This window comes from Bos indicus, chromosome 23 (genome assembly GCF_029378745.1).
Source record: "Bos indicus isolate NIAB-ARS_2022 breed Sahiwal x Tharparkar chromosome 23, NIAB-ARS_B.indTharparkar_mat_pri_1.0, whole genome shotgun sequence".
NCBI lineage: Eukaryota > Metazoa > Chordata > Mammalia > Artiodactyla > Bovidae > Bos > Bos indicus.
In genome coordinates this window covers 24,130,001-24,202,089 of record NC_091782.1, presented here as the reverse complement: position 1 = coordinate 24,202,089, position 72,089 = coordinate 24,130,001, and the positions used below count along the sequence as shown (strand labels likewise).

The window sequence follows — 72,089 nt, the reverse complement described above, 5'->3', positions numbered from 1 at the left end:
ACGGTTGGGTTGATACAGGTGGAGAACCATGTTATAATAGCCATCCATAGCATCACCTTCTCCACTCTGCCCAGTGCTGCATGTTTCCGGCAGGCCACTTGGAGCATCTCCACTCAGAGGCCTGCTTCTGCCTAAACCAGCGTGCATGCCTTTTGATATTCCCACAGTGTGCACAGTATACCCTGGAACACACACCGCTCAGGGTAATGTGTCTCTAATGCGATGAAATCAATGGGAACGCAGCCTTTTTTTGCCTGACAGTATTGTCAGGGTGTATTATCTGGTTTAGGCTGTGGCTTCAGTTCATAGCAGTCGTCAGTTAAATTTCCCTTTCTGAAGCTGAGCAAAGTGTGGTAATGTCACAGCCACAGGCGACTGCCGCTCATAGGATGGTTACCGGAGAAGCATAGCCTCCTGGCTTGTCACACTGTATATATCTCAGGGTCTTCTCTTCCTTCCTAGTCAGAGGTTTCCAAGAATGTTGCCTGGAGCAGTCATGGGATGCAAAAGAGAAAGATTTTTGTTCTGCACTTAGCAACATTACCACACTTCACACTCCGTTTCTGATAAGGGAAAATTTAACTGACTTGCTCTGAACTCTATCTATCAGATAATGCACTCTGACAGGGCTGTGGATAAAGGCTAGAAAATCTACTAATTTATATTTCATTATCTTTGCACTTGGCTTAATCTGTTATCTTTTGCTAAGTGTCACAAAGATAACAAGGAAAGCTGAACTGAAAGGGGAAAGGGTAACCCTGACCCCACCAGGGATGCAGGAAAGCAAACGAGATACTCAGCCTTCTGACTGAAGAAGCCATGTGCCAGGGGATACACTTCACAGTTGGTGCCCAAGATTACAAGAAGGAGGGCAGTCTTGCACAGGTGAGGGGTGGTTGCAGAATTTCTAGCATCTACTACTTCTTATCATGTATCAGAAAACAACCCAACGATACTGGAATTGTGAAATAGCTCATGCTGATACTTGGGTACTTCCTAACCCATATCTCAGGTGGTATACTCAAGAGCTGAAATAAAATTATTATCTCAGGACTTAGCCATTGTTATTGAAAAAGACACTCGTACTTAGGAGGGTACTTTCATTGGAACTGATAAACTAATAGGGGTATAAAAGGCTTAGTTCAAGAACAGTTCTGTCCTCCTCCAGGGTAGAGGATGGCCAGTTGTAGTAAACACTCCTGAAGGTGAAGGGGTAAGGGTTCATGTCCCATTCCTAAGTCGGTATGTAGCAGTGGAACCTGGCAGTTCTTTACAATATAGATAAATCCACACTGGAGCTGTCCAAGGTTTGAAAAGAGATTATTAACTAGAGATAATAAATTCAAGGACTCTCTGGAAGTATGTTGAAAGCTATTTGATTCATTGACTAGTATTTTCTTGTAAGGCACTAGGTCAGATGTTGGGAATCCAAGTATTTATAAAACTTTCTCCTTGGAGTCTTTGCTTTTTAAAAGAAAGCCATGCTGGTACCTCTCAGGGGTCATCTGATTCCCTTTTTGGTCTGTGTTGACAAGAAGTGTACAAGTAGGAGGGTAGGTACATGAATATAGACTTCAGTTCAAGGCTAGCTTTGTCTGTAATTCATTCTAAGAGGAATTATTACCTCTCTTGGGGGAATATGCAAAGCAGAGAGTTGTGAACTATATACCTTTGTTCTCAGAATGACCAAGCTGTACTTCTCAATCCAGAGCAAATGATTCTTACACTCAGAGCTTTTGCTTCCACATGGATGAAGTGGAGTTAGTGGGAAAGAGAAAGAGTATAGGCTTTAATATATCTTAAGAATGAAAAATGCCAAAAAAGAAAGTGACTATAATCATAGGATTTCAGAGCTAAAAGGAACCAAAGAGATTATATAGAGGAAAAGAACCAAACTAGGAGTGAGAGTCTGGATTCTAATCCTAGATGTACCATCCACTCACTACCTGTGTTTAGGAAAACACTTTCCCCTAAAGTCTCAGGACATCTTCTGTAAAATGAGAATATGTGAATAGTTTACCTCTAAGAGTCCTTCTTACTCTAATTCCTTACAGTGATATCTAGAGAAGTGGAAATCTTCCAGCGTTACATAGGATGCTGATGAAGTAACTAGGACCAGAATTTCTGATTCTCATTCCAATGTTTTCCATTTAAAAAAAAGTCATGCTGATTCTTTTTTTGTTTGTTTCACTTTGTTTTTTAAGTTTGTTCAGATCCTTTGAAAAGTACCTTAAAGATTCAACATTGAGTTACAATACATAAATATTAGTTGTTATTGTAGAGAAGCTTCTGCTAAAGTTGTTAATAATCTTTCATGCTATGAAGCAGATACTAAAATAAATAACTTATACAGATTTCAAAGTATGGCACTGAGGTGCTCATTGAAAACGCAAGAATAACTGTATGTTATCTTTAAAATATGTCTTTCTTTAATGATACACCCCAAGTATCTGTACAAAGGTAATGTCAGCTCCCAAGTTTTCTATTCACTCAGAATGTGGTGTCCTGATTCCAGGCCTTGCGGGGATCAACTTTCAAAATTCTGCCAAACTACTTCTGACATAAGCTGGCTGAGGCACACTCAGTTGTTCTGTCAATTTCTCTAGGGAACTCCTACAGTCACCCCCAGGGAGGCGGTGATAAGGACTTCATTATTTTGAATTGTTTTCACCTCCCACACACAACCAGTTCTGATTCCAGTTTCTTTGTGTGTGTGCGTGTCCTTAAATGCCGGAGAAGGCAATGGTAGCCCACTCCAGTACTCTTGCCTGGAAAATCCCATGGATGGAGGAGCCTGGTAGGCTGTAGTCCATGGGGTCGCTAAGAGTCAGACACAACTGAGCGACTTCCCTTTCACTCTTCACTTTCATGCACTGGAGAAGGAAATGGCAACCCACTCCAGTGTTCTTGCCTGGAGAATCCCGGAGACGGGGGAGCCTGGTGGGCTTCTGTCTATGGGGTTGCACAGAGTCGGACACGACTGAAGCGACTTAGCAGCAGCAGCAGCAGTCCTTAAATGCAAACTGGGAAGTGGCGTCCTGCTCTTTTACATGGCCCTTCCTATTAAATTTGCTGTGCTCAACTCTCTTCTTCTGGGGAGCTCTCCCATTGACACTAGTAAATAAAGTAGACCCTGCAATTCCTCATTTAACTTACAGCCTAACATTCAATTTTGAGGTACTGATGAAAGCTATAAGTTATTATTTGTGAATACTTCTCCATTCCTGGTGGTTTTTTTAAAAAAAATTGGCCACACCCCTCTGCACTTGGGACCTTAGTTTCCTGATCAGGGGTTTAACCCACGCCCCCTACCTCAGAAGTCCATGTTTTAACCATGAGACCGCCAGGGAAGTCCCCTCAGTGTAATTCTTTTCTGTTGATAGTGGAACTCCAAGCCTCTCTCCAGTTCATTATTTATTCACTATTTCATCCTTGGAGGAATGAAGATAATTATTTGACTAGCCATATTGGGAGTAATATCTGGACAAGTGTGACTTAGTCCCACTTTTCTTTTCTCTCCTGTCCATTGTTCCTCTAGTATTTCTGTCCCCTGTAAAGGGAGGGGAAATGTGAGATCTGCCTGGGCTCAGTCTTGCCTCTGCCTTGGGGTTAATTCTACCTGATTCTGAAATTCAGTCATGAGGCTCATTGGGCTCTCACACTAAAGTTCACCCTCCATTCTGGTTTTTATCTGTATTGATGGTAATATTATCTTTCATACTGTTCAGAACTTGGTAGGAAAGAGGGGAGCTAGTTGTGGAAACTCCCTTAGAGATACCACCTCTGACACACAGAAGGATTAAAATACTGAAGTATCTCGGTTGAGTGAACAGACCTTTAGTGATCATCTACTAAGTGGCTGGCATTATCTTAGACATTGGGGAAATAAACAGGAATTAGATGAAGTTCTTTTCTTAAAAGAGCTCAAGGTTCAGTGGAGTAGATTTGTAAGGAAGATGCTGGAAGGAAGGGGACATAATAAGACACAAATGTTTATTCTTTATCCCTACCAAACAAGTTTAAACTACCTAGGAGTGTGGATGGAAGCAGAGAAAGGAAATAAAGGCAAAAGATAAGAAACATGTTTATAAGTGGATTCCACTGATACTTCATTTAGCCAACCATTTTACCTTTTTTTGTAGTCATCTTTAAAAATTTTTTTCAAAAAATACAATGGTTGGGACTTTCCTGGCAGTCCAGTGGTTAAGAGTCCCAGCTTCCACTGCAGGGGGAATGGATTTGATTGCTGATTGGGGAACTAGAACCCCATATGCCTAACAGTGCAGCCAAAAAAATAAAATACAACTCTTCATGAAAATATGACCTATTCTGTAGATCAAAATCTTCAGTCTAAATATATATTAATTGCAAATAGACATATGAAAATTGAAAAATTAAAACTAAATTTTTAATTATATGTGACACATTGAATGTCTTGGTGGCTAATACAGGTTCTTCCTGAACAAATTAGCCTCATTTTCTCAATTTACAAAGTAGATGTCACAGCAGCCACCTTGTGGGGTTTTTGTAATAGAGTGAATGAATTAAAGGTCTTGGTGGGAAGTAAATGGATAATTAATAAATGTTAAATATTATTATTTATACTGTGGCAGACATCCAGTTTGAATTTGATTTGAGTAATTCCTTGAATCTGAAGGTTATAAATATCTCTTTCTGTTGCCCAGGGACATAATGCACCTCTTCACCTCTTAGATGTTGTTGATATTATGTAATCACAGTGGAACATGATTGAAATTTAGACAGACAGATTATGTTGGGGTTGAGGTCAGGGGACTAAGTAAAATAAATTAGGGGAAAGGCAGAAGAAAAGAGAATGTTAATTTATAGATAATCAACAATCAACCATTCCTTGACTTTCTAAGAGCAGGCTATTCAGAGCAGTGCTTATTGTTGAACTGATGGTTTGTCTATTGACTTGAAACAAATTATCTTTGCTTTTGAAATTTTTAGCAAAAATTATTGACCTTCTTTATTTCTATTTGATAAATCCCACAAAATACTAGGAGTTACAGAAACAAATGTTAGCATCTTGGTGTCATTCCTATTAAACAAAATTTTCTCTGTTTGGTGGAATCTGAATGAAGTTACATTCCCTAACACAGTTTACTATCTGAAAAAAAATAAGTGGAAATTACTAAACCCTATTTAGAAGATTTTAATCATTAGTCATGATTCACTGTAAAAGCATATGCTATGTAGAAATAATATTGGGTTCCACTGTTCCTAGTTCCTCATGTTGGGCTAAAGGAGGTGGTGAAGATTGGAGAGGTAGGTGAATGAAAGGGAGAGAGAATGAATGAATAATATTTTTGAACTGAAGAAGCTGCCACAATGCTAGTTTACTCTGTGCCTTCTCCTTTCTCTGTTCCCACAAATTAAGTTTTACGTAAAACTTAATTTTACTTTGAATCTCTTCACATTCACTCTTTTTTTCTAGGTTAGCCCACACAAAGCAGACATTGCATTTTCTTTCTGGTTAGTCTGACTTCTTACAGACGAAAGTTCTTGTCCAAATCATACCCCATACACCATGCTCCATTTTGGAGATCAGTGAGTGTTGCGATCTTCAGCCATATGGGTGATTCTGAGAATCAGCTAGCAAGTGTGCTTTATTCAGGGTCAGTGAATTGCATAAGATATGTTGCACTTTGAGTTGCCATCTGTCTCCTTGCATCCCATTTCGGAATTTTTAGAGAAGATTTGGTTCAACACATATTGTGCCATAATCGTGGTCAGCCCTATTATGTGAATCCCAAAGTATATTCCTCAAGGAGCTACACTAACTCCCCTACAAGCTCATAATTCAAGGAATGTAACACCACTCTATAGAAAGAAAAATGATCGAAACACTAGAAATGCCACATACATTTAATTCTAGATTTCTATTTTCTAGTGTACAAACAAACACACACAGAGTGGTGAGATGTGCCCTGCCACACTTCAGATCTGCTGTTACTCATTTGTGTGCAAGCCATCTAATCACATTGTAAACATGCATATGCACAGGTATGTACCCCCTTCCTCCCCTAGAGTTGCTTCTCCATCCTTCTCTTCCCAGGAGGGAAGAGTCACATTTGCTTCACCATACACTGGTTCTAAGTGTTTCTACTACAGTTCGGCAGACGTGTTTTACAGACAGCCTATTTCTATATTGTAAAAACAAATAGTCCCCACATATCATTGGTTCAATGGACAGAAATGTACTTCTTTTACGCATGCTCATTATAAGTCACTGAGGTGCTCTACTCCACAGTTGCATTCAGGAGACACACTGATGATCAACATTCAATAATTTATTCAAAAACTATTTGTTGGAGAGCGTATATACCTGACATTGTTTTAAGAGCTGCTCATATACTGAGGACAGAGTGACAGAGTTCATGCTGGGATAGATCTAAAATTCTAGTGAAGATAGAGAAGAAACAAAACAGAAAATAAATTATACAGTATGGCAGATATTGATAAACCAGGCAGGCAGGCATGGTGGGGGTGGGTGGGTGGTATGAGAGAAGGCCTCCCTGAGAAGGTGATATTTCAGCCCAATATGATTGATGTGAAGAAGTGGGTCATGGGGACAAATAAGGGAGACTTCTTGTACAGAAGGAAATGGGAGAGATGTCCAGGAGAACTGGAAGTTTCACAGGGCAAGTAGTGTCCTTGGTGGGATTTATTTCAAGTAGAGAAGGGTTGTTCAATCTCAGGCTTATTTACATTTCGAGTCAACTAATTGTATGTTGTGGGAGACTGTACTTTTCACTCTGAGAGGTTTAGCAGCATCCTTGGCTTCTACCCACCAGATACTAGCAGCATCTTTTCAGCTGTGAGAATAAAAATGTCCCCAAGTATTGCCAAACACTCCCTGGGGCAGGATGGTAAGGGAACAAAGTTGTTTCTTAATGAAAATTCTTGAGTTAGAATGAAAAAGTAAAAGGTATGCAGATCTGTATCAGTCTATTATCTGTCTATATGTTTATCTATTTATCTATCATCCATCCATCCATCAGTTATCTGTATATCTATCTACCTACCTATCTTTCCATTTATCTCTATACCTACCGACCTACCTCACTTTTAAAAGGAAAAGTGCTCCCTGCCGAAGCTTCCATGTTCCGTTTTTTCATCCGCAGCCATGAAGTGGCTTTCCCTCATCCCTAATTACTGGAAATTAGGGGCTTGAGACCTCTGTCATCTCAATCATCTCTAGATTAACTTTCCAGTTAGGCTGGTAAGATCTTTCCAAGGAAAGATTTTAAGAAATGTTTCCTACACAAGTAATTTACACAGGAGTGATTTACTCCTTTTTGGGCCTCTCTCCCAGTAACCTTTCTGGGTATGTCTCTCAGTCACTAAAGTAGCCTGTAGGTCATAACACAGTCCTTTAGGCCAGACATCTGTTCTATATTAGACATGTTAACTGGCAGAGATGAGCCATATTTCCTGCATTTCCAACCTCATGACTGCCTCTCTGGACTCCTTATATTTTTATTGCCCAAAGCAATATTGTATAAAGTTTTCAACTGGCTGGCCTTCACTCGTCATTCATCGTTTTAGGAAGATCATGATATGATTGGCTCCTATCGATTTGCCTTTAGATCATGATGTTCCAAGGAGACAGGCCGATTAGGTGTCCAGTGATTCATTGATTGTCAAATCTCAGAGTTGGTTCTCAGCTTTGGATGTTGTCTGATTTATCTTCCCAGAGTATCAATCCACTGTCCTTCCTGGGAGATTAGCCTCTTTGATTGGGTTTGAATATGGCTTTATGTTTGATTGGTTTTCATCTTCTTTTCTAAAACCATTTCCCTTCATTTGTAAAAGGAAGATCTTATCAGAAAGACCAAATGCATTGGTCATGCCCTGAAGCTTCATCCTCGTGTGTGTTCATAGCCTCTTCATTTGTTTCATGGAGATTTACAGATTTATATGTCCATCAAATGCACTTTCAAGTAACAAAGACAGAGAGGTTAAGTTCTTGCTATTACTCAAAAAAAATGTTTTAAAAAATTTCCCTGCCTCCTTAAACAAATAAGCATTTGATTTGTATTTCACTCAGATTATGTCTATAGTGGTCAAACTTTGAATCTGTTTCTATGGACCATATTTAACACTCTTCCATTACTCTTTTCTTTATCTATCCATCCATCTGTAAAAAATAATTATAGATCCATGACCATTATCATGTGACATATATGGAAATTATAGAGGTCCCTGGCTCCCTAACTTTGTTTGGTCATGTGATATTCAGGTGATATGTTTCACTCAGTGGTCATGCATGAGAAGCATGAAGATCTTGTAAAACAAGATCTTGAGAAGGTCTTATACAAGTGTGCTTAGGCAATATATCACATCATAAGTTATTGTGAAAATAAAGCTACAATTCGGTGGATTGACTTTTTATTCTTTCATTGTTGGTAACATTGATTATCTCCCCTCAAACATGAATAAATAAGGCATTTGGTTTAGTAAAAGACATCCAACTATCATTATATGTCAATTGTGTACCAGTTACTAATTGCCACATGTATATGAACATTAATCTTTTATGTGTTACTTAAGACTTTTAATCTCTTTGCATGTGAAAATTTCAGGCTCGCATGAACAACCCAGAAAGCACAGGTTAGACAACATTTTCTTGTTGAATAATACTTGTTTGTTCTTTTGTTTGGACGGATGCCCATTCACTGAGCACTTGTTTGAGTGGGATATATTGATAAGGGAATGTCTTTCCCCTTGTTGGATCTTCACCATCATTATGTAAGATAGCTTATATTTTTTATATATTTTCTAAGGAGAAAACTGGCTTTGTAAGATCTTACACAGTTGTATAAAACTAGTCAATAATTAAGTCAGAAATGACTCATAACATTTTCTCAGATTTTAGAGCTTGTTTGATTGTTAACCACTGTTGTTAACTGTTACCCACTCCTGAACTATTTTAATTGTGAGAGGTGGCTGTTGTTGTTGTTCAGTTGTTCAGTCATGTCTGACTCTTTGCGACCCCATGGACTGCAGCACACCAAGCTTCCCTGTCCTTCTCCATCTCCCAGAGCTTGCTCAAACTCATGTCCGTTGAGTCAGTGATACCATCTAACCATCTCATCCTCTGTCATCCTCTCCTGCCTTCAGTCTTTCCCAGCATCAGGGTTTTTTCCAGGGAGTTGACTCTGCATCAGGTGGTCAAAATATTGGAACTTCAGCTTCAACATCAGTCCTTCCAATGAATATTCAAGGTATTTCCTTCAGGATTGACTGGTTTGATCTCCTTGAAGTCCAAGGGATTCTCAAAAGTCTCCTCCAACACCACAGTGAGAGGTGGTGGCCAAGTCAAAATCCAGGCAAGAGCTTTTGATTTAGGATTCACATTGCTTATTGAGACTATGAACCATACATTTCTATTATCTTCTCTACATAAATAACCAAATAAACCAAGCACCTAATTGAAGCAGCAATTTTTGCAAGCCATGAAGATATATCACGGGCTGAGATATCCAGAGAAATTGCTTTCAGGGAAAGGATTCTGGTGGATATTAAATAAACAAAATTCACATTACTTTGCAATGCACTAAAATTATTAAAATAGAAACATTATTTTTCTTACTTGAAATTCTTCTCTTGTTAAGTCGATATCTTCTATAATATATAGCAGGACATTTCTCTCTGTGATTTCAAGTTGCTTTATTCTGTCTGAAACAGGAGGAAAAGAGAAAGTCAGGCTTCTTCTCAGTGGCTGAAAGTATGTACCTGGTCTTGACCTGTAACAGGGGTCTAGATGGCTGGTTTTTACTCTGGGTTTGTCACCTTTCTCATCTTGATCGATTCCCAAATTCACTTTAAAACAATGGAGCAATATTATGGCAAGTCTTAATATCTTAATCAATATAAGATCTCTTGCTGCCCCCCATTCTCCCTGTCTTATATTATGTGGTGTTGCATTCTTCATGAAAAAAACAAAACTAAGGGTTGTATTTATTTGCTTTTATTTGCTTTGCAAGTCTCTTCTTTCACTTCACATTTTAAAGAGCATTCTTTTTAAAAAAGAAAATATGGACGTGAGTTAGTCTGTGCATCCAGAGAGGGTCTATACCCTTTAGTAATGTTGATCCTTTGCCAACAGCCTCTCTAAAAACAAGCCATTTCTTTCATTAAACAGAACTATTATAGACTGAGCAACTAAATAGTATGAAAAATTTTGTTTTCCTTGGACAATTATACTGCCTTCTGTTAAATTTAAACCAAAATCTGAATAAAAGCTGAATATTTAAAGTGAAAGAAAGACATATTATTCCTTTTTAAAATGCCAAGTAACTCAGTAAAGCATTGTCTGCAGGCATATACTTTACATTTTCACATTGAGACTGTTTGAGGACTGTTTTACAAAATAATTAGAGTGACCCAGAACAGCAGAGTCTCACTTGGGATCATAATAGCAAATATAATATTAGATAATTCCTACATGACCTAAAGTTAACTTTCTAAGTTGACCTGGATTTTTTTAAAATTTTCTTTTATTTTTAAACTTTACAATATTGTATTAGTTTTGCCAAATATCAAAATGAATCCACCACAGGTATACATGTGTTCCCCATCCTGAACCCTCCTCCCTCCTCCCTCCCCGCACCATCCCTCTGAGTCGTCCCAGTGCACCAGCCCCAAGCATCCAGTATCGTGCATTGAACCTGGACTGGCGACTCGTTTCATACATGATATTATACATGTTTCAATGCCATTCTCCCAAATCTTCCCACCCTCTCCCTCTCCCACAGAGTCCATAAGACTGACCTATACATCAGTGTCTCTTTTGCTGTCTTGTACACAGGGTTATTGTTACCATCTTTCTAAATTCCATATATATGCGTTAGTATACTGTATTGGTGTTTTTCTTTCTGGCTTACTTCACTCTGTATAATAGGCTCCAGTTTCGTCCACCTCATTAGAACTGATCCGAATGTATTCTTTTTAATGGCTGAGTAATACTCCATTGTGTATATGTACCGCAGCTTCTTATCCATTCATCTGCTGATGGGCATCTAGGTTGCTTCCATGTCCTGGCTATTATAAACAGTGCTGCGATGAACACTGGGGTACATGTGTCTCTTTCCCTTCTGGTTTCCTCAGTGTGTATGCCCAGCAGTGGGATTGCTGGATCATAAGGCAGTTCTATTTCCAGTTTTTTAAGGAATCTCCACACTGTTCTCCATAGTGGCTGTACTAGTTTGCATTCCCACCAACACAAGAAGTTGGCCTGGATTTAATAGACTTTCTATTTGAAAAATATAGTTTTGTTTGGAATTTCAAGAGACTTTTATCCTTTGATGTTTGTCTTTAATATGATTGCCTTGTGTAAATAAACCAATGGGATTTTTTTTTTTTCCCTGGGTCCAACTACTGATACTTTGGTCTATAAACAATAGTATCCAACAAATCTTCAGTCAGTTTTATCTATGTTAGTGCATCTAAGCCCTGGAAAAAAAGAAAAAAGCAAAACAGAATAATTCGGAATTTAAATAGAGCTAGAAAAAAATTTGGTAACAATGTTTCATTGAGTACTGATGAGGGGATATAAATAAAACTCTACATGTTGTTCTAATCATAAATAGATCAGTTGCATCTCAAAGATATTTTGATCCAATACAATTAAAAATAAAACAAAATCCTTCTGAGAAATTAGTTTAAGATGAGAAGATCCTGTAGTAAGTAAAAATCTGTAACCAATTTTGGTCTGAGATAATCCAGAAATCATTTATATTTCATAATTGGTTTAGGGATACTTAGTGTCTTAACAGGAGATATGCCTTCTGAATTGTTTGCCTAAGGCAGATATTAAAATTAATCATCATTCCCTGACCATCAGTGAAAGAACTGCAAGGAGAATGAGCAAGAAGAGCATAAGGCTGCTGAAGGACTGGTGGCAGATCATCTAGAAGGTGACTGATCCACAAATACAAATGTAATGAGTCAACCATATAAGTGCTATCTGAGAGCCTGTAAAACTCGGGTTCTTCTCACAGAATAATAGAAAGATTCCCAGATATACCTCAAGTGTGCTTATTGCTTATTTTCCAATAAAGAACCCAAGCTAAACCATATCCCTGTTCTTACTAGTTGAGAATCTTCCCTCCTTTTCACTTTAATTCAGGCCCTGAATGTTGGCACCACAATTTTAGTATTAAATCATCTCTTAATTATGTCACAAGCTTTTCTGTGACAACCATTACCTGTGAGGCACATTTTAATGCTAACTCCTGTATGTCACTCCAGTCTTCTTTTTGTTATAATAGTCTATCAGAAAAATGTTCAAGTTTGATAGCTGATTTTCAGAGGGAATACCATCTTCTACCTATAGATTCCATATTAAGGATGATTCCCTGAAGAGTGAAAAACATCCAGAAGCTAAATATAGTATAATGTTATACACCATTACTCATGTTGGAAACACAGTTACTTTACTTCTTATCTAAGTTTCTATCATGTTCCATAAAAAATAATAAATTTTATAGGAAACCATTAATTATACTCATTTATAATTGAGTTGTTAAATCTTTAACATGAACCTGTATTTTTTTCTCAATAAAAGGCCTCATAGGATTCACTAACCTTTCTCACATCTGTGTTATAATGAGGGCAGATCTCAGGAGAGTAATTATCAGTGGCCTGGCTTCTATTTGCATGTGTAATGCACATCTTAATTTTTGCTAAGTCTAATTTGCATTGTTTGGCTTTCTTCATTTTATCCTCCACAACTTTAGTTATGGTTCCCCATCTGAATAGTCATAAATGAGAACCTGGCATATTAACTTAAAGGATCATATGGTTTCTGTCATCACAGCCTACAAGGCTTTGCCTGATCTGGTCTTTGCTTAATATTTCAACATCTTCTTATACTGCCTTCTTTTAGCTCTCTACTCCCTGCTACCCTAGCCTACTCTCGATTCCTAGGACCAGTGAACTCTTTACTGCTTTAGGTACTTTTCACTAGCTCTTTCCTCTAAATGGAATAATCTTCTCACCAACTGTACTCATGTCAAGTTCACTATCATCCTTGATAGTTTTACTGTCACTTTTTGTGAGAGACCATTCTGTTTACTCCACCTAAACTAATTCCCTGTCTTTGCTCTCCCTATCATTAACCTATTTGTGTTCTTTTGACACTGTTAAGGGTCTGTGGTTATCTTTCCATTTTATTTGTCTTTTGTTCTCTACTCATATTCTCAATTAGATGCTATCAGCATCCAAGCACTCCAGTACAAGTGACTCAGCAGGAATGTGAGGTTTGGAAGAATAGTCTTAGCAACGCTGTGTGTTTCGGAATCATGGGTAGTGGATTTGATCTAAAATTAAAGGGCAAAGGATAAAATCAGTTGATAATGTAGACATGGCTACTCAGTGCCTGTTTTACCCTCCCTACAGCCTGTAGGTAAGTTTCACAGGTCAGAGGATGACTGTCTTTTAATTCTGACAACCCAGAGGACCTCATCATCAATAATTCTCTCCCATCAAATGGATCCAAATGATGGGATTCCAAACATTGAGTGTCCTAAGGATATTCTATAAAGACCTAAGATATTCTATATAATATCTTATATAGATATAGATATAATATCTAGATACATATCCAATATCTTATATAGATATCTTATATCCTATCTTATATCTTATATCCTTCTATAAGGACCTAAGATCTTCTATATAATATCTTATATAGATATAGATATAATATCTATCTATATATATATAATCTTTATAGATATCTTATCTTATATCTTATATCCTTCTATAAGGACCTAAAATATTCTATATAATATCTTATATAGATAAAGATATAATATCTAGATATATATAGTATCTTATATAGAAGATATAAGATATTTTAATATAGGACCTAAAATATTCTAAGAAAGGCAATGCCAAAGAATGCTCAAACTATTGCACAATTGCACTCATCTCACATGCTAGTAAAGTAATGCTTAAAATTCTCCAAGCCAGGCTTCAGCAATCCGTGAACCGTGAACTTTCAGATGTTCAAGCTGGTTTTAGAAAAGGCAGAGGAACCAGAGATCAGATTGCCAACATCCTCTGGATCATGGAAAAAGCAAGAGAGTTCCAGAAAAACATCTATTTCTGCTTTATTGACTATGCCAAAGCCTTTGACTGTGTGGATCACAATAAACTGTGGAAAATTCTGAAAGAGATGGGAATACCAGACCACCTGACCTGCCTCTTGAGAAACCTCTATGCAGGTCAGGAAGCAACAGTTAGAACTGGACATGGAACAACAGACTGGTTCCAAATAGGAAAAGAAGTACGTCAAGGCTGTATATTGTCACCCTGCTTATTTAAACTTATATGCAGAGTACATCATGAGAAATGCTGGACTGGAAGAAAAACAAGCTGGAATCAAGATTGCCGGGAGAAATATCAATAACCTCAGATATGCAGATGACACCACCCTTATGGCAGAAAGTGAAGAACTAAAGAGCCTCTTGATGAAAGTGAAAGAGGAGAGTGAAAAAGTTGGCTTAAAGCTCAACATTTAGAAAACGAAGATCATGGCATCTGGTCCCATCACTTCATGACAAATAGATGAGGAAACAGTGGCTGACTTTATTTTTCTAGGCTCCAAAATCACTGCAGATGGTGACTGCAGCCATGAAATTAAAAGATGCTTACTTCTTGGAAGGAAAATTATGACCAACCTAGACAGCATATTAAAAAGCAGAGACATTACTTTGCCAAAAAAGGTCCATCTATGGACCAAAGTCAAGGCTATGGTTTTTTCAGTGGTCATGTATGGATGTGAGAGTTGGACTGTAAAGAAAGCTGAGTGCCAAAGAATTGATGCTTTTGAACTGTGGTGTTGGAGAAGACTCTAGAGAGTCCCTTGGACTGCAAGGAGTTACAACCAGTCCATCCTAAAGGAGGTCAGCCCTGGGTGTTCATTGGAAGGACTGATGTTGAAGCTGAAACTCCAATACTTTGGCCACCTGATGCGAAGAGCTGACTCATTTGAAAAAGACCCTGATGCTGGGAAAGATTGAGGGCAGGAGGAGAAGGGGACGACAGAGGATGAGATGGTTGGATGGCATCACTGACTCGATGGACATGGATTTGGGTGGACTCCGGGAGTTGGTGATAGACAGGGAGGCCTGGTGTGCTGTGGTTCATGGGGTCGCAAAGAGTCAGACACGACTGAGCAACTTAACTGAACTAAACTGAACTGAACTGAAGGCTTAAATGAAACACAATTTTTCAGTGGCAGGCCTTCTACAAATATAAGATCCATGAGATCAAGAGCTTTGTCTCTCTTCACTGCTTAATTGCCAAAGATCATTGTCTGCTTAGGATTTAGTTGGTAGGCAGTAAAATTAATTGAATGCATGTATAAATAACTGAATGGGCAGAATCAGTGGACATGTGAAATAACCATATGTAGCATCCATCTTTGGGTGTAATGTAGGTATAAGTTTTGACTTTTAGTTTTCAGAAGCCTACATTTTGTCTTTCAACATTAAAGATCTTTTATTTTCCCAAGCACAGATTCTTTTTAACCTCTTCTGACATTCTCTCCAAGAATCAGGCATATGCTTAGTCAAGAAAAGAACACTTTGCCTCAGTGGGTGGGCTGTGTGTTTCCAAAGGAAAAACTGATGCTTTGCAAGTATTTCAAAAAAACAAATTATCAGGGTAACAGAAACAGACGCAAGCAATGCCTTCTGCCAGATTCTCTCCAGATCTGGCCCCCAGTGGGAGTATGTGCCTGGTGGTGTGGAAGTGAAGATGCCCTGCACACAACTAATCTGCAGCAGCCTTTTACACAAGCACAGTAAGGAAAAGGCATTCGTATACTTGTATTTCTCATCTCAATATCTCTCACATAAACCCAAAGAGGACTTCCCTCCATTGGTTTAATTAAGTAAAAACACTCTCTGACCTGTCAATCAGGGACTGAGTTCATCCTAGGGCACTGAAGTATCCCAGATGAAGCTGCCAAGTTTCATCCTGATGTAATTAAAAGTTGTGCAAAGTTGTCTTTTGTTTATTATTTTTCTCTTGAATATATATTTTAATTTTATTTATTTAAGCAGATTGTTGAATTGCCTTTGAAGATACTACTTGTTTCTTGAGCCAGTCACCATTCATCATGTGGTAAGCTTATTTCTTAGTATGAATATTATGTAAAAACCATATTTCCACCAACAACTTAAAATTATAATTCCATGTATATTCTTTATCTTTTAGCACTGAGTTAAGAAAACAGTTTACCCTTCCATTGTTTTGGGGGTAACCCTTCGCTTCAGTGTGTCCTTCTATTTAGGTCACTATTAGCACCACTGAAGTCATCTTAGTTTGAGATATAATCTGTCAATACTAAACCATGCTCAGTTAGTATATGGTTTAAGCACCTACCCCAGCCCATCATGAAATACAACTAGAGAGGAAAAAATACTTTCCCATGTAACATGTTCCTAAACTGAGACGCATAATCCCTAAATATATGCTACAATATAAAAAGGAAAGGAAATTTTCTGTGTTGGTTAGAGTTCATTTTTCATTAACTTTGTTTACATTTCAAGAGTTAGGAAAATAAATCACTGACATTCAAGATTACATTTTACAACCGAAGAGTCACAGTTGGGTAGAAGTTTACTGAACTGCTTCTTTACATATGAGGCCTTTCTGGTAGGATTCTGTAGACCCCAATATCATGAAGTCACAGGGACTCCTAAGATAAAATTTGTCAACAGTGTGCAAAGTTACCTGAACTGCTTCCAACTTCCTGCCAGTGTCTGTTTGCAGTGTCCTGGCATACCTGTCACATACCTGTACCTACTCTGGGAATCAGTTCCCAGGATGTTTCCAGAATTTTCACTAGGCCAACATTTTTCATGTTATTCATATTGGGCCCCATAGTCTCAGAGCCAGTAGCTTGTATATATGTATATTGGATTTCATGTTTTCTTAATTTTTGATAGTTTCATTGTTTGGTAGTACTTAAAACTTCACATATCAGTGAGTGAATTTTGTCCATTTATTTCATATGAGAAACTTTAGACAATTCTCTCCAGTTACCAGACAAGGAACTCAGGTCTATAAGACTTTTATCCTACTACGCAGTTAGTGTACATTTTCAGGCTCTTGTTTCTCTTGTATATCTAGATTCTTTCATTGACCAGGTACTAGTATAGTTAACTTTTTGTCATCCAGACTTTGTGCTTTATCAGCAGAAATAATAAATATGATGTATTCAGTTCCAAAATGCAGACTCTTATTACTATAAAACATTAGCAACTCTCTCATTTTTTTTTATTTTCTCAATAGTCATGCTTTGTGTATAAGATCATATTGAGTCAAAATAAATATAATTATAGAATTTTAGAACTGTATACTAAGTAAATATTCTCACAGATAAGCATTTTGAGGCCTAGAATTGTTTTAAAAAGTTGTCCAGCCTTACAAAGATATGAAAAAAGGAGAAATAAATCTTAGAATGTTATTGAGACAATTAATTATTTGGTAATTCTTAAAAAGCGATTTGGAGTATCTCTTCATACGGGCATCAGAAACCAATTCCAAAAAACATTAAATATAGTATTATCCACATTATAGAGAATATCCTGAAAATAGGTAAGGAAAAAAATCTGATATTAAAGACTATGGTAAAATTTATTAGATAAAGACAATAAATAAATGCAGTCCTAAGAAATTTAAATGGTTAGCAATTAATAAAGAAAAGCATTAAATTAATCTAGGAGTCTGGTAGCTAAAACTTATCCCAATAATGAGCTGTATTTTTTTTTTGCCTATCCCATTGATAAAACTTTAAAAGCTATTACATCTATTGCTGAGAATGTGAAGAGAAACACTTATCAATTCAACATCCTTAGTTGTAAGCACCTAAGACTTGTTTATTGGAAAGGACCCTGATACTGGGAAAGATTGAAGGCAAGAGGAGAAGGGGATGACAGAGGATGAAATAGTTGGATGGTATCACTGACTTGATGGACCTGAGTTCGTGATGGACAGGGAAGCCTGGCATGCTGCAGTCCATGGGGTTGCAAAAAGTTGGACATGACTGAGCAACTGAATTGGACTGAAGACTTGTTCTGGCTGATTTCAACAGAATCCAGATTCAAAGTGCAAGGTGGGTGCATCTGGTTGATTAAGTCTGGTTTACAAATGTGAGCTGCAATTTTAATATTCTGGCTTCCTCTCAAGGGTCAGAAAGGAAAGTCCTTTTGCATTGCTAAGAGGAAGAAACTAGGACAGCAAAACTAGTGAGAGATAAAAGATTATGTATTGACTGGATAACTTCAAATAAGGATAAAGCATTATCATCTTAGCTTGTGTTCATTCTGATTTGCACAATTACCTGATTCGGTTCTGTAAACATGGTTAGAAGAGGGAGTATTTGGAATATTTACCTGTTTAATGTGAGATTCTGACCCACATCAAAGGAAAGTAGGAACCTATCCACACACAGGCGGTTTCCATAAATGACTTTAAGATGAGAAAGCTAAAATGTAAAGATTGGGTCTAAGCAGTGGGATGGAACATTCCGATGAGAAGTTCTTTTCTGCTTCATTGTTTAATTTCTTCAATGCAGCAATCTAGTTCTGTGTGGAAAAGAGAGGAGTAGAGAGGTGAGCTGTGGAGGGTGGAGGTTGCAGTTCAGCAAGAGGTATACCTGGTACAGAATGTCTGGATCACAGGGAGAAAAACTACTTGGGTGTAGCACTGAAGAGGCAAGAAGTGGCAGAACAAGAAAAGGAATCCACGTCAGGAAGAAACAGTAGAATGCGAATTCCCAAGGGAAAGGTCAGAAAATGTGAACATAGCTGGAAACTATGAAAGTTGGAGAGTTGTTCTTTTCCACCTGTGGATATTGAAAGCCCTGCAGAAGTCTCCTAGACCCTTATGGCTTGAACAAAAATTCTAGCACCAATCCTTGTCCATGAGACAGATGATCCGCGTTACCGTGAAGGCAGTCACTGGCTCTTTCCCTCAGCCTCTCTCCTCACCCTCACTCTAAAGGGCATCTGGGTGCTACTTAAACATTAACCTTCCCTTTGTGCCTCTACTTTTATTGCTCCCTGACAAACTCTGTTTTATTTAGCATAATGGGTTTTGGAACTTTGACTGTAAAATAAGAAAGCTCCTCATTCTCCTAAATCCACCCATGGTTGTATGTTTTGATGTGATTGCAAAATATTCTTAATTGTTAGTTTTCTCCCTTTCCACATCCCAACTTCTGAAAACAGTTTGGGGAAGGGTTTTCTTTCCCCCTAAACTGATGCTGTAGCTTTCATTTGTTCCCAGCAGGACTTGTGTATGGTGTCCGTGAGAAAAGGTTTGATTGCTTTAATCTATTCAGTTAGAAATCTCTTTCTGACATATGGGGCAAGAAATTCTAATCTGAGAAAATAATGCTGAATTATGAATGTGCTGCAATTTATTTTTCCTAAAATACTCCATGAGAGAGCATATCAGTGAACTACATCTGTATCATCAGCACTCTTAACTGCCCTACATTGATTTGAGGTTATGGCTTCTTGCCCCATATTTCAGGTAGTATGGTGTGTGTACATGTCTGTGTGTGTGTGCATGTGTGTGTGTGTGTGCATGTGGTGTTTTAAAGAGTTAAAGGGAAAAAGTCACTTTTTAGGGTTGCAGAAGAGCTGTTCATTCAAATTTAGACACACTGATTGGTTTAAAAATTATGTAATCATTTATAAAAGAAGGAGTTTCTAATTATACTGTCCCGATATACTTGGAATCTGTCACCAAAACAGGAAAGACCATAATAGATCCAAATATGTTTGGGGGAGGAACTCAAGCTTAGTGGTAAAAATATGAAAACTTATTATGGAATCTTGAAATCAAATCATGTTATCAGTGCCAGAATATAAAATGAACAGCAATTCAATCATCATGTAATTCAAATTAGTATTTTCACATTTTTATGTCAGATTCCATATAGCTGCTAAGATGCTTCAGTAGTGTCCGACTCTGTGTGACCCCACAGACTGCAGCCCACCAGGCTCCACTGTCCCTGGGATTCTCCAGGCAAGAACACTGGAGTGGGTTGCCATTTCCTTCTCCAAGGCGTGAAAGTAAAAAGTGAAAGTAAAGTCCCCCAGTCATGTCCGACCCTTAGCGACCCTATGGACTGCAGCCCACCAGGCTCCTCCATCCATGGACCTTCCAGGCAAGAGTACTGGAGTGAGGTGCCATTGCCTTATAGAGGATGATATAAAAAAGAATGAGATGGCTTCAACCATCTACAAACTCCCCTGTTCATTTATTCATTTCATTAATTCATTCAGTCAAAATTGACTGAGCACTTTATCTATGTGAACCTCTCGGCTAGAGGAAGAAAGTCCAATAACTAATCCCTGACTGATTATCATACCTTTTAAAACACACATGGGTAAAGAAAATGAGAAAGCTGGACCATCAGATCTGTAATGTCCATCAAGAAAAAGCAGAATTTCTGCCCAAAGAAGTAGAGTTGAGGTGAATCAAATAGAGGACAGAGGGTTTTAATCTCTCTCTCAATCATTTTTCCTTTATGCGTTAGGTTTAGGTATAAGTGTTCAACATCAGTCATTTAAATACAATGGAGCTGCATTGAAATGACCCCTAAATATTATGGTCTTGGAGATTCTGAATAGTTTGGTAGTTTATTATCATGACCTTGGGGAGGTCTCCCCCTCTCCCTGATACAGCACCCACTGTGCTGTCTGGTGGCTCCTACTGTGCTTTTCCACACACGTGTCTCCATACTGCACTGGCTCCGTCATTACATATTTTCACAACCCAGGAGAGAAAAGAAGATGCAAAAGAATGAAATCCTTAGCTATGCTTAGCTCTCAATTGACTGTGGGCTTTAAAATAGTTATTTTTTTCTCACTTTGCCACAGCTGTCTGTAGGAAATCTTCTGTAATACTACTAGTATCAAATTAATAATACGAGGTAACCATTTACTGCATACTTACATATCCTAATCCCTGTGTTTTGCACGTTAACATATGTCATTTTATTTAATACTGCATAGGCAGTGAGGTGAAATTAAAAGATGCTTGCTCCTTGGAAGAAAAGCTATGACAAACCTAGAAAGCATATTAAAAAGCAGAGGCATTACTTTGCCAACAAAGGTCCGTGTAGTCAAAGCTATGGTTTTTCCAGTGGTCACGTATGGATGTGAGAGTTGGACCATAAAGAATGCTGAGCACTGAAGAATTGATGCTTTTGAACTGTGGTGTTGGAGAAGACTCTTGAGAGTCCCTTGGACTGCAAGGAGATCCAACCAGTCAATTCGAAAGGAAATCAACCCTGAATATTCATTGGAGGGACTGATGCTGAAGCTGAAGCTCCAGTACTTTGGCCACATGATACAAAGAGCTGACTCATTGGAAAAGACCCTGATGCTGGTAAAGATTGAAGGTAAGAGGAGAAGGGGATGACAGGATGAGATAGTTGGATGGTATCACGAACTCAATGAACATGAGTTTGAGCAAGTTCTAGGAGATGGTGATGAACAGGGAAGCCTGGCGTGCTGCAGTCCATGAGATTAAAAAGAGTCAGACATGACTGAGTGACTGAACAACAACAGGCAGTGAGGTAAGGTGGATTATCGTCATTTTCCAGATAAGGAAACCTAGAACTCTAAGAGAAGTTAGGCAATTTGCCTAAAGTAGCATACATAATATTTAGTAGAAATTAGAAGTAATATTCAAGTCCAAGTTTTGTGCTTCCTTTGCCTAGAATTGACCTCCATTTCTTATTAGCCTTCCTTATTTTTGCCAGCTCAGCAGTCTTAGTAATCTAGTGCCATCACCAGAAGGAAGTGAGAGTTTCACATCAATGTCTCAATGAGTCCATATGAGGTCTGCTCACTCCCTTCCCTTCAGGTCCCATTCCCTTGTTCAGGTAACCCCTGTTTTGATCTTACTTTGTAAGTCTCTTCCAGTTTTCTACCTTTAGGGTTGATGCCTTTGGTGGACTCTGGTTAGAAAGATGATGGCTCTTCTCAAGGCTCTTTATGTTGTGGGGTACTTGGCTATACAGCCCAATGGCCATCCTGACTAGCTCTGCCCATATCCTTGTACAAGTACTTGTAACCTGCCTTCCTGAATCTTTTAACTTCACTTTTGTCTTATTTCCCTTTAGTTGGCTTCTTCTCAACTCAGGCTTAAGGAGAAACTCAGTTCCATAGGGAATGCTTTTTAGGCAGAACATCAAGTGGAAATGTCATCTGAGTAAGGACCTAAAAAACAGACCAGAAGAAATGCATACTAACTGACATTCTTGGTTTTAAAATTGATGCAATATTATGCATAAATTATATAAATGAATAATTTAATAAATTCCATAAATTAATGGGCTTCAATTTAAGGTTCCTACTATTTATCTACTCTTTGAGAAAATTACTCCAAGAGTTGCATTGTTAACTGTCTTTATTGGTTGGATGTAGTGGTCTCTAGGGCTACCCAGGTGGTACTACTGGTAAAGAACCCACGTGCCAATGCAGGAGACATAAGAGATGAGGGTTCGATCCCTGGGTTGGGAAGATTCCCTGGAGGAAGGCATTGAAACCCACTCCAGTATTCTTGCCTGGAGAATCCCATGGAGAGAGGAGCCTGGCGGGCTACAGTCCATAGGGTTGCAAAGAGTTGGAGATGACTAAAGTGACTTAGCACAGCACAGCACAGTGGTCTCTATATTAAGAGATATGTTCCTGCCACACAGCTGGGTTTCTGGTAGAGAATCACAGAGTTTTTGTTTAATTGAAGAGTGAATGAGTGCACAGATGCTCCAGAATTCATTTAATGGGCTTCCCTGTTTTGTAAATGGTGTAGCATCAATTTGAGCATCAAAATTGGAGAGATACTTTAAAAGGATTTAAAAATCAGTTAAATATGTCACTTCTTATCTAATAAACTATGTTTGCAATAAGCATTCACTTTCCACTACTGAAATAAAAAAAAATCTTGTGATTGTATATATATATATATATATATATATATGTATATATATATATATAAAAGATACCTTACAATATAGTCAGTACTCTGTTTTTGTGTATAGTTTTATTAATTACAGTGTTCTCAGTTTGTATCCTCAGAGTACAAGCATAAGAGTCGGTGATTGAATTTAATTTATAATTTAACCAATTCAGTGCTTTGTACATAGAAAAGATTGATGCATTATTTTGAATACTGGTAGTTTCCTTTTGCAAAGAAATCTTTATTTGGCCTGTGTGATGGACTTTTGAAGGTTACCTATGGAAAAAGAGAAAATAACTGCGAAGATTCTAAGTGATACTGCTGTACATAGCCTAATTAATTTACTCCAATGACTTCCCATTCTTTCCATTGAGAACAGCGCCCCCTCTGTCAGCCTCACATCCCCCCTCATTACTGCTTATTACAGTCGTGTAACTGCTGGGAAACTGCATTCTCTAAAATGCCTTTCCCTGTGGCTTAAAGATTTTTTTAAATAAATAAATACAGTTTATGTTGGGCATCTACCACTTGAAGGGCTAATGATTATTGACTAGCCTCCAGCAGGCATCAGGGAGTCTTGCCTCAGGCCCTTCCAACTAGCCCCCAAACATGCCGAATGTTAACACATGTTTCTGGATTCTGGCTGGGATTGGACACAAACAAGGCAGTCAGAATGGACCATTTAGTGTACAAGTCAAGATGACAGATCTCTGCTTAATACAAGGAAGAGAAAAATTCGTATCTTATTGAAAACGGCAGAAAAGCCCCGGGTGCTTTCACTTTGTGATTCTGCAGCAAAAAAGTGGGTTGTGTCAATATAAGTCTATGTCACCAGCTCACAGCTGCCACACTGAATTGACCCTGTTCATGGCAGACATAAAGGCCTTCCATTTCCAAATTCTCTCTAATGCTCATCTGTGAATGGGAGCAGAATGTGGAAAAAAGCCAACAAGTCTCCTTAGCTATAGTAGAAGAAGAAAGACAGGATTGCCTTAATACAGCATAGCAATCTGTGGTGTGATTTCTACCATCGGGCAGCCAAACCAAGAATATTCCATTGCTTTAAGTCTTTGAAGGAGAATGCTTTGACAACACCAGATTATGCTCTGCAAATCATGAGCCAGAAAAAATTTTGTACGTTTCTAGATTTTTTAAATGGCACAAGGCTAGGTTAAATAGCACAGCCCTGTATTTCTGAAATGGGTGGTTAAACAGCCTTTCTCAAATGAGATGCTGCAGAATGTATGTGAAATGTCAGTAAGAATTCTTACATAGAGTTTCCCCATTATCAAAATAATATTTTGGAAAAGCTTCGCTTGATCAGTTAAAGTGATTTTTCACTTTAGGATGTTTCAGGAATTTGGGGTCAAACCTATAAATAGCTAAAAAAGATACATACATTTCATAGTTTGTTTGAATGTGGAAACTTTTTCTGAGGAAGGAGGGTAAAGTGTTCTATGGACCACTGTAGAGAAATGCTGGACTGTAAGGAGAAGCAGCATTGAAATCCCATCATATATTATCTTAGTGTTGCCAAATTAAAATTCATCCCATCACCCCAGTATTTTAAGTTAATATGTTCATTTCAGCAAATATTAATTAGGTACCAACTACATGTAAATAATTATATCAAAATTGTGGCATATAATCAAAGAAAATAACAAGATATGCTTTCTGCTATATAGAGCTAATGATTTGATGATATTGTGAAACATTGAGTACTTTTGGAGTAAAACTAATATTCTCCAGGTTATATTCTGGTTTTATTGATTCTTATTATTTTTAGAATAACATAACTATAAAATAATTGAAAGGGAAAAATCTTATACTTATCAGTTTGAGAGAATACTTATCTGTCATCCTTCTTGCAGACAGCACTATCTGTAAACCATCCCAAATATTTATTGTTTGTGAAACTCAATGGATTGAGCTTTTTTCTTTAGGTAGTCTAGAATTCAGCTTCTCTTACAGGTGGATCTCTAAATTTGTCCAATGTTTTGTTTGGTGAAGAGTAGGAAAGAAAGATATGTGTTCAAAATTGACTAATAGTTCATATTAAAATGGATGTTCAGTTTGTCATAATGGGCTTCCCAATTGTACACAAAGCTTTAAAAATAGAGGTGCTTATCTCAATTTCCATTGAATCATATACACACACTGCCCAGTTGCCGGACCCATGGATTCAGATCCTAATTAACCACAGTCCAATTCCAACTTGAAATGTACTGTGATTCAAATACACTTGCCTCATTTCTTAATTTGATTCAGATATTGACAGATGACTTTAAAAGACAAAAGACTAAGTCTTTACTGTGTTGTTGAAATAGAAAAATCAACAACACACAAAACAGGCAACAGAGACACTGTTTCTAAATATGTTTTTAGTAGAATTATTATAAATTATGACTAAAGAAATACTGTACCTGGCAATTCTAATTAAAACAGATTTTAGAATTGGCATAAAAATCAGTCTTTTTATTCTACTATTTCTTCTTATGGTCAAAAGTTGCTTTTATCAGTTTGATTAATAATTGTATGCACCAAAGTTGGCTTACAGTTGTTGGCTTACAATTTTTGTTGTTCAAAAAGGGAAAACTGCCATCAAAAAATGGACATTTGCCATCATTAAACACATTTGTTAGAGCTATAACTCAAGAAAGATAAGCCAAAAATGTTCCTTTATTCACTTGGTAATTTGACAGTTCTTGACAGACTTATTGTATGCCAGGAACTTATCATAGGTATCCATAGGAATGTGTGTGGAAGTGTTAGTTACTCAGTCATGTCCAACTCTTCGTGATTCCAGGGACTGTAGTCCACAAGGCTCCTTTGTCCATGGAATTCTCCAGGCAAGGATACTGGAATGGGTAGCCATTCCCTTTTCCAGGGGATCTTCCAGATCCAGGGATTGAATCTATGCCTCCTGCATTGCAGACAGATTCTTTACCATCTGAGCCAAGTAGGAATAAAAACAATTCTTGAGGTTGGATTATTCACAAATATTAGAATAGTGGAACATTGCTAGATTAAATGTGTGTGCGCACTCAGTTCCATAGAGGTTTCCAATTTGACTAGTGTCAAGGAGTTAAAGGTCACTGAATTTATATGTTCTTAGAAGTAGTGTCATTACTATCTTCATTAACTTTTGTTGTTTAGTTGTTAAATCATTGCTAAAATTCTTTGGGACCCCATGGACTGCTGCACACCAGGCTCCTCTGTCTTGCACTATCTCCCAGAGTTTGCTCAAATTTCACATCCATTGAGTCAGGGATGCTATCTAACCATCTCATTCTCTGCTGCCCACTTCTCTTTTTGCCTTCAATCTTTCCCAGCATCAGGGTCTTTTCCAATGAGTCAGCTCTTCGTATCAGGTGGCTAAAGTATTGGAGCTTCAGCATCAAACCTTCCAATGAATATTCAGGGTTGATTTCCTTTAGGATTGACTGGTTTGATCTTGCAGTCCAAGGGGACTCTCAAGAGTCTTCTCCAGCACCACAATACTAAAGTATCAATTCTTCTGTGCTCAGCCTTCTTTATGATCCAACTCTCATATCAATACATGACAACTGGAAAAATCATAGCCTTGGCTTATAGGGACCTTTGTTGGCAAAGTGACATCTCTGCTTTTTAATATGCTTTCTAGGTTTGTCATATCTTTCTTTCCAAGAAGCAAGTGTCTCTTAATTTCATGACTACAGTTACCATCTGCGTGCAGTGCAGAAGACGCAGGTTTGATCCCTGGGACAGGAACATCCCCTGGAGGAGGCATGGCAACCCACTCCAGTACTCTTGCCTTCTATTCCATGGACAGAAGAGTCTGGCGGGCTACAGTCCATGAGGTCACAAAGAGTTGAACACAACTGAGCGACAATTAAGCACAATTACTGCTGAAAGTCAAGAAAGTTTGTTATCTTAATGATTAAAAAATTTGAATGAGGCTTGAAACTTCTAATTCAATTCTGAGAATGGAAAGAAATATTATGTTGTAAAATAAAGCAGGAAATTGACATGTGATACAGTATTACTAACTAAAGCACAGGTTTTGTTCAAATCTTACAAAATTTTATGCTAGTGTCCATTATTTGTTTTCATACCTTATTCAAGATTCCACATTGTATTTAATTGCATTGAGCAGCTCCAGTTGCATGGAACAAATTTTGGTAAATTCTCTTTGCACTTTGATTATATTATTAATATTTTCTAATTTTCCTTGTTATGGCTTCTTAGATATACCCCTCATTTAAAAGCAGACACTTAATTTCCAACTACATGGGATTTTTAAAGGTATCTTTGATATTAATTTCTCATTTAAATGCGTTCTTCTCTGCAGTCACTCTCTATGTTTTTCCAGTCTTCTAACTTTATTGAGGCTTTCAATGCCTTAGTCAAAGATCTCCCATGGTAAATGTCATACTGTGTTTGAAAATATATGGGTTATTTTCAAATATCTTTTGATATTGATCTGTAACCCAATTCCACAGTGATAAGAAAAGAGACTGTATTATTTAAGTACCTTGAAACCATGAAATTTCTGCACCTGGTCTTATGTCTCTGGATATGCTCCAGTGTCTCCTAGTTTATAGTCAATGAGAACTTGGATAGAATATGTATTCTTTTGTTGTGTGAAAATTATATAAGTCTTAATTATGTTGAATTGGTTCATAATGCTTTTAAGGTCTACTATAATCTTCTACTTCTCTGTACATTCATTCAATTAATTTCTGATATTTTAATATTGAAACTTTAACTGAAACTGTTAATTTATCTACTTAAAACAAACAACTTTAATATGTAGTGAAGCTATATGTAACATTTTTCTATATTTTCCAAGTCTCCTATAATGGTGTTATCATATTTTCATAATTTAAAAAATAAAAAAAAATAACTCAAAAAACCCAAAAACAGATAAAAATAAAACCATAAAGTAAGAATGTGGCAACAAAGCTTTAAGGGTCTATTATAAGGAAATGATACTAAAAAGTATCCACAAGAGGTAATGCATAGAACTAGAAAAGGTAAATAAGAAAATAAGAAAATTAGTGTAATGAGCTCTATAAGTATAATTACTGTGCTTTCTTCTTTCTGCTATTTTAAGGTGTACAATTATATAAAGTAATAATAAGAGTTTGTTTTTGAATTCTAAACAAATATAGATGCAATATGTATAATAATAATAGCATTTTTAAAAGGAGAAGCTTTATTGTTAATATTTGAGTAAAATTTCTAAGTCTCTCTGGAATTAAATTAGTATAAATATGAAGTACTGTGATAAGCGAATGAACATTTTAAGCCTTAGAGCAACCAATAAGAAAATAACTCAAAAATAAATATAGTTTAAAGCCAGTTAAGTAAATATAATTTTACATTAGCAAATATTCACATAGTGCAAAACGAAACCATAAAAGAGGATCAGAGGAACATTTTGATGTCTTTTTATAATCTGATATATAGGAATAAAAGGAAAATGGTAGTGGTATATATTAACATATAAATAATATTAACTGTAAGTGGATTAAACAATCTGATTAAAAAACACTGTAACACTGATTAAAAAAACCAAGATCCAACTATAATTCTGTCTAGAAGAGACAAATTTTAGATTCAAACACACAAATAGGATGAGAATAAAAGAACACACAAAAATATACCATGCAAGCAGCCACAAAAGTTTGTTGTTGTTGTTCAGTGGCTTAGTTGTGTCTGACTGTTTGTGACCCCATGGACTGCAGCACGATAAGCTCCTCTGCCCTCCGTTGCCTCTAGGAATTTTCTCAAATTCTTGTCCACTGAGTTGGTGGTGCTATCTAAACATCTCATCCTCTGCTGCCCCCTTCTCCTCCTGCCTTCAATCTTGCCCAGCAGCATGGTCTTTTCCAATGAGGTGGTTCTTCCCATCAGGTGGCCAGAGTATTGGAGCTTCAGCATCAATCCTTCCAATGAATATTTAGGATTGATTTCCTTTAAAATGCTTATAATAGTATCAGAAAAAATTAACAAAAAATGTTACTAGCAATAAAGAGGGAAATTTTACAAGAACAAAAGAATTGATTCATCTTGAAAACATTATAATTTCAACATATATGCATTTCTGAATAGAACTTCCAAATAGTCTATTTGGGCTGCTATAACAAGATACCATAGGCTAGGTGGCTTATAAATAATAGGATATTTATTTCTCACATTTCTGAAGGCTTGGAAGTCATAAATAAAGTTGCTGGCAGATGCAGTGTCTGATTTCTGGTTCACCCAAGATGTCTGTCAAAGTGTCTTTCCCCATAACTCACAAGAACAAGAAAAGCAGGGTATTTAATAAGTACTATACAGCATGCGTGGTGCATCTGCTTTATATATATTATCTAATTCAATGTTTATTCTCATATAAACCATATGAAGTAGTTATTCTCATTTCACAGATGAGGAAACTGAACACACAGATGTGCTAAATAACATAAATTATAGGATGATAGGGTCTGGTGTGGGTTTCCCAGGTGGCACAGTGGTAAAGAATCCACCTGCCATTGCAGGAGATGCAAGAGACACAGGTTTGATCCCTGGATCAGGAAGATCCTCTGGAGGAGGAAATGACAACCCTATTCAGTATTCTTGCCTGGAAGATTCCATGGACAGAGGAGCCTGGCAGGCTGTAGTCCATGGGATCACACAAAGTCAGACACGACTAATCACATACGCTTGTCATGTCATCAGGTCTGGTTTGGGAATCCAACTCAACACAAATGCGAATGCCGTGTGTTATTTAGCTTTTCTAAATGTAGTAGAACTTGGTACTTCTTCCCCATCAAATCAATCTCTTATCTTTGGTGATAATTGCTTCAATTTATGGAGATTTTACTATGTGTTGGGTACTGTTCTACCCAACAGAGGAACACTCTGTCACACATTACCATGATGGTACATGGTACCAACACATTACCTGTCACACATTACCATATTGGTACTCCCAACAGTGCTATGAGATGGGCGTTACTATAGTTTATTTTAGCAACAAGCACACCCAATTGGTAAGTGATGTAATACATTTGAAATAGTAACACTATTTTCCTTGAGACATGACATTGGATTATATATATATATATATAAACTCAACATACTGTGTTTTTGGAGTAAACCAGCAATGGTGATGGAGAAGGCAATGGTGCCCCACTCCAGTACTCTCGCCTGGAAAATCCTATGGACGGAGGAGCCTGGTGGGCTGCAGTCCATGGGGTCGCTAAGAGTCAGACATGACTGAGCGACTTCACTTTCACTTTTCACTTTCCTGCATTGGAGAAGGAAATGGCAACCCACTCCAGTGTTCTTGCCTGGAGAATCCCAGGGACGGGGAAGCCTGGTGGGCTGCCGTCTATGGGGTTGCACAGAGTCGGACACGACTGAAGTGACTTAGCAGCAGCAGCAGCAATGGCGAGATGGTGAGAGTGAATCATGAAAACAAAACAGACTTTTGTCTTACCTCTGCCACTAGTTATCCTGGGCAGAACTTCTCACCAGGGATTCTGGTCCCTGTCTTGCGTGGGTGTCAGGCTCAAATGAGCAAATTATATAAAATGGCTTTAGACATGATAAAGTGTTATAAAAAATAAGGCATTATTAATATAAACTAGGTCAGAATCTGTAAATCCATAAAGTTTTATAACACTCTGCTTGCTCATTAAGGTAGCAGAGTGGTTTCAAATCAATAATTTACAGCAGAGTGAGGCAGTGTGGGCTGGTGTGGGAGAAAAGAATGTCAGGGCCTGAAAACCCAGATCTATAAGTTGCTACCAGAGTTCACTCTAACCCTAGGCAGGTCCCTTATCATCTACACTTGCAAAATTATGAACACATCACTGACCTATTATATAGAACTTTTATTAAGAGGCACTGATAAAAAGTGATTATACAACACTTTACGTAAGGTACGTATTCTATATACGTACACAGATGTACGTAAATCTATTCTAGCATAGGTCATGAATTTTATTTGAACATTTATTTCAGTAGGTAGAGTTCTTTAAATTCTAAAGTTTAAACTTAAATTTCAAAATTGATTATTGCAATTAAGACTGGCAGTGGGCTGAATTATAGGCCTATATTTTCACCTTTTCAGTTGTCTGTGTTGGTAGCTATAAAAGTAATTCAGTAATAAAGATCTTATAACTCTATATCCTGTTGCCTAAATGATCAGATATTTTATAGCATTTAAAATAAAATAATGGAACCGTGCTTCACAGTGACTCATGTCTATATAGAGGGATAAAACCACTTGAGGTCGAAAGAGGTACTGGAATCATCACTTGCTTCCGCAACTGCAGAGAAGAACTCACAGAGTGATTTTTGCGGGTGCTTAGTACTGAGTCCCTGGCACTATGCTCATATGTGGTAAAGGACAGCAGGTGGTCTTATTGGGCCCCCTCCCAAAGAGGCAGCATTTCCCTTTCTTTCTCATTCTTCACTCCTACCCTGCCATGTGGTTTGCCTGGAATTAATTCTTGAGTGGGAAAGAAGAGTAAATTTATCTTCATTTTTATTCCTATGCATGCATTCTTTTTTTATGGTAGTGGCAACAGACTTCTTAAAAAATTGCAAGTTGTCAATCTGCAGACAAAGAAGGGAGGAAGCAGGAAGCTCTTATTTTCCTTATGCTGGTTACATCCGCATTCTGTGGAATTTCTCATAGGCAAAATGAATATTGGTGGCTAAGTAGTTATAAATCCAGGGGCACTTGAAAACTTTTTTCTCAAAAAATGTCCCTGTTTGCACGGGATGCTTAAAGGCCAAAGAATGGCTTTCTTTTTTTTTTTTTTTGAGTATTTCTAAATATTCAAGATCATAGTATTTAAAGATTCACGTATAGGATTAAGTATAGGTGTGATTCATTAGTTATTTGCAATATTTTATATTTCAGTGTAAGCAGTCTTTCTCTAAAGACAAACCTTTAGCTCTCATTAAAATCCCAAAGGTTTCGTGGTTTAAGAAACTTCAAAGAAACAGAGGCAATGCCCTGCCTAAGTTGTTAAGATGTTATCCATCCTCAATTCATGCTATACTCTCAAAAATATCACTTTGGAATTCTTCTTGAAACACTACTTTTATTGTTTTATCAGTCTGCTCAAATATCTTTCTGCCACCCTTTTAGCTGCTACATAAAATCCAGTCACCTTAGCCTAAAATTCAGGATTCTCTATGCATGTGACCAAGCAACAATCACCGTTTAAACTATTGCTCTGAGGTGGCCCAGTGGTAAAGAATTTGCCTGACAATAAAGGAGACACAAGAGATGTGAGTTCTGTATCTGGGTCTGGAAGATCCACTGGAGAAGGGAATGGCTACCCACTCCAGTATTCTTGCCTGGAAAATTCCATGGACAGAGGAGCCTGTTGGGCTATGGTTCCTGGGGTCACAAAGAGTTAGACATGATTGAGTGGCTGAGCACACACACCTACGACCAAAAGTTGGCTTAAAAGCTCAACATTCAGAAAACTAAGATCATGGCATCTGGTCCCATCACTTCATGACAAATAGATGGGGAAACAGTGGCTGAATTTATTTTTCTGGGCTCCAAAATCACTGCAGATAGTGATTGCAGCCATGAAATTAAAAGATGCTTACTCCTTGGAAGGAAAATTATGACCAACCTAGATAGCATATTAAAAAGCAGAGACATTACTTTGCCAACAAAGGTCTGTCTAATCAAGGCTATGGTTTTTCCAGTGGTCATGTATGGATATGAGATTTGGACTATAAAGAAAGCTGAGTGCTGAAGAATTGATGCTTTTGAACTGTGGTGTTGGAGAAGACTCTTGAGAGTCCCTTGGACTGCAAGGAGATACAACCAGTCCATCCTTAAGGAGATCAGTCCTGGGTGTTCATTGGAAGGACTGATGCTGAAGCTGAAACTCTGGTTGGTACTTTGGCCACCTGATGTGAAGAGCTGACTCGTTTGAAAAGACCCTGATGCTGGGAAAGATTGAGGGCAGGAGGGAAACGGGACGACAGAGGATGAGATGGCTGCATATCATCACCGACTCTATGGACATGGATTTGGGTGAACTCCGGGAGTTGGTGATGGACAGGGAGGCCTGGAGTGCTGCGATTCATGGGGTTGCAAAGAGTCAGACACAACTGAGTGACTGAACTGAAAGGGGAACACTTGCGTTTCCCAGACTACCTATGTTTTATAGTTTCTGTATCTTTGCCAATATGAAGATTCTTTCATGAAATGGTGTCTTTTCATCCTCACTTTGTAAGTCCTGACTGTCCTAAATTAAGGTTGTCCAAAGAACCTTCCCTGATGTGCTAGCTTGTTCTGTTGTTGAGTTGGTCAAGATGAGTCTATGTTTTTTTCCATGATGCCCTTCCCTGTGGAGTTCCAGGTTAAAGTTGGCCAAAAGAATTAGTAAAGTTTTAGAGCGGAAAGTGAAGCAGCAGCCATTGCCCTTTGAAAGTCTTTGCCATCAGAAACAATAATAGATGCAGAATTATTGGGTGTGGGGAGGAGAGGGAGGGGATAGCTAGCCACCTGAATGCAGGGATTGACTACTTTGGACTACGTAGATGAGGAAGGGTCAGTGCTTTGATCTTACACGAACACATCGTACGCTGGATTTGAATTTGCCACACCTGACTACAAGGCTCCTGCCAAAAGCACTGTCCAAGTACAGACAGGATTTACTCATTCACTAGTATTATATAAATAGTTCCCTTATTCCTTTGCATTGACAGTGACTCTGCCTCCCTACCTGAACCCTGACTGATCCATGTGCTCTTCTGAGGCAGAAAGGCTACAGGTCCAGAGTTCATCATCTGAAAAACTCCGAGCCAGTTTTAGAATTTAGATCAATTTTCCTTTTAGAAAGACAGTATGGTGCATACACTGTGTAATATTTAACAAGGTGGCTCAGACGGTAAAACGTCTGTCTGCAATGCGGGAGACCCGGGTTCGATTCCTGGGTCGGGAAGATCCCCTGGAGAAGGAAATGGCAATCCACTCCAGCACTCTTGCCTGGAAAATCCCATGGATGGAGGAGCCTGATAGGCTACAGTCCATGGGGTCGCAAAGAGTCGGACATGACTGAGCGACTTCACTTTCACTTTCATAGTGGGATCTAGGATGACATCTCTAATTCAGACACAGTCATATTTCTGCACTGGAATTTAAGTGGGAGAAGGGATTCCCTGGTGTCTCAGATGGTAAAGAATCTGCCTGCAATGCAGGAGATGCAGGTTCAATCCCTGGGTTGGGGAGATCCTCTGGAAAAGGGAAAGGCTACCCACTCCAGTATTCTGGCCTGGAGAAGTCCATGGATTGTGTAGTCCATGGGATCACAAACAGTCCAACACAACTGAGCAACTTTAAAGAAGAAAGAAAAGAATGGCTAACACTTTCATTTTCATAAATAGCCTTGTATCATTTCAGATCAGTTTTCATTGCTCATTATGCAAAATGTATTATTCTTGGAGCTTTTTGGATTTCTAATTTGGAGGAAAGATGTTGTACATGTGTATCTGGCACAAAATAAACTGAGTAGAAACTCAATACATTTTATCTTTAAGGTTTATCCTCTCATTTTCATTACATTTTGTAGTACCTATAATTTTTTCATATCAGATCAGATCAGATCAGATCAGTCGCTCAGTCATGTCCTACTCTTTGCGACCCCATGAATCACAGCACGCCAGGCCTCCCTATCCATCACCAACTCCCGGAGTTCACTCAAACTCACGTCCATCAAGTCAGTGATGCCATCCAGCCATCTCATCCTCTGGCGTCCCCTTCTCCTCCTGCCCCCAATCCCTCCCAGCATCAGGGTCTTTTCCAATGAGTCAACTCTTCGCATGAGGTGGCCAAAGTACTGGAGTTTCAGCTTTAGCATCATTCCTCCCAAAGAAATCCCAGGGCTGATCTCCTTCAGAATGGACTGGTTGGATCTCCTTGCAGTCCAAGGGACTCTCAAGAGTCTTCTCCAACACCACAGTTCAAAAGCATCAATTCTGCAGCACTCAGCCTTCTTCACAGTCCAACTCTCACATCCATACATGACCACAGGAAAAACCATAGCCTTGACTAGCCAGACCTTTGTTGGCAAAGTAATGTCTCTACTTTTGAATATGCTATCTAGGTTGGTCATAACTTTCCTTCCAAGGAGTAAGTGTCTTTTAATTTCATGGCTGCAGTCACCATCTGCAGTGATTTTGGAGCCCCCCAAAATAAAGTCTGACACTGTTTCCACTGTTTCCCCATCTATTTCCCATGAAGTGATGGGACCGGATGCCATGATCTTCGTTTTCTGAATGTTGAGCTTTAAGCCAACTTTTTCACTCTCCACTTTCACCTTCATCAAGAGGCTTTGTAGTTCCTCTTCACTTTCTGCCATAAGGGTGGTGTCATCTGCATATCTGAGGTGATTGATATTTCTCCCAGCAATCTTGATTCCATCTTGTGTTTCTTCCAGTCCAGCATTTCTCATGATGTACTCTGCATATAAGTTAAATAAACAGGGTGACAATATACAGCCTTGACGTACTCCTTTTCCTATTTGGAACCAGTCTGTTGTTCCATGTCCAGTTCTAATTGTTGCTTCCTGACCTGCATACAAATTTCTCAAGAGGCAGATCAGGTGGTCTGGTATGCCCATCTCTTTCAGAATTTTCCACAGTGTATTGTGATCCACACAGTCAAAGGCTTTGGCATAGTCAATAAAGCAGAAATAGATGTTTTTCTGGAACTCTCTTTTTTCATATAGTGGTGTATTATTATTACTTGTTCATGTTTTAGATCTACTGAACATCAGGACTCTTGAATAATGATGATAAGTCCTGTAGTTTAGAAGAATCATCTGTGATTGTTGCTTTACAGAGTTCATGTCTTAGGCAAAGCAGCAAAATTTAGTCCTTTAGTGTGTGAACCAGTCCATCCTAAAGGAAATCAGTCCTGAATATTCATTGGAATGACTAATGCTGAAGCTAAAACTCCAATACTTTGTCCACCTGATGTGAAGAACTGACTCATTTGAAAAGACCCTGATTCTGGGAAAGATTGAAGGCGGGAGGAGAAGGGGGCAGCAGAGGATGAGATGGTTAGATGGAATCATCGACTCAATGGACATGAGTTTGAGCAAGCTCCGGGAGTTGGTGATGGACAGGGAAGCCTGGTGTGCTGCAGTCCATGGGGTCGCAAAAAGTCAGACACGACTGAGTGACTGAACTGAACTGAATGTGTGAACCTGAAACCATCCAGTGATGAAATACAGCATCTGTTTTAATAGTTATGTGACAACACACAAAGTAATTCACCCCTTCATGTTTCAGTTTCCATATCTGTAAAATTGGGATGATAGTACCTTCCTCTAAAGCATTACTGCAAGTCATCTTGCCTATATAACACTGACAAAGCATTGAGCATGGTATCTATATATAGTAAGAACTTAGTGAGTCCAATCTGTGGTTATTATTTCACTGCATCATGGCAATGGTTATGAACACCACCTACCCTCATCTACTGCAGTGCCTACTTTATGGTGCATACTGGAAACATTCATTTTGCAAGAATGAGTAGTTAAATGAATGGAGATATTAGCTGGAAAATACCATTTATGTAACAATATTTTTAGTATTTCTCTTCTCTACACGCTAAGTCTCTTAAGTAGTGTCTGACTTTTTGCAACCCTATGGACTGTAGCCCACAGAGAGAGGCTCCCCTCTCCATGAGATTCTTCAGGCAAGAATACTGGAGTGGGTTGCCATGCCTTCCTTCTGGGGATCTTCCTGACTCAGGTATCGAACTTGCATCTCTTGTGTCTCCGGCATTGGCAGGCAGGTTCTTTACCACTAGCACCACCTGGGAAGCCCAGGGGAATAAATCTACATCTGTGTTCTTTCAACCAAATTTCTTGCCTGTGAGTGAAAGTAATTGGCTTCCAGCAAAGAATGGATATATATACCTGTGGGAGTAAGCAAAGACCCTTCAGGAACATGTGAGAAGTGGCAATGAGTATGGCAAATGCTATTACAGTTGAGCACTCTGAAATGTCCGCCAGAATTGCAGTGTCATTGCATAGTCACTTAGGTATCTAGACTTCCCATTCATGGAGCGCTGACTTGGTACATAGTAGGAGTTGAATTGGACAGGAAGTTCAGTCACTCATTTTGTTTTTCCCTGACCCCTAGGCACTATCTAGTGGAAGGTGCTTAAAAATGGGCTCATTTTAACTGATTGCTTCTTGCACGCTAGCAATTTTACATGAAATAATATTTGGCCAAATATCTCAAGTGGGTCATATATTAGATGCCTGGAACTTCCTAATAGATTGTTTGATCATGGATATTGGAAAGTTTAAAGATTTTAATCACTATGTAATATATATGTGCATCTCTATACATACATATAATTATCATATTAATGACTGGCTTCCCAGGTGGCACTAGTGGTAAAGAACCATCCTGCTAGCGCAGGAGACATAAGAGATGTGGGTTTGATCTTTGAGTTGGGAAGATCCCCTGGAGGAGGGTATGGCAACCCACTCCAGTATTCTTTACTAGAGAATCCCATGGACGGAGGAACCTGGTGGGCTACAGACCAAAGTGTCGCAAAAAAGTCAGATACGACTGAAGCGACTTAGCATCCACAGTAGAAAATAAAGCACAGTTTTCAGATAATTCTGTCTCACCAATAAATGAAGTAGAAATATTCTTAGTTTTATGAAATTTGCACTTACATTTAACTTGAGATAAGGAGTGTCCTAGAAAGAATTCTTTTCAATGGAGTAGAGGACTGAATTCCTCAATTACCTCTAGTGAGTGAAAGTTGCTCAGCCATGTCTGACTTTTTGTGACCCCTTGGACTATACAGTCCATGGAATTCTCCAGGCAAGAATACTGGAGTGGGTAGCCGTTCCCTTCTCCAGGGATGTTCCCAACACAGGAATCGAACCCAGGTCTCCCACATTGCAGGCGGATTCTTTACTAGCTGAGCCAGCAGGGAAGCCCAAGAATACTGTAGTGGATAGCCTATCCCTTCTCCAGGGGATCTTCATGACCCACGAATTGAACTGGGGTCTCCTGCATTGCAGGCGGATTCTTTACCAGTTGAGCTACTTGTTGGGAATATTATTTAATACATGAAGGTTAGTTTCTTGAATTGTAATATATATGCATCTATCTACTTACCAATTTAGGCAAAATGATTCTTTAGATCTGTTGAATCTTAGTTGTTCAACAAGTATTACTGAGAACTTTCATTACAATGAGTGTGAATTGTAGATAAACCGAAAAATGAGTCAGGGAAGCCCATGCTCATTTACAGGACTCAGTGAATGTATGGTCTAATATTGGCATAAATAAGTTGCATCAAGTGCAAGATTCTACTTCAAATGCTGTATTTAGAAGGCTTCTAAAACAGAGTCCAGAGTCAGGGGAAAAAATTCTGTGATAAAGTAGCAATACCAGTCAAAAATAGACATAGAAACAGGAGTGGCAGCAGGCATGACTTATGCTTGCTGTTCCTCATCTAATCTTTAAAATTGTATGCCTTCACTACTTGTTTCTAAAGATAGGCCAATAAATTCTTTGTAAAGCTGGATTGAGAGAAATAGAACAAACATGCTGGAAAAGCAGGAGTTTTTTTTATAATAATAGCTAAGTATATCAGCTATTGATAAACATATGTTAGCATTTACCTATTCATTCTGTTGGAGAAAACTAGCTAACTCTTTAAGTGTTTTGCCCTCCAGGCTTACATTAAAAGTTAATTATCACCACGTGGGACAGGCCTCCTGAGGCCATCCCAGCCCTGAACTAGTATCAGCAAAACGTGCACCTCACATTAGCTCCTGAGTTGCTAACCTCTCACAATAGAATGCTTTCTCCTTGAGTGAATGCTTACATGCTAAAAAAACCACACCACTTTCTGTCTGAGTATTAAGCTGAAGCAGGATGACTTTTACCTGAAGAAGAATAAAATTTAAGGACAACGCACCAAAGAAGAGATGCCATTCTGTAGGGCTGTCATTAGCTACACACAATTACCCAGAATTTATTCTGCATGCAGTTGAATGTGTGTGTCCGTCTGTCTGTCTCTGCCTTTCTCATGTAAATAAGATTCTTCATCTTGCCTTTTTGTGAAATTTGCCATGGATATTTGGGAGTAATATGGTCTAATAGTAGCCAGCAGGAACAAAGATAGTTTAAGGTGACATGCAGTAAGTGAAATTGTTAGTTGCTCTGTCGTATCTGACTTCTTGCGACCCCACGGATTATAGCCTGCCAGGCCCCTCTATGGAGTTCTCCAGGCAAGAATACTGGAGTGGGTAGCCATTCCCCTTCCAGAATATCTTCCTGACCCAGGGATTGAACCCAGGTCTCCTGCATTGCAGACAGATTCTTTACCTTCTGAGCCCCCAGGATGTTTTGATTGGCCCTGGATCACCTTTGCTCCTAAATCTCTCTTTGACTAGTTTGCAGAAGACCTTCGGTTTTTTCCATCACTTTAATTTCTCAGCCTATTAAATAGAAGCAAGTTGTGCATGGATCAATGGTGAGTGGATTTCAAGACCAATCCTAGTCTATGTATCTGAGGTCAAACATTAAATTTAAAACAGGAGAGACTAAAGTTTGGATTTCTTTGGAGGGTACCAAAACTACAACCTTTAATACACTATTATTGTATTTATTGGAGAAGGAAATGGCAGCCCACTCCAGTATTCTTGCCTGGAGAACTCCATGGACAGAGGAGCCTAGCGGGCCACAATTCATGGGATCACAAAGAGGCGGACACAACTGAGCGACTAACAGTATTGTACTTATAGGTTGGTCTCATTGATTTACCATTTATTTAGGTTTCAGGTTATCTTTTCACTTGTTTATTAGGTTATCCCCTCCCCAGTTTGACTGTAAATTCCTTGAGGACAGGAGCTTTCTCTTTACAGTTCTTTAGTAGTGTCCATTGCAGTGCTTTATGTTTGGAATATTGCAGAGAATCTGAGTGTCTAGAAATCCTTGGAAATTCACCCATTAATTTGTAATTTTCTGGACTATGCAATTGCTCTTATCAGAATCTCTGTTTTCCTACACTTCCTGCCAACTGATTTGTTTTTAGGTATCAGTGGCAACCCACTCCAGTGTTCTTGCCTGGAGAATCCCAGGGACAGGAGAGCCTGATGGGCTGCCGTCTATGGGGTCGCACAGAGTCGGACATGACTGAAGCGACTTAGCAGTCCTCTTTATAGGCCAATGGTTATAATCACTCTAAAAAAGATGATTACTGAAATGCATTCATAAAAAGCTTTCTTTTTTTGAATTAAAAGTGATGTCTGCCTGGTTTGAAAATATTAGTAATAGTCTTCAGCCAGTGAAGAAAGTTTTCAGACTGAACTTACAGTACTAAACAGCCTGAATTTATATGCTCATGTACCAATGAAGCAGAATAATGTGGCATGTCCTAATAATGAGGGAAATATGATCTCACTGCCATCACTTCAACCCTATAAAATACATAATTTCCATATCCCTATTTTCAGTTTTTTGAATTTTCTTAAGCCTTTATTAGCATATCACATTTAATGAATGCATTTGTTCAATAACAGTTGTTAAGGCTATGCAAACATTCTAAGAATGGTTCAGTATCTTTTGCCTTAAATTCTATGTGAGTTGAAATCAGGGCCCATACATGCTTAACTCACCAGTTTCATTATCAAGTGCATGAAGAGCCTTCATACATGCTTTGGATGAAAAAGAAGATACTACATCATCCAGAATGAGGGAAGGGGACTGTTAGGACATTTTAAAGGGAGACATTACATAATTATGGTGGAGAAAAGTGGCCATGATGCTACATATGCAGGGGAAAACGAGATATGAGGAGACAAAGAGGAGAAGAAAATAACTCACACAAGAATTGAATTGGACCAGTAAAACATCTGAAATTCTACTCCTCTCATCAATGTCAAAAAATAGGAAGAGAACAGGTGATCTGAGCATGCTGCTGACAGCCATCCTCACACCCTCTTGGTCTATAAAATACTTCTTTAGCTTCCTTGAACAAAGACACCACAGCGATCTACACAAGGTGTAGCAAAGGAAAGGAAAGCTGTCCTGTCTCCGCTGCGTGCATTAGTCATTTTTTCTTCCTCTGAGTCTGTGTCTTAATTGCCTTGCCTGTCTTATTAGATTGAAAACCCACTGGGTTGGGACCATCGCTACTAAGGTGTGCAGTCCTGAGCTTGGCAGGTGATCAGCACTCAATAAATGTCTATTGCTACCATAAACCGATGTATAAATTTCAGAAATAGGCATAATAATGGACCTGACAGATTAATGCCCAGGGCTATTTTTGTACAGCAGCATGGGCTAGCCAAATCAAAATCAGACATCTCAGATTCAGTTCTTCTCAGTTTTGCATGTAATTCTCAGCCTTTCACATTTTTTGTCCTGTGACAGACAGGAAGAAATAAGTCAACTTTTCAACATAATTGAATTAAAAAACATCTCTCTTTCTTTTTTTGGTGGGGGGGGGGGTGGTGGGAGTGTGTTTCTCAAATGCTGTTGACCCATTATGTAGATGGCATTGCTTTTTTATTATTGATAGGGTGGTTTCAAATGCTGCAGCAAATATGATACGTGATATCTATACTCAGCACTTCAAGTCCTTGTCTTTATGGGAGCTCTTCTCTAGGAGCAAGAAACTATTTAAAGAAATCATCTACTTCATACTTTAATGCTTCCTCTGAGGTAACTAAGGAAGAACTTTATCAGTTTTTCTCTTTGGGTAACAAAATTAACGTGGAAAAATTGAGTGACTTAAGCAAGATCCCCCAGAGAAGCAGTGGTGAAGCCTTAAGTAGAATTCCCCTTAACTAAGAGCTCTTCACAGAGTCAGGGTTGTTTCTGGGGGTCATTGAAGCTTTTTGCCGTCATAATAAAATACAATGAGCTTCACATTCCATTTCCTTTCTTACATGAAATGTCAGTTTTGTCTACCTCTGAGAGAAGGTTTTTTTCCCCATCTTTACAAACCTTCCTGTAGCTACAATCTGCTATTAGTTTTCCTTTTGTAGTTAAACATTTATGTATCTCTTTCGTTGGTTTATGTGTAAAATGTAACCCAAACCAGGTCACCCAAATGCCTAACATGATCATAAAATGACTTGAAAATTGCAATAAATTCTTTTAATAACTGAATATTTGTCTGTGACAGAAAGATTATAAATTATAAAAAAATAAATAATCTATTTTCAGATCCAGGCTTTTTGAATGTCAGTCCAAGGACAAAGAGCTTTTGACCAATGAGGGTTAATGAGAGGAAACTGGATATTTAGAGTAGGAATGAATGCAAAATTTGATCCCATGCCTACGTAAAAGGAAGAATTTAGGGTTCAGATTTATACTACATAAATGAAGAGGGCTAAAAGAGGAAATGGTTTATATAATTTTATGGACAAAAATGCCTTTGTATCTATTATAAGAGATGTTTCAGATGTTTCTAGAATATTGCCAGCAAATACATACATTCATACAGAGCTATCCACTAGGACTTGAAATTCTTGGATGGAATGCAAAGGCAAGGGAAATATTTCCATGTGAATATTACTTTCCTTAAATATATTTATATGAAAGTAAATAAATAAAATTTTGATTAATCATCTTTTTCCAAAAATATTTTGAGTGTTTATAGTGTATCAGGCTGTTAATGAAGCATTATGGTTTTTTTTTTTTCCTTATTCTTTCTAGCCTCCCTTTCCCCTAAAATAGATTTATGGATGCTTCATGTCTTTTGTTTGAAACAGAGATGGATAATAAAGTTTATAGAGGAAATATGACAGCTACCCAGAGGAGGGGAAAAGTGTCCACAAAGATTCTGAAGTTTGTGAGCTTGGGTTACTGTGAGAATGGTGGTACCCTTAATAAAAGTAATCAAGTCCCAAGTCAGGAAAATACATAATTTGTAAAGGGGTACTTAATGACTTTAGTTTGGACCAAGATGTGACTATGAAGCCATCAGACAGAGGTTACCTGGCATTTATTGTATAGAATAGAATTAGAATTTGAAGGAGTTTGAACTAATTAGTCCTGATGCCCCAGTTCAGTCATTATCCACCAAAATATGTTAATTTAATTCAATATTTTTCTATTTTATTTTGTGTGCATAATTGTTGTACATATAAATAAAAATCAAAGTGTTCAATACATCTGGAAGAAATTTTTCCTTGTAGAGGAAAAATTGAGTTTTTCTGGAGGAAAAATTGAAAGTATTTCTCTATAGGTAATTTATTAGCTGACATTCTACTATGGTCTCAAATCTGGAGTAAGTTTTCCTTGAAGATAGGTTAAAGCTGGAGAAATATTCTTTAAAAATTAGAGAAATACCTGTTTTTGAAATTATATTTATTTATAATATTACTGAAATTGGTAAAATCCATGCAAGATCTTTTTTTTTTCCTTAGTATTTAGAAGCCCTGTGTCCCTAGAAGAATGATTAAATCTTTGTGATTTGACTTGCTAAAAGAGGTAGTGAGCATGAGGAAAATCAAAACAAATGGAACAGCCCTGCAAAACATTTAGACAGTGGTACGGCCATATTTTCAGCAGCTTCTTTCATTGCCTCTGACTAACTTTCCATCACAAATACCTTGTTTCTGCTGTTTCCAATCCTTTTTCAGGCATCTCTGGACCTAAGGAATCATGGGTCAGTTGGCATGACTTAGAGGTTAGGAGACACATGAATAACTAACGAGAGGTACAATTTTGTCCTTTGTTCACTCAACTTTTTCATTTGTCCAATTTGATTAGAGAGGTTTTCACCTACCCATAAGGCTCACTCTCTGCAAAGGCTTCATGGACTTTCCAAGATCAGAGGTCTTAACCAAAAAGCATCTTCCGATGAGAGTGTACAACATGTAGTTCATGAACTCTGCTGGAATCAGGAAGACTTGAACTCTCATCCAAATTATGTCACTCATTAACTGTGTGACTTGGACAAATCACTCAGCCCTTTATAAGCTTCAGTGTCCTACATTAAATCAAGACAACAAAGGTACATGAGGTTTGTTATGGGTGTTAAATGAGATATGCAGAAACTATACTGTTGCATGTAATAAATCATCAATACATAGGATATTCATTGCTGTAAATAACCTCTGCTCTTCAGGCAAAATATAAGCCAGATTAGAAAACTAGCACAAAAGAGAACAGGACATAAGAAGAGAAGCACATAAGAAGAGAAGTAAAGGATGAGAATTACAATGATTGTTTTAGTCATACTATGTCAGAGTTCCTGCACTAAATTACTTCTTGGTTTCAGCAGTCTTTTCTACTTTGCTGATCAAGTCCTGGTTCTATCAATAGCTGAACTGCCTGCTCCTGCTCCTTTTTTGCCTGTGACCTTCAGTGGGTCACTTTAGGCACACTTTTGTTTTTGAAATTCTGTAAATTAATACAATGTTTTTTCGAATTCTGAAATTTGAATTAGTGAATCTGGTTCTCTTTGTAATCTTTCTAAAATTCCGTTTGGGGGTTATATGCTGCACTAAAGCCCAAGCAGACTCTGTGATATATGTTGACTATAAAAGATCCTCCAGCCTTTTGTTTTTTTTGGCATCCCCTCCCTCCACTGATCCTATTTTTCTACCATCCCAGGATACCATCACACCATGATGTTTTTACCATAGGTCTTTGTATGTATCGCTTCTTAATCTGGTTGTTTCTTGAGTTTGTCAAAAATTCTGCTTTTTTGCCTTACCTAATCCAATAAGATGAAATAAATCATTACTCCTCACTTTGTATCACCACAGAGCTTTCTATAGAGCCCTATTATTGTATTAATCATATCATATTGCAGTTCTTTATTAGATCACTCATTTACTAAATTTATGACCTGCTTGAAGAAACTTAGTTTCAGGGTCAAGAAGAAACAAAGGTAAACAAAACATATCCAGAAATCAACTGTATCTGCTTGTCATTAATTGGTACTCAATTAATGTTTGGCGAATTAATTATCTACCCTCAAATGCTTTGAGGGAGCCTTGGTATTACTAATATCACAGATTCCCTGTGATAATCTCAAGTGATCTGCTTAATCAACATTCATTAAATGTTTGGAGTAACTTTTGAATTTTAAAAAGGTTTTGCTGTTTTAAAATTAATCTTTTCATAAGTTTAGCAATGTCTCTGAGAAGGCAATGGCACCCCACTCCAGTACTCTTGCCTGGAGAATCCCAGGGACAGGGGAGCCTGGTGGGCTGCCGTCTCTGGGGTCGCACAGAGTCGGACACGACTGAGGCGACTTAGCAGCAGCAGCAGCAGCAGCAGCAATGTCTAATGAGATGTCCTTTAGCTATCCCTGTTATGACCAAATAACAATAGCTAACAGAGAATGAACATTTATTGTCATCCAAGCACTTGGTCAAGGTGTATATCACTGAATTCTCTCAACAAACCCACAATGTGGTTACCATGTTTATCCCCATTGAATAGTAGTGAAAGGCACATAGAATTTAACTTGCTCAAAGTCACATACACAGTTAGTGATTGGTGGAGCTAAGATCTAAGCTTAGAAAATCTGTTGATGAAGACTACTCTTAACCACTGTGTTATATTATTACTAAAGTAAACCAGGCTGTAGTAACCCAAGTAAGGAACACTCTAAATAGCTTTGTAGCCAGTTACCATTAACACTGCACCTTTTCTTCCCCTAACCCAACCAAGAAATCTCTCCCCATATTTTATAGATTATCATCTCCCACATTCTTCAATATGTTTATCCAAGAAAAAAGACTCCTAGAATCTAAGCTGTGTGTTTTGCATATACAAATTGTCCAGTATTTTAGCCAGCATGCTTTAAATTATTTGCTTCAATGTTTGTTGCTGTCTTTAAAAATTAGCACTAAAATGATGATTATATTCATTGCCACCAGCTAAAAAGCCCTGGACTCCTACAGTGCAGCTTGAGGGATTTTGTAGGTTTTCTTTTTTTTCCATTAATATTTAAGCTTACGTTAAGGCAGACAAAACTGAATACATAACAAATAACCATCAAGGTTATCCTTTATGGGTCAAACATAATGAGTCTCAATTATTAAAATTCACTGCAAATTGAAGGCAGTGATTTTTACTATGAATATTTTGCAAGTTCTTCCTCAAGCTTGCTGGTTTTCCAATTTTAATAAACTTACTGTATTATCTAGTCATTGGATAGAGTTAGATGTTAGCTTTTCTTTTTCTTAAAGGTCTCTAATCCCTTATGTTAATAGTAAATAACCTCTAGGCTGCAATATGCTCATTTGTGTGTCAAAATGAGTTAAAAGCAGCAAGTCCTGGGTTTTAAGGAGTGTGGTCAGAGTCTATGACCCTGAGGGGGAAGTCCAAGGATCCCTGAGACCACTTGAGCCTAATCAAGGTTGAACTAAAATGATACCAGTTCCTAGGGTGTCTCAAATCCCCAACGTCCTTTGGGAACCCCACCGTGGAAGACCTGATTCTGAAACATGCCAGAGTTCCCTAATATGTGACCAGACACTACCTCTGCCTTCCCAGCTCCAGGATCCTTCCTTTTTGGTCTCACATTCTTTTGTTGTTGTTAATTAGTAACTATTTATTGAATTTTTGTTACAGTATTGCTTCTGTTTTCTGTTTTGATTTTTTGGCTCCAAGGCATGGGAGATCCTAGCTCCCTGACCAGGGATGGAACCCATACCCACTGCATTTGGAGGCAAAGTCTTAACCACTGGACCACCAAGGAAGTCCCTAGTCTCACATTCTTTCTCTTTCTTGTTTCTGACAACTATCACAGGCTCTCTGTCATCTTCTGATTTATTGGAGACAGACAGGCCCTCTCCCCTGAAGACAAAGGCAGGTTGTATTGTCTATGAGTTGGCTCCCCCACACAAGCCTGTCTACCCTTCTTAGTAAATTCTATTCCCTTTGATACTCTGGGTCTGAATTCTGAACACTGAGGCTCTTTCTCAATCTCTCCCAACCTCAGAGCTCTTATTTCTTTATGTGGGACTTTATTCCCTGATGTCCTGCTCCACAGCCAGCCCTTGCTGCATACATCTTCAGCCTGCCAAAATAATGATAGATATTAAGCACGGAAAGATGGGCTTGTAGACCAATGGCTGGGATGCAGGGTCACCTGAACATGAACTTTCCCCCTAGATCAACCACATGTCACCCGATTGAGATTCCTGAGGGAACTATACAGAGAAGAAAACGTTAGAAAACTGAACAGTTAGACTGGAATCTTGAAATAGTCCTCTCTTGAGCCAGTCTGTTCCTGTGGAACAGTCCCTGTACCTGGGTCAGAAAAAAGCCTACGGTCTGAAGCACAACAGACAAAGGATGACTTATTTTATTTTTACTTACGCTCAGATTGCAATTTCAGAAATTACTTCAATTATGATGTAAAGGGCTAGTCCAGGAGAAGCAAAGGCAGGAGCAGGAGAAGCAATGCAAGGGAGTTGCCTCTTGGTGCCTTGCTGGGTTTCTTGGCATTTCAGAAGGAATAGTGTACCATCTTTTCTCAGGAAAAGTATCCCAAGGAAGAGGATGAGAGGTGATGCAAACACATCGTCTGTCTCTCTGTTTCAAAGTTATGCCACTTAATTCTCACAGAGAAACTATAATGTAGCTCCCATTATCATTGCCATTGAAAAGTTGAGGCACATAGATTTTAACTTGTCTTATAGTGAGAGAGAGAGAGGAGAGATTATTCTTATGTTGGGGAATGCAGGTGGTAATTAAGGAAGAAGGAACACCACCAAAGCCAGACTCTGGAACCTCACAAGCCTGTCTCAGGAAAATTTAACAGATTTATATTATCCATGTTATCTTTTGGTATTCAGTGAGGCACACAGGGTGTTCTTAGAGTGGCAAGGAAAGTTTTCCCTAGCTTTTCCCTAGCTTTTCCCTAACTCAGACAGGTCACCCCTGGAAAACTAGGAAGGAGGAAGTCAAGCAGACTTCTCACCCTTAGCATCCAGGGATGCAGTGAAAACCATGTAGGAAGAACATATTCTTAGGATGCTGTAAAGACATGGTCCCTCACCTACTAAGGGAACTTTATGGTCTTGGCTTTTTATTTCAGTTTGAAGTGGTTCCACCTGGAGCTGTGTAGTGTTTCAATTCACTTACAATTCTGGGTAGAATTGTTAGAAGCATGTCTGCTGGATAAAATTCATCTAATGTCAGAATGTCAGAACATAAGACAGACGGAAGATTAAGTTCAAGGAAAAAAAAACACGCATCCAGATTCCCAGATCTCTGCAGATTGAACCAGGGCTGATGGTGATGTTCACAGCCCCACCTTTGAGCTTTGGTAAGAATGCCTTTTGTTTGGTAAACTCTCTCTTAAATGGCTAGGTGTACATGACAGCTTTTGGATTCATATCAGTCTTAAGAGCTTCCTGTTACCTAACCTCTTCAGACTGTTTTTACAAACCTAAAAACAATATAAAATGATGAGATACATCTCTGTGTGTCTATCAGTCTGTCTGTCTCCCTACTTATTCACTTAGAAAAAGCAAACGCTAAATAACCTCCTGTGTGCAGGGTATTTACTGCTTTAGGGCACAATCTGTTGCAGAACAGTTAAAACTGTTGCTAAGGCATCTATTGTCGTAATGTATGCCTTGGCAGCCCTGTGTTCTGTCTTGCTCTGCATCTGTGAGTACAGTGATTTATCGGTAATACTAATCTTCTTGGAAAGTCGAAGTGCTGCGAAGTCAAACATGTTTGAAGAGTGGAAGAACCGTTTCATTTTCTGTTGTTTGTTTCCATGAATTTTCCTATGACTGCTTGAGAAAACATTTTCTGTGGAAAGAGAGCACATATGTACGTAGTTGGGTAAAAAATAAGAGCAGCATCTTCTTTAGAATTTTGTTACTCTGATGAGGTCTGCCCCTGCTACTTTAATCTTCTTAGGGCAATTGTATCCTAAGGACTGCATCACCATCCATCATTGTCCTTACGTCATCATCACGTAGCCTTACTGAACGGTCATTATGTGTAGAGCATTTAAGAAAAAAGACAAACATTTGAAAACAGAGACCCTAAACACAAATACAGTCTAACTCTTCCCTTGAAGAAGAGTTCTTCGGAGAGGGTTCCTACCCAACTCCTACCTTCTTTTCCAGTCCTTCCACAGAGTATTAGTAAAGTAGGAGAACTTGCCGTTGATTGTATACCAATAAGCAGTGGGCTGAACCATTGCATGGAAACTCAGAGAGTACAAAGGTCAGTTGAGAGGAAGGTAAGGGTCTTCCAGGCAAAGGTACTTAGAGTTTGCACACTCAGCCGCTTTCCAGATTGACCCCAAGGTGATGACTGGGTCATGGGAAAAAGTGAGTAGGAAACTTTACTATTATTTCAAGCCTATAACACATTCTCTATCCCAGGGCATCAGAAAAATTTCTTTCTTTTTCATTTTCTTTGTACTCAACTCCTTCACTCTACCAGATGTTGCCTTCAGCTCCCCATACGTACCAAGGTGAAAGTGAGTGATAACATCTCCAAGAGGTCATTGCTGTCAATCAGGTATAAAGTCTCTGTCAAATGCTATACAACTGACCCTTGCACAGAGAGGGAGGTGAGGGAACTGAACCCCAAGCAGTCAAGAATTCGAGTATAACTTACAGTTGATCCTCCATATTCACGATTTCTCATCTTTGGATTCAACCAAACTTGGATTGTGTTGTACTGTAGTACGTATTTATTATAAAAGTGGACCCCATGCAGTTTAAGTCTGTGTTATTTAGGTACCAACTGTAGTTCTAAATTGAGGACATTAGTCATCACATGGAAGAAGGCTTGGCTTGTGTGAAGAAAGTCAGCAAAGATCAGGTGAGGCCTCTGACTATAGTTTGGAAGTGTTACCATAATTATTAACATTGTGAATTCTGAAGACTGGTTGACCTGAATTTAAATTTAGTCTCATCACTCACTTGCTGTATGAACTCACATTGGGCAAATTTCTCAATCTTTCTAAGAGCTAACTTCCATGCAACTAGAGATAAAAGTAGTGTATACATTTTCAGGGCTGTAATGCAGATTAGTGGAGAAGGCAATGGTAACCCACTCCAGTACTCTTGCCTGGAAAATCTCATAGATGGAGGAGCCTGGTGGGCTGCTGTCTATGGGGTCGCATAGAGTCAGACACGACTGAAGCGACTTAGCAGCAGCAGCAGCAGCAATGCAGATTAGATAACATAAAGCATGTGAAATGATAACCACAGGGTTGCACTCAGCTAGTACTCAGTATTTATATGAGGTGGTCGGTAGAACACCTGTGTGTAAAGATAGCAATGAATGATTCCACTAACTGAATCTGCAGACTCCGTTGATTTGAGTTCTTCCCGCTAAGATTATTTACTTCATTTTTTTTTCCTGGTTTAGTCTTAGATATTGGACAAAGACAAAAGTAAGCATGAACTATAAATATATACAGAAATTAATATGAAAGATAATCTACAAATAAGCTAGTTGAATGTGCTCTTTAAACAGCCATCATCACAGTTCAGTTCAGTTCAGTCGCTCAGTCGTGTCCGACTCTTTGCAATCCCACGAATCGCAGCACACCAGGCCTCCCTGTCCATCACCAACTCCCGGAGTTCACTCAGACTCATGTCCATCGAGTCAGTGATGCCATCCAGCCATCTCATCCTCTGTCGTCCCCTTCTCCTCCTGCCCCCAATCCCTCCCAGCATCAGAGTCTTTTCCAATGAGTCAACTCTTCGCATGAGGTGGCCAAAGTATTGGAGTTTCAGCTTCAACATCAGTCTTTCCAATGAACACCCAGGACTGATCTCCTTTAGGATGGACTGGTTGGATCTCCTTGCAGTCCAAGGGACTCTCAAGAGTCTTCTCCAACACCACAGTTCAAAAGCATCAATTCTTCGGCACTCAGCTTTCTTCACAGTCCAACTCTCACATCCATACATCATCACAAGTGGACAGCAAAATGTGTGCAGTGCTTTGATTCTTATTAAATAACATCACATCAGACCTCAAGTCACAATTCAAGAATTTTTTAAAAAGTTAAATTGCTGGATTTTAATAATATTTTTAAAATCCAAGACTATATATTTATAGTCGTATTTGAGCAGTAGCTATTTTGATTAAACTCCACATTCTTTGCCAGCATATTAAGGCAATAGAATATTCTGCAAACTCAGGAGACCTTAAAATACTTTGGAATCATGGTTTTACTAATTTTGTAAGCTGAGTGAACATGCTGACTGCGTAGGGTATAAGTTTCCTCATCTGCCACTTTCATGAGATTGACTTTAGGATTAATAAGAACATATTCATAAGGTGCTACACACAGAGAAACACTCAACACCTGCTGGGTATTGTGATCAGAACAGGGAACTTATTAATGTGCAAGTTCAGCTTTCTCAAAATTCCCATACTTGGCAACAATCTGCCTAGCAACACTTTCTTCCTTTAAAGCATCTCTTTAATTTTATATTTATTGTTAAGATAGACTAGGGTAAATAAAAGTTTGAGTATGTTTTCACTTGCCCAGAAAGCAATCAACAAACCAAAGCAAGCCACATACTCAGCAGTACCCAAGCAATAAAGAACAGCCTTTGCCTGCCTGTCTTCTCTGTCAGTGTTGAAGGGCAAGGCATTAATTCTCTACGACCTGTAAATGTTTCGTTTGAGGGCTTTGCACCTCTGGATGAATAATGAATGTTAATTAATGATGGCAATGATAATAGCATTCTGTGTTTTTACCTTATTGCTCTTTATCAGTCTCTAAGCCTTTTCTTTCTCAAGTGGGTTCCTTATTATTTTAGCCATTATTTTATTCCTGGAAACTTGTGCTTTGTTAAAATACAGCACATATCTTCTTGTGTGTTACCATAGCAAATTGCATAAGAATTTACACCATAAATTATTCATTACAGCCAATTTAGTATAATTATTAATTCCCGCATACATTGGTGCCTGATTACATCTCAGTGCTCATTGCAAGATCTTGACCATGTTCTCCCAAAAATAATGATCTGTCATGGCTAATCAGGATCTAACAAGTCCCACTAAAAGGTGAAAACGTTTAATTAATATTGGTTTAATGCAACAACGATTGATCCAATTGCTACAACCTGTCAGAGAGTCTTCTGAAGGTAATCCAAAATCTTACTGGTAATGAATTTAAGAGATGGCTGTGGTGTATAAGCAATCAACGTACTTTCCAATTCAAGGGCAAATTGGGATGTACTCTTCCCTCAGTATCTTTCTGCAAAAGTAAATCAGCTCCACTTTCACTGGGAAGCTTTGCTCCCAACATCAGTTCTGGTATTTCAAGCTTTCATGCCTTATGCTCCCAATGAGCCCTTCTTTTGCATTAAAGATGCATCCTGTATTGTATGTGAATGTTCCAAGCTGCACTGCCTCCCACGCGGATCTCATTTTAACTCTAAGTTGAGCTGAGCAAAGTTTGCAGTTGCATTTCCCACTGGGATTAACTGTGTAGAATATGGCTTAGAATTCAGTTCAAAAGCCCTTTGGCTGCAAAACCATATAGTCTAAATATACACAGAGCATCCCTGAATAGCCATGGCCTTAAGTCTGATTTAAATTTGGTGAGGTAGGGGTGGGGTGGGGAGGGCGGGCTCTTGAAATGTAGAACAGAAATCAATCTTATGTACAATATGATCAATTTTATTATTTATATGATCAATTTTATTACTTTAATTTGTTTTATATATTTTGAAAAATTTCTTTGTTTTTATGTTGAGTGCCCTCAGGATCAAGAGTGAGACAATATTAGTTAATTTTAAATCACATTTTATGGCTGATCTTTTAATCATAGAGGAGAAAATAAATTAAGATGATAACATCTCTTTTACTGAGAGTCAGTGATGTGCCAGACACTTTGTATATATATGCTTTCAGATTCACATTAACCTTTTAAATTAGATAATATATTTCCTCATTTTAAAGATAGGAAGACTGAAGCTGGAGGTCCTCGTCTAGTAAATTGATGAGTAAAGTTGTAAACTCAGATCTGCCTGATGTGCTACTGTCTTCTCCCATGCAGTTTATTGAATCCTCTGTAAACCAGGGACATAAGACAGGGGCTGTTTGAAGAGCTAAAGTGATTGCCTTTTTCATCCTTTCTTTGTTACACCATGAGGGAATTTTAATGCATTGTTTTAGAAACATTCACGTGGATGAGCCAAATGAGGAGAATGAAACAGAACTTATATATTTGCTACCAGTTCAGTGTTGGGTTTTGCTTGACTTGGTTGTGTATTTGGCTCTGTTTCAAGGGACATAAACTTGTAGATATCAGACCCATGTACTGTTGAAATATGTCCTATTACAAAACTATGCATCCATCACATTTCAGCTCTCACATCTCCCCTACTGAGGCCCTGTGTGTTTTTCCAAGATATAATTTTTAAGGCTACGTTTTTGTGTGTGTGAGTTTTGTTTAAAGTACCAGAGCTCATTCGGACTGGTACTGTCTGAAACTGTCACTGCCTTAAAGGCTCATGGGTAGTGGATACCTCAGTAGCACTTTGGGCAGCCACCTTGGAAAGTCGTTGATGGACAAAGGCTATCATCTTTGCCCTTCAGTTGAGTGCACACAAGTTTGAAGGTGTTCTTTACCACCAGAGAATTCATTAATGTCTTCAAGGCTAACCCACTGTGTTCCATATGAGTTCACCCTAGAGTTCCTCAACACCAAAAGTAATTTACATGTAAGAGGAGAGGTTATGGTTGTGTTTATATATAGCTAACCATTCTGTTTGCTTCTGGGACTTCATTATACGAAGTGTCACATCTTGCAGTTTCAGAGGTCTTTGCTGAAATTACTCAGTATAGTTCTTTGGCATTGCTAAAGCTTGTTACAATTTTCTCTTATTTTCACAAGTTTATTGGGTTGCTATAAAGCTGAGAGAAAAACTCCCAGGAGACAGAACAAAGACTGGAAGAACCAGGCAGAATGAGGAAAGAGAAGCCATAGATGTAGACAGTCAAAACTGCAAAAAGATAGCTAGCTCCACTAATCTTTCTCCTTATAAACATACATTTATACCAGTAGTTTTGCCAAATAATCAAGTAAACTGCCTATCTATTTAGTGACCAGTCAATTGAATAATTCATATCCTTATACTCTAGGAGCAGACAATGAGATAATACAATTATTATCTTTCAATTTAACTTTGATTTGTTGGAAAATTTCAGGAAATGTCCATTTGAAGGTTTCACAATTATAGATGAATAAGAGAAGGAAAATATTTATTCCTATTCTTGGCATATTTCAGTCTTCCTGAGAATCCATTAAATGTGGAAATGGGAGACATAACTTATTACTTAATATAACATGATGGTCATATTTCTATACCTTGCAAATGCTTCTCATTTTGGAAGATGATGTTGGAAAAATGGGAAATGATTTTCACCTTCCCCTTCAAATAAGAACCTCTCTCACCCTTATGCTATCTAGTCACCAGAAAAGGACATATAAGTGCTGAAAGAACTAATATTTTGACAAAATATTAACGAGTTTTTCTCTTTTGTAATTTTTCCATAACTCATCTATAGTCAGGTCAAGACAACCCCTCTGTCTCAGGAGTAAGATTCAGACTATAACAGCAGGAATGGAAAGAGAAAGATTTTGTCTTAATTTTCTCACTTTTAGCATAGAATTTGGTTTCAAATCCCCTTCAACACATCAAGAGTCAGCTTGGATTCTAAATGAGATTTTCTTTCATGGTGCATGAGGCAGAGTTTAGGAAAAAAAGAGGAAGTAATTGAAAGAGCATTAACTGAAATCCGCAAACAGAGGATTGAGCAATCAAGAGAAAAGGCAGAAGAAGACATTAAAATGGTCAAACATGTGCTTGGCTCCCATTTGGAATAAGAAGATGTGTTAGGAGATAATGATATGAAGGGCTCTAGCCTTCTCTCATTTTGTGACTTGGAAGATAACTCTAGAGTTGTCTAGCACCAACAGTGGAGAGTCCCACTCAGTAAAGAGTGTGTAATTGCATTGCCAAGGGTGGAGTGTTCAAGTTTGACATTCCAAGGTCTCTACCAATTCTTGAGTGGCGTATGAATGGTATTTTCTATGAGGAAAGCTGCAGTGAAAGGGAGAAGATGCCCAAGTAGAGGGTGGGTTGGCTATTTTAGGACAGAAGTCAGGGTAGAACATAGGTTCTATCTTGTTGATAGGTTGCAATTTTTAACACTGGCAAATACCAAATCCCAGAAAGAGGCCAAATTATGAACTTTATTATCTGCAAAAAATGATCACCCACAATGGGAGATGTCCAGAAATGAGATCAGTTATTCTTCAAAGGTCACGAACTTATTCACATGAGGTAACCACCTCTTTAACTCTGATGTCAGGAGTTTCCTTTTTCTTATACCTGGACCTCATCATGAAGAGGAATCAGGGTAACCATGGTGGAAAAAGACAGTGAAGCTGGAAAAAGAAAAAAAAAACAAACTCAAAACCCTGAATAATGCCTAAACACTTTTATTTAATCATACTTTTTTTGTGTCAGACTTCTGAAAAATAGGATACAATAAAAAGCCAATAGAAGCAATATGCAAGCAAATTTCAAAGTTTCTAGAAAATCTGTTATGTATTGCAAGGAAATTTGTAAACTTCTTTGAGAAAAAAAAATTAGGTGATAGGAGCAATGTCTTGCTGTGTTTTATTCTATCAGATTTTTTTCTCAGAGCAAATTTGATGGGATAAGTGGGTAAAAATTGGCATAGGAGAAAGGACAAAGGCTGATGACCAAAGCAGTCAACACTTTCTTTCCCTGGAGACACTATTTCCTTACTCCAAGTGTTTATATGTTTAATGCTATGTTTGGAAGATGATAATAGAAATTATGATAGTTACTACTGATAATAATTTATAGTCACAATTAATGAAGATATTTTACTAGCAGAGCCTAACATCAGATATTAATAGCAATTTGGTGAAAGCTTCTGACAATCACTTGTGCTTTTTACCAATCAAGGAAATGAGGGGAACAAAGGCTCAAACTGCTGAATAAGTAGTAACAGTAAAAGTACTGAACTAGGGAATTCCCTGGTTGTCCAGTGGTTAAGACTCTGTGCTTCCACTGGAGTGGGCCCAGGTTCGATCCCTGGTTGGGGAACTAAGAACCCTCAAGCCATGCTGTTCAGTCACTCAGTCATGTCCAACTCTTTGCGACCTCATGGACTGCAGCACGCCTTGCTTCCCTGTCCTTTGTATCTCCCAGAGCTTGCTTAAACTCATGTCCATTGAGGCATTGATACCATCCAATCATCTCGTCCTCTGTTGTCCCCTTCTCCTCTTGCCTTCAATCTTTCCCAGCATCAGGGTCTTTTCTAACACATCAGCTCTTCGCCTCAGGTGGCCAACGTATTGGAGCTTCAGCTTCAGCATCAGTCATTCCAATGAATATTCAGGGTTGATTTCCTTTAGGATTGACTTATTTGGTCTCCTTACAATCCAAGGGACTCTCAAGAATCTTCTCTAACACCGCAGTTCAAAAGCATCAACTCCTCAGTGCTCAGCCTTCTTTATGGTCCAACTCACATCCATTCATGACTACTGGAAGAGGCATAGCCAAAAAAAAAATTTTTTTTTAATATTTTTAAAATACTGAACTAAGCAGATGAACACAGGCTGTAGATCACCAGTGTGGGCATATAGGTGCACAGTTGCAAATGCAGTTCTTTTTATATGGGTTCTGTCTGAAAACTCAAATTGTATTTGTTTCCTAGAAGACAAATCAGGATAAAAGAAATGAAAATAGTAAGTGCGTCTATTAATAGATAAGAAATCCATTGGCTTATAAAGCTGTTCAAATATTGATGTCACATCTCAATTAAAATAATTTAAATTGGGCCTTGTTTCATAATTGGAACATTTAAAAAATTTGAATGCATAAAGGAAAGTTTTCTACATTTCTGCATTCCAAAGTTGATGACCAACAACTAATATTTGTGTCTTGCATTTTTTCCTAAAGAGATATTTTCACATTTGCTTTGCCTTTATATTGCTGCTGCTAAGTCGCTTCAGTTGTGTCCAACTCTGTGCAGCCCCATTAGATGGCAGCCCATCAGGCTCCTCCATCCCTGGGATTCTCCAGGCAAGAATACTGGAGTGGGTTGCCATTTCCTTCTCCAGAGAAGACTGAGCACTGCAGAATTGATGCTTTGGAATTGTGGTACTAGAGAAGACTCTTGAGAGTCCCTTGACTGGAAGATCAAACCAGTCAATCCTAAAGGAATCAACCCTGAATATTCCTTGAAAAGTGAAAGTGAAGTCGCTCAGTTGTGTCCAACTCTTTGCAACCTCATAGACTGTAGCCTACCAGGCTCCTCTGTCCATGGGATTTTCCAGGCAATAGTACTGGAGCGGATTGCCATTTCCTTCTCCAGGGGATCTTCCCAACCCAGGGCTCGAACCCAGGTCTCCTGCTTTGTAGACAGACACTTTACCGTCTGAGCCTTGGAAGCTCAGCATCTAATACTTTGGCCACTTGACGCAAGAAACTAACTCACTGGAAAAGACTTATGCTGGGAAGATCGAAGACAAAAGAAGAGAGAAGCAAAGAATGAGATGGTTAGACAGCATCACCAATTCAATGGACATAAATCTGAACAAACTCTGGCAGATAGTGGAGGACAGAGAAGCCTGGTGTGCTGCAGTCCACAGGGTCACAGAGTTGGACACAACTCAATGACCGAACAACACAACAAGAAATCTTATATAAACACAATGCTCACTGATTAAAAGATGACTTTGCCAAAAGCAAAGAATTTGGGGATATGACTTCATTCAATTGAACTAGAAAATTTTAACTGAAAAAAGGGCATGTGATATACAACATGTACAGAAAATGAGAAGCCTGTCATCTGTGTTATCACATGGGATCACATAAAGAGGTAGAAGCAGTCAAGGTTTATGGGGCACAAAGCTGCAGAAAAAACCTATGTAAGTATATATAGCATATAAGTAATTTAATAAATTTTACCTTAATAAACAAGGAATCTTTAAATATTTACAAATTTAAAATATGTAAGAGCAGCTAAAAAAGATTTTTAAAAAATGCTTTTCAGTGTATTTCAAATCAGTTATGTTCTAGAGAGCATCAGGACTGGATATTTACTTACCACCCTGATTCAATAATTACCAAGACTTTTCTATATTTATTTCATATATCTCCCTGCTCCTTTTTCTGATGTATTTTAAAACAAAACATCTAACCACTACATACTTGAGTATGCATTTTTGAAAACTATGGACATCATTCTTACATAACAATACAATTCATCGCAGCTAAAACAATTAACAATGACTCCTTGGTATCAAACACACAGTCTATAATCAAATCTTCCCAATGATCTTAAAAATGTATTTTTAGAGTGTGGTATGTTCTTATCAAAATCCACACAATGCATTTGATTGTTATCTATAATATGTAACTATCATATTAAAATGGGATCAAATATTTCTGATATAGAAGGTTGCAGACAAGCACTGAAAAATTTGTTAGTATTGCAATAGCTACAAAAATATATTCCTTTGAAATCTTTCCTCTTAGAGGGTAAGAAAGAGTTAACTAATCATTAGGTAATTAATTGTGAAATCAAGGTATAGGATTTACCTCTTCTGTTTTCCTTGTAATAATTAGCTTTCTTAGATCTCAATTTTCTCAAAATAAAAAAAATAGCATAGACCTGGATGAAGTTAATAAATATCAAAACATCCAAAAGTTTTGTATTTCATACCTGATGAGCTCGACAAATCAAGTACAAATCATGAGGATTCAGAAATTTACTGATTACATCAGCCCCAAAAGTGAAGGAAGCACCACGATCATTTTCTCCCCACCCTTGCACATCCTTATCTGGGTCAGACCACAGCAAATCACAAAGCAAGCCTGTATCAGGGACATCAGACCTTTTTTACTCATGACTACACAGTAAAAAAGAAATATGTAGGTAGATCTTGTTTGTTTTAAAAATACATGCTATCAAAATAATGACCAAAGCATCCTTCTGCCTCACTGTGACCAGATAGGCACTTTGAAAAAAATTATTGTCACAAAAATACTTTTGTGAATAAAGCAAAAGAAAAGTGAAAGTGAAGTCGCTCAGTCGTGTCCAACTCTTTGCGACCCCGTGGACTGTAGCCTACCAGGCTCCTCAGTCCATGGAATTTTCCAGGCAAGAGTACAGGCGTGGGTTGCCATTTCCTTCTCCGAATAAAGCAAAGGTGCTTGCAAACAGTGATAGTGTTGCGTGTATTTGTATCTGTGTTTGTAGTTCGTCTGTGTGAAGAGGTTGGGCTTATTGGAACTTAGAAGCTTAGAGAAGTGAGCTGACACTGAGACCTCTAAGGACGGGGTACGATAAAGCTTTTCCTAGGAGAGCTGGAAGAAGCTGGAATAAATGGCCAGTTCTGGAGCTGGGACCTGTTGCTGGCAGCAACAGCCAAATAGCTTCAAAAAAGAAAGTATCCTCCTCTTCCTCCTCCAGCCTCACAATCTCCATGTAGTGTCCTAGATTCGAAAGCCAGCTGGTAAAGCTGGAATGTAGTTTATACAACCTTAGCCCTAGCACCAGGCAGTAGAGTGTAGAAAGGAAAATTTGGAGGTGAGAGATTAAAAAAATCATCTGTTTGTGCCCTGGCAGAGGATCACTTTCTCTGGCACACAGGTCAGAGTTGAACCATTTATGAAAACTGAATCATTTGTATACAGATCATATTTGTCTCACCTTGGAAAAGAAGCATCCATATTCATAGTTCCCCCTCTAATCCTAAGGTGGCTCAGTGGTAAAGAATCCGCCTGCCAACACAGGAGACATGGGTTTTATCTCTGGGTTGGGAAGAGCCCCTGGAGAAGGAAATGGCAACCCATTCTAGTATTCTTGCCTGGAGATTCCCATGGACAGAGGAGCCTGGTGGGCTACCGTCCATGGGGTTGCAAAGAGTCGGGACAACTGAGTGACTAAACAACAACTGATGCTATGGAGAGTCTGGCATCCCTCTCTCTCTCTCTTTTTTTTAGTTTTTATTTTATTTTATTTTTAAATTTTAAAATATTGTATTGGTTTTACCATACATCAACATGCATCCACCATGGCTGTACACATGTTCCCCATCCTGAACCCCCATCTCTTAATTTACCTCTTTTTGGGTTTTCTGATTTTTTCTCATTAGCTTCCCTGGAGTTTTAGAGTTTACATCTTGCCCATGTATATTCCAGATACTCTGCTAGGAGCCAGGGACCCAACTTTTACATTTTCTACATCTTTTCTAAAATACTTGATGTCTATCTCATTTTAGAATATTATTTACAAGTAAAAGTGTTCTTTTTTATTTTTCTATTGTGTTTTAGTATATTGATGAATCTTTCTTTAAAAAATTATTTATTTATTTGGTTGCATTGAGTCTTAGTTGGGGCATCTGGAATCTTTGTTGCAGCATGCGGGATCTTTAGCTGTGGCATGTGGGATCTTTAGTTTGCTAATTTTGTTGAGTCCAATCTGCTGTTATAGATTTTTCATTTCAGATAGGTATTTTATGACTTTAGCATTTGATTCTTTTTATAGGTTACAATTCTAATATAAAATTTTGTTTTGTCTTTTTTCCATAATTTTCTTTATTTTAGTGAATAAATTAATCGTGTATTTTTTAACCATTTATCATTTCTTTATTATTATTATTTTTACGTTACAATATTGCATTCTAAAAGTTCTTTGTTAATTTTAATAATGATATCAATTTATTGATCTGTTTTTTATTATCTATTATTTATTTTTATTATCTGAGATATCTGCCACATGGGCTTCCCAGGTGGCACTAGTGGTAAAAAAAAAAAACAGTGTAGAAGATGTAAGAGACACAGGTTCAATCCCTGGGTTGGAAGATCCCAGTCCCTGGAGGAGGGCATGGCAACCGACACCAGTATTCTTGCCTAGAGAATAAAGGTTTCATTGAATACAGACATCGAATGTGGTCCACTGGAGAAGGGAATGGCAAACCACTTCAGTATTCTTGCTTTGAGAACCCCATGAGCAGTATGAAAAGGCAAAATGATAGGATACTGAAAGAGGAGCTCCCTGGGTCAGTAGGTGCCCAATATGCTACTGGAGATCAGTGGAGAAATAACTCCAGAAAAAATCAAGGGATGGACCAAAGCAAAAACAATACCCAGTTGTGGATGTGACTGGTAATAGAAGCAAGGTCCGATGCTGTAAAGAGCAATATTGCATAGGAACCTGGAATTTCAGGTCCATGAATCAAGGCAAATTGGAAGTGGTCAAACAAGAGATGGCAAGACTGAACATCGGCATTCTAGGAATCAGTGAACTAAAATGGACTGGAATGAGTGAATTTAACTCAGATGACCATTATATCTACTACTATGGGCAGGAATCCCTCAGAAGAAATGGAGTAGCCATCATGGTCAACAAAAGAGTCTGAAATGCAGTACTTGGATGCAATCTCAAAAACGACAGAAGATCTCTGTTCGTTTCCAAGGCAAAGTATTCCATATCATGGTAATCCAAGTCTATGCCCCAACCAGTAACACTGGAGAAGCTGAAGTTGAACGGTTCTATGAAGACCTACAAGGCCTTTTAGAACTAACACCCCCAAAAGATGTCCTTTTCATTATAGGGGACTAGAATGCAAAAGTAGGAAGTCAAGAAACACCTGGAGTAACAGGCAAATTTGGCCTTGGAATATGGAATGAAGCAGAGCAAAGACTAATAGAGTTTTGCCAAGAAAAAGCACTGGTCATAGCAAACACCCTCTTCCAACAACACAAGAGAAGACTCTACACATGGACATCACCAGATGGTCAATACCGAAATCAGACTGATTATATTTTTTGCAGCCAAAGATGGAGAAGCTCTATACGGTCAGCAAAAGCAAGACCAAGAGCTGACTGTGGCTCAGATAATGAACTCCTTATTGCCAAATTCAGACTTAAATGGAAGAAAGTAGGGAAAACCACTAGACCATTCAGGTATGACCTAAATCAAATCCCTTATGATTATACAGTGGAAGTGAGAAATAGATTTAAGGGACTAGATCTGATAGATAGAGTGCCTGATGAACTATGGACGGAGATTCCTGACAATGTACAGGAGACAGAGATCAAGACCTTCCCCATGGAAAAGAAATGCAAAAAAGCAAACTGGCTGTCTGAGGAGGCCTTACAAATAGCTGTGAAAAGAAGAGTACTGAAAAGCAAAGGAGAAAAGGAAAGATATAAGCATCTAAATGCAGAGCTCTAAAGAATAGCAAGAAGAGATAAGAAAGCCTTCCTTAGTGATCAGTGCAAAGAAATAGAGGAAAACAACAGAATGGGAAAGATTAGAGATCTCTTCAAGAAAATTAGAGATACCAAGGGAACATTTCATGCAAAGATGGGCTCGATAAAGGACAGAAATGGTATGGACCTAACAGAAGCAGAAGATATTAAGAAGAAGTGTCAAGAATACACAGAAGAATGGTACAAAAAAGAGCTTCACGACCCAGATAATCATGATGGTGTGATCACTCACCTAGAGCCAGACATCCTGGAATGTGAAGGCAAGTGGGCCTTAGAAAGCATCACTACGAACAAAGCTGGTGGAGGTGATGGAATTCCAGTTGAGCTATTTCAAATCCTGAAAGATGATGCTGTGAAAGTGCTGCACTCAATATGCCAGCAAATTTGGAAAACTCAGCAGTGGCCACAGGACTGGAAAAGGTCAGTTTTCATTCCAATCCCAAAGAAAGGCAATGCCAAAGAATCCACAAACTACCACACAATTGCACTCTTCTCACACGCTAGTAAAGTAATGCTCAAAATTCTCCAAGCCAGGCTTCAGCAGTACGTGAACTGTGAACTTCCAGATGTTCAAGCTGGTTTTAGAAAAGGCAGAGGAACCAGAGATCAAATTGCCAACATCTGCTGGATCATGGAAAAAGCAAGAGAGTTCCAGAAAAACTTCTGTTTCTGCTTATTGACTATGTCAAAGCCTTTGACTGTGTGGATCACAATAAACTGTGGAAAATTCTGAAAGAGATGGGAATGCCAGACCACCTGACCTGCCTCTTGAGAAATTTGTATGCAGGTCAGGAAGCAACAGTTAGAACTGGACATGGAACAACAGACTGGTTCCAAATAGGAAAAGAGGTACGTCAAGGCTGTATATTGTCACCCTGCTTATTTAACTTATATGCAGAGTACATCATGAGAAACGCTGGGCTGGAAGAAGCACAAGCTGGAATCAGGATTGCCAGGAGAAATATCAGTAACCTCAGATATGCAGATGACACCACCCTTATGGCAGAAAGTGAAGAGGAACTAAAAAGCCTCTTGATGAAAGTGAAAGAGGAGAGTGAAAAGGTTGGCTTAGAGTTCAACATTCAGAAAACGACGATCATGGCATCCGGTCCCATTACTTCATGGGAAATAGATGGGGAAACGGTGGAAACAATGTCAGTTTTTATTTTGGGGGGCTCCAAGATCACTGCAGATGGTGATTGCAGCCATGAAATTAAAAGACGCTTACTCCTTGGAAGGAATGTTATGACCTACCTAGATAGCATATTCAAAAGCAGAGACATTACTTTGCCAACAAGGTCCGTCTGGCCAAGGCTATGGTTTTTCCTGTGGTCATGTATGGATGTGAGAGTTGAACAGTGAAGAAAGCTGAGCACCGAAGAATTGATGCTTTTGAACTGTGGTGTTGGAGAAGACTCTTGAGAGTCCCTTGGACTGCAAGGAGATCCAACCAGTCCATTCTAAAGGACATCAGTCCTGGGTGTTCTTTGGAAGGAATGATGCTAAAGCTGAAACTGCAGTACTTTGGCCACCTCATTTGAAGAGTTGACTCATTGGAAAAGATTATGATGCTGGGAGGGATTGGGGGCAGGAGGAGAAGGGGACGCCAGAGGATGAGATGGCTGGATGACATCACCGACTCGATGGACTCACGTGAGTCTGAGTGAACTCCAGGACTTGGTGATGGACAGGGAGGCCTGGCGTGCTGCGATTCATGGAGTCGCAAAGAGTCGGACATGACTGAACGGCTGAACTGAACTGAGATAATGTTATTTTTCAAGCAAGATGGTTTTTCCTTTCTTGTACTAGGCAATGAGATCAAACTGGGCTAGCTTGAGGCTGTATTACAGGCTAGTAAAATTTAGCTACTGGTTCATTCAGATTTATATGGTGTATTGTCAAGGGTTCTCAACAGAGATCCTCTGGAACTTTTTCCCTGCTTTTGAGAGAATTTTGTCTTAATTCTTTATTATCATACAATGCACAACTTTACTATTTGGGAGATATCTTACTAGATAAACCAACTGGATGGCCAAGGCCCCTTAAGTGTACAATTTTGTCCCTCTAGACCTGTGAAGTTCCCCAAAATACAGCTGGAAGTTCAACCTCCCTCTTCCTGGGGACAGGAATGAATGCTTGGCCTCTGACTATGCGCAGATTATCAAATGTCCTGGGTAAAGAGTCTGGAAGGTATCCCTGTGCCAACAAACACACATTTCACTTGCCCAGGGGCAAAGAGAGAGTGTTCTTTTTAACCTCACGCTCTTTTAGAAGATTTGAATTTTAGAAAAATAGCCTTTTAACTTGCTATTGTTTTGATTTTTGAAAGAAAGAAATTGGAATCCTGTTGCATATTGTTTTACTGTCTCCCACATACCCTTGTCTTGAAAGTCTAAACTGCAAGTAAGGAGACAAAGTTCACAGTACCTTGTTAAGCTTTTTTTTTTTTTTTTTTTTAATGTAAATGGTGTACTGGTCAACCAAAAAATTGAGGATTATGGAACAACTGGCTGTCTTTCCTTGCAGGACAATTTCTGGGCAATGCAAATAAATATTTAGCTGTTGTGGCAGGGAGGATTCTCATAGCAACTTTGCTATTAAAAAGGGGGTTGTTGTTGTTCAGTCACCCAGTCGTGTCCAACTCTTTGCAATCCCATAGACTGCAGCACGCCAGGCCTCTTTGTCCCTCACCAACTCCTGAAGTTTGCCCAAGTTCATGTCCATTGCATCGGTAATGCCATCCAGCCATCTCATCCTCTGATGCCCTCTTCTTCTGCCCTCAGTCTTTACCAGCATCAGGGACTTTTCCAATGAAAAGGGAGTATTATGTGATAAAGTATGGGGAACATTAAGGAGAGGCCCAAATTACTAGAATCTGCTTGCAAGGCAGGAGACCTGGGTTGTATCACTGGATCAGGAAGATCCCTTGGAGAAGGGAATGGCTACCCACTCCAGTATTCTTGCCTGGAGAATTCCATGGACAGAGGAGCCTGGCGGGCTACATGGGATCTCAAAGATTCTGATATGACTGAGTGATTAACTTACACACAAGCCTAAAAGTGAGGTAGTGTTAACATACTATAAAATGTTATATAATTTTGTGACCAAGTTTTTTTTTTTTTAATTAAGTATTTGGTTTTGGGTTTTATTTTAAAAGACTTTTAGAATATTTCTTCTAGAAGAAATAATAATTTCTTATTATTATTAGAAAGAAAAATAAATCTACTATTCTTTTCTCTGCCAAAGAGTTGCTGCCTGTGCCCATTTACCTGGTAATAAATCAAAGGTATCTATCATCATCATCTATTTATCTATATCATCTATTAAGTACTTAACAATCAGCTTCTTACCCATGTCTAATATTTATATATATGGTTATGCTTTTGGCTATTAGTGATAGTGGGTGATTATAAAAATTATAAGTGCATCCTGAGAGGACAGTACACCAAAGAGACAGAATGTCAAGAAAAAAAAATCATGTATCCTTGTCGTTAGAGGAGATATTTCAGTTGTTACATTACTACTACCTAACAACAACAAAAAATAAGTATCAGTAGCATGAAGCTTGATGCTAAAAAGAGAAGGAAAAATAGTCATAATTCAATGGCATTTACAATCAGGTTTCAAATAACTGTCAAAAGTTTCCTTCAAATGCTAATAAATAAGTTAGTTATTCTTTCCTCATATCAAGGGACTGTGCTCTATGACACACAGTAAATGCTCTGTAAAAGAGAGTTCACATACCTTTAGGATATGCCCAGCTGTAAGCAAAATGGGAAAAGAAGGAATAAGAGATGAAGCATTTGCTAAAGTTATCATTCACTTGAAGCTCCTTTGTGTCCTGGGCTCTGAGAATTTTATCAACAGAGTGAGTGAAAACAGAGCCCACTGGAGCCCTGGAGAACATGCCTCGGGGAACTGCCTGACCTGGGGCATTCGGGGCTGATTGAGAAGGTCTAGTGCAATTTCTACAGCTTGTGCTTCTGGAATCTATAGATTCTGATTGGGGGGAAAAAAAACAAATAGCCGCCACTACTACCACTGACGTGTCTTTCTAAACACTCTGTGATCTTTGAATGTGTTCCTGTCCCTCTTCTGGCTGCTCCTAATTGGGCCCAACTCATAATCAACCTTCTTAGTGGTATACTTCAAAAACAGGGTTGCTGCAAAGTAATATAGACAGAAAAGAGTCAAATACCATAGAAGTGTAGGTCAATGAATGTTCATGAACTGAATTCTCCTCTTATAACTGTGATTCAGATCAAGCAACACGACTTTACCAGAACTCCATCGTTCTCCCTGTACCTTCTACCTGTCACTACCACCAAGGGTACCCCTAGCCTCAGTTTTAACACCATCGATTAATCCTGCCTTTTTGGTTTAATATAGAATCACATATTCTGTGCTCTTTTGTACCTGGCTTCTTTTGTTCATCTTTGTGTTGGTCTGTTCATCCATTTTGCTGCATGTAGGTGTGGATTTTTTTCACTTAATATTGCGGTATTCCATTATGTGCATGTGCTACAATTCACTTACTCTTGAAATGCTAATATTTGAGGAACCATAAAGGAACTCTGCTGCCCAAATATACTTTTCCTCATAACTCTTCATCCTGACTGACATTCCTTACTGAAATATGTCTTTTAGCACAATGCATTAACTGCAAATTCATAAATGGGGCTTATTTGTTCCTATATGAACTGGTTTCTACCCCTTCCTCAGCTCTCCTCTATTGCCACTTCTGCCTCTGCTATAGTTGCACTAAACTACTTTCTACTACTCTTTTTTCTCTGTGTGTTTCATTTTGGATAGTTTCTATTGCTAGGTCTTCAAGTTCATCCTTTTTTTCTGTAGTGTCTAATCTGTGGTTGTTCTCATACACTGATTATTTTTTTTAATCTAAGTAGTGTATTTTTCATCTCTAGGAATTCATTAAAAAAAAATCTTTTATTTCTCCCCTCATCCTAGTTAGATTGTCCACCACCTTCTAGAACATATGGTACACATTTATAATAGCTCTTTCAAAGTCTTTGTTTAATTTTATAATCTGTGTTATTTCTCTTGTATTTCTATTACCTGGTTGTCTCTGTTTATGGGTCATAAATTTTGGCATACTTATTAATTTCTGATCGGTTGCCAGGACATTGTGAAATTTACATTGTTGGGTGGTGTTTTTTTAATAACTTTATTGCCTAGGACTTTGTTCTCGGATGTAACTAAGTTTGATCCTTTTGTTGGGTTTGCTAGGAAGGACAAAAATGCCTGTAGTCAAGAGTTTCTTTAACCTTGCTGCTGAGGCAGTCCCCTTCTGAGGACTGTACATGATGCCCTGTGTGAGGAAGTCTCATCACTCTGCTGGTGAATATATGAATTCCCTCCTCTGTGTGAACTCCAGTGACTATATCACTTACTTCTGTCTGGTGATTCTGTCTCTAGTCTCAGTAGTTTGCTCATACATGTGTGTGTGCTTGGTTTCTCAGTCGTGTCTGACTCTTTGAGATCCCATGGACTGTAGCCTTCCAGACCCCTCTGTTCATGGGATTCTCTAGGCAAGAATACTGGAGTGGGTAGCCATTCTCGTCTCCAGGGTATCTTCCCAACCCAGGAATTGAACCCTCTGCATTTCAGGCAGATTCTTTGCCATCTGAGCCACCAGGGAAGCCCTTACTCATTCATATGTACAATTAAATACTCAGGGGACCCAAAGAAGTTCTCCAGTATTCTGTTTGTCTGTGCAACTTCCTGCTCTGCAGTACTCTGTTTCACAACTTCTAGCTGCATATTCCAGAAGTCTATTTTGATTCCTCAACTCAAGGAGACTCATGTGATCAACTTGGCTTGCCCTACTAGGTGCGTAATGTGACAAGTCTCTCCAGGCAGTGACAAGTTGGGTCACTCGTAGGGCTGACACCATCTCACTTGTTTCCTTTCTCTTGGGGTCACTGTTCAGTGCTGTTTATTTCCTAAGAACTAAAAATTATTGTTTTGTGTATTTTCTACTCTTTCATAAAGTCCTTATTACTTCATTATGGCTGGAAGCAAAAGTCACCACTCTGAACTACTTTAGTTTGTTAGCAAATCTTTTTTTCCTATTTCTAAGATCGAGACACACTGTTCTTTGTTCCTTTCTCTCATCTCATTTTCCTTAGCTCACCTAACTCTCACTAATTCTTATGGTCTAATTTAATAATAATAGCTTACATTTATTGAGAACTATCTATATGCCAGTTACTTGTTAGCATTTGTGCAATGTTTCATTTAATCTTCAAAACAATTTTATGATTTTAGTGCTACTGTCATTATCTTCATTTTACAGAGAGGAAATGAAGATCAAAGACGCTGAGTCACTTGTTGGAGGTTTCATAACTAATAGGTGGCAAGTCTAATTTGAACTCAAGTGGTCTGGCTTTAGTCCTGATGCTGCATGATAACTTCTCAGTTATCAGTTATTCTGGAATGATTTTGTTAATACTGAAACTCTGTGTTATTCTCTTTTGTTAAATATGTTTCCATAACACCTACTGTTCCCCCAAATTAAACTTGTCCTTCCATATTTAAACCATCTGCTTACTTCTCTGCATCCTCCATTCAACTTCGTGTTCTGGAGGCCTGAGTGGGGCTGGGCAGAGACTATATTGTCTTGATAACCATCACTTCAGTAGCAACCAGAACATGAAAGACAGTCAATAAATGTTCATTGAATGGATGAATAAAAGCATATCTTGATGAGATGACACAGTGATTTTTATAAAGGTCTTTATTAGATAATGAGTTTTACATTTATTTCCTATATTCCCAAGAGAAAGAGTCACACAAAAAAATTATTTTAGATGTGTGGGAGGTTAGGAGAGGTCTGCACATTGACATCTTACCCCTTGAATGTGAGCCTATTTGTATAACAGAGCAGGGGCTCAAAAACCTAAGAGGAAGAAAATGGGGAGGGGCTTGAAGAGAGGACAGATAGAAACAAAAGGGAATAGGGAGTTGTTGAATAGACAACATTTTGTCATTTTGCCTAGGGCTGGCCTGCTTACTAAAAAGAGTCATTTATCACATCCTATTCAAAAATCCATGATCTCTGAAGGATGGAAGTCATTTTGCTTATTGGGTACAGATAGATAGCTATTCTATCAGTCCAAATAAATTACTTAGTCAATAAAGTTGTGTTTTAGTGACATAAAATTGGTAGTCTTTTGAGAATGCTTGATCTTATTTCCTGTGATATAAAAGAGCACAGAATGAGTGAACACAGTCAAACCTGAAAGTTGGCTGTTTCATATATTAGGCTGTTGAGATGATGGTTGTTACCATTTCTTTCTTCTTCTTACCCAAACTGTACCAGAGTAAGGGAATCACTGAAAGTATTACTTTTTCCAACCTAAGCATCCTTTGTATATGTGGTTCTCCTGTTTAGTTTACAAAAAAACTTTCTTCCATATTATTCTATCTGGTTAAAGTAACAACAATATAGTGGGAATGAAGAGGTTTTTCCAACCTAACCTTACATTTCTGAGCCTCAGATATCACTATATATAAAACAACTATATTCTCTATAAATCTTGTAATTCCATCTGGATTTTCATATTGTGCTCAAAGATACCATAGAGTGAAATAAGGAAGGAAGAGAAGTGGAGACCAAGAAGGAAGGGCTCCAGGACTCTCACCTTTACACCAACTAGCGATGCTTTGCTTCTTCTCTTTTATCTGTGAAGGAGGATTTGCATTAAACCATCCTCACTCCCTCCCCTGGTACTGTTATAATGAACTGACCTGAAAATAAGTGCATTAAGTGGCCATAGAACATAAAGACACTAATTAGTTCACTTGGGGATCAAATCCATGATAACAGACTTATTCATGCTTTTCTCTATCCCCAAAACTATATAGATGAAAGCAAAGGGGGAAAACAAATCTATCACATATATGACAATCTTTAAGAACAAACACTTTAAATTTCAAATATGATCTGGTTGATTCTGTCACAGGGAAAGAATCTTATCAGTAGTTAAGAATAAGTAATAATTGAGTCTGGATCCATTGCAAATAATATTTCACAGCCAAAGAAATGCAAATAGCCAATAAACATGAAAAAGGTTTAGCCTCTCTGATGATCAAAGGAACTTATATTAATATTACAATACACTATTTTAGACTTTTAAATTGACAAATATTTTAAAAATTATATGTCATGATGATGGGAGGAGGCTGAAATCCTTTCTTCATACACTGTTGGAGGCTGTACACATGAGTAAATAATTTCTGGAGAGCCATTTGGCATTATGCAAAAGCCTCACGCATATTCTTGTACTTTGACTAACAGCTTCTATTTCCAGAATCATCCTAAGGACATAATCATCCTAAGGATATAATCACAGGTGTGGCAAAGGGATTACTCAAGTTTTATGTTCATGGTGTATAGAACGTAAGCTCTTTTACTTTATAAGGAAGAAAGAGATGCAGGGTTAGCCCCAGGTCTTATGGGTTTGTTGTAAAGCTGCAAGGGTTAGCAAGGAAAACAGAAAGAGTTGCAAGGAAACTAACAAGGGTTAGCAAGGAAAACAGAAAGCCTTGCCTAGCCAGACTACCTGAGAGTGACCTGTATAGGATTTAGAGTGAAGGAGGAGGGGAGCCCTTCGTGATATGTTGACATTCCTCTAACAGCATCATCTTGTCCCATCCAATTCACTTTAGTTAAGTTGCTCTGTCTGTTTAATGCTGGTTCTGACTCTGGTCTGAATCTTTATTTTCTCACTGCCTCATGACTGCTGCTCTTAAATACTGCTTGTTGTTTTCTCTTGATATTTTGGTATCTGCATTCACGAGGACACTCCTCCGTTCATGGGATTTCCCAGGCAAAAATACTGGAGTGGGATGTCATTTCCTACCCCAGGGGATCTTCCTGACCCAGAACTTGGATCTCTTGTGTCTCCTGCATTGGCAGGCGGATTCTTTACCACTGCACTACCTGGGAAGCCCAGTACTATTCCAACCAGGCCTGATTTCCAGAGAGGGCCGCGTAGTTTTGTTTCTACTGAATGGGTTGTGAGTTTGCCTGGTACTTGGAGGAAAACCTATTCCTATCCCAAATGCAGTATTGCTGGGAAAAGCCCAAATGGGAAATAATGTACTTATCCCCAAACAGGGATATTGGCACATATACTATACTCATAAAGTATAATATTATGCAACTATTACACACATTTTGATGACATTGTGATTAAGGGAACATTTTGGGGGGGCTCCAAAATCACTGCAGATGGTGATTGCAGCCATGAAATTAAAAGACGCTTACTCCTTGGAAGGACAGTTATGACCAACCTAGACAGCATATTAAAAAGCAGAGACGTTACTTTGCCAACAAAGGTCCATCTAGCCAAGGCTATGGTTTTTCCAGTAGTCATGTATGGATGTGAGAGTTGGACTATAAAGAAAGCTGAGTGCCGAAAAATTGATGCTTTTAAACTGTGGTGTTGGAGAAGACTCTTGAGAGTCCCTTGGACTGCAAGGAGATTCAACCAGTCCATCCTAAAGGAGATCAGTCCTGGGTGTTCATTGGAAGGACTGATGTTGAGGCTGAACCTCTAATACTTTGGTCTCCTCACGCGAAGAGCTGACTCATTTGAAAAGCCCCTGATGCTGGGAAAGGTTGAGGGCAGGAGAAGGGGACGACAGAGGATGAGATGGTTGGATGGCATCACCGACTCAATTGACACGAGTTTGAGTGGGCTCCGGGAGTTGGTGTTGGACAGGGTGGCCTGGTGTGCT

At 38.5% G+C, this 72,089-nt stretch overlaps 1 non-coding gene across 1 annotated transcript; it reads left to right on the top strand.

Annotated features, from left to right (window-relative positions):
- The first annotated feature begins 56,068 nt into the window (after window positions 1-56,068).
- On the top strand, window positions 56,069-56,141 carry TRNAG-UCC (transfer RNA glycine (anticodon UCC)). The gene has a single exon. It is a non-coding gene; the product is annotated as a tRNA-Gly (tRNA).
- Window positions 56,142-72,089: the final 15,948 nt, after the last annotated feature.